The 60,948-nt window shown below is 49.6% G+C and overlaps 5 protein-coding genes across 8 annotated transcripts; all 5 read right to left on the bottom strand.

Moving 5' to 3' along the window:
• Nucleotides 1-203: 203 nt before the first annotated feature.
• LOC107325818 (keratin, type II cytoskeletal 75-like) lies at nucleotides 204-5,034 on the bottom strand. The gene is made up of 9 exons (XM_015887009.2): nucleotides 4,393-5,034; nucleotides 3,220-3,434; nucleotides 2,604-2,664; nucleotides 2,301-2,396; nucleotides 1,957-2,121; nucleotides 1,450-1,575; nucleotides 1,130-1,350; nucleotides 829-860; nucleotides 204-725 (listed from the first exon to the last, which is right to left on the bottom strand). The coding sequence occupies exons 1-9, from the start codon at nucleotides 4,987-4,989 to the stop codon at nucleotides 535-537; spliced, it is 1,704 nt and encodes a 567-aa protein (XP_015742495.1). The 5' UTR covers nucleotides 4,990-5,034; the 3' UTR covers nucleotides 204-534.
• Nucleotides 5,035-9,759: 4,725 nt separating this feature from the next.
• LOC107325817 (keratin, type II cytoskeletal 5-like) lies at nucleotides 9,760-14,734 on the bottom strand. The gene is made up of 9 exons (XM_015887008.1): nucleotides 14,068-14,734; nucleotides 13,411-13,625; nucleotides 12,296-12,356; nucleotides 11,912-12,007; nucleotides 11,540-11,704; nucleotides 11,269-11,394; nucleotides 10,945-11,165; nucleotides 10,824-10,858; nucleotides 9,760-10,718 (listed from the first exon to the last, which is right to left on the bottom strand). The coding sequence occupies exons 1-9, from the start codon at nucleotides 14,635-14,637 to the stop codon at nucleotides 10,396-10,398; spliced, it is 1,812 nt and encodes a 603-aa protein (XP_015742494.1). The 5' UTR covers nucleotides 14,638-14,734; the 3' UTR covers nucleotides 9,760-10,395.
• A 4,238-nt stretch (nucleotides 14,735-18,972) lies between these two features.
• Nucleotides 18,973-23,407, bottom strand: LOC107325816 (keratin, type II cytoskeletal 5-like). 4 transcript variants are annotated; one of them, XM_032441091.1, is made up of 11 exons: nucleotides 22,424-23,407; nucleotides 22,075-22,295; nucleotides 21,532-21,592; nucleotides 21,042-21,137; nucleotides 20,762-20,926; nucleotides 20,538-20,663; nucleotides 19,959-20,179; nucleotides 19,804-19,838; nucleotides 19,492-19,572; nucleotides 19,324-19,437; nucleotides 18,973-19,269 (listed from the first exon to the last, which is right to left on the bottom strand). In XM_032441091.1, exons 1-11 carry the CDS (start codon nucleotides 23,096-23,098, stop codon nucleotides 19,145-19,147), a joined length of 1,920 nt encoding a protein of 639 aa, XP_032296982.1. In that variant the 5' UTR covers nucleotides 23,099-23,407; the 3' UTR covers nucleotides 18,973-19,144. The 4 variants fall into 4 exon arrangements, with proteins under 4 accessions (XP_032296982.1, XP_032296983.1, XP_032296984.1 ...); XM_032441092.1 differs by having other exon boundaries at nucleotides 18,973-19,239; nucleotides 19,339-19,572; nucleotides 22,424-22,617; nucleotides 22,732-23,407; XM_032441093.1 differs by having other exon boundaries at nucleotides 18,973-19,239; nucleotides 19,348-19,572; nucleotides 22,424-22,617; nucleotides 22,732-23,407.
• Nucleotides 23,408-26,106: 2,699 nt separating this feature from the next.
• On the bottom strand, nucleotides 26,107-32,962 carry LOC107325835 (keratin, type II cytoskeletal 6B-like). The gene is made up of 9 exons (XM_015887036.2): nucleotides 32,121-32,962; nucleotides 30,720-30,934; nucleotides 29,821-29,881; nucleotides 29,485-29,580; nucleotides 28,609-28,773; nucleotides 28,177-28,302; nucleotides 27,624-27,844; nucleotides 27,234-27,262; nucleotides 26,107-27,117 (listed from the first exon to the last, which is right to left on the bottom strand). Exons 1-9 carry the CDS (start codon nucleotides 32,898-32,900, stop codon nucleotides 26,732-26,734), a joined length of 2,079 nt encoding a protein of 692 aa, XP_015742522.2. The 5' UTR covers nucleotides 32,901-32,962; the 3' UTR covers nucleotides 26,107-26,731.
• A 9,608-nt stretch (nucleotides 32,963-42,570) lies between these two features.
• On the bottom strand, nucleotides 42,571-48,883 carry LOC107325831 (keratin, type II cytoskeletal cochleal-like). The gene is made up of 9 exons (XM_015887033.2): nucleotides 48,425-48,883; nucleotides 47,184-47,398; nucleotides 46,846-46,906; nucleotides 46,125-46,220; nucleotides 45,410-45,574; nucleotides 45,209-45,334; nucleotides 44,666-44,886; nucleotides 44,317-44,345; nucleotides 42,571-43,832 (listed from the first exon to the last, which is right to left on the bottom strand). The coding sequence occupies exons 1-9, from the start codon at nucleotides 48,881-48,883 to the stop codon at nucleotides 43,354-43,356; spliced, it is 1,851 nt and encodes a 616-aa protein (XP_015742519.1). The 3' UTR covers nucleotides 42,571-43,353.
• Nucleotides 48,884-60,948: the final 12,065 nt, after the last annotated feature.

Raw genomic sequence — 60,948 nt, 5'->3', positions numbered from 1 at the left:
AGCAACTCATTGCAACCCATGGCACCCTCCCCTTGCTGCTGCACTGTGCCTTTATTTGGCTGCTTATGGGGAGATTCAGGAGACATGAACATGGAGCAAAAAAACCTGAGCCTTGAACTGGGCAGGGCCCCATGAGAAGTGCTCGTTATCTGCATTTGCATTTGTTGTTCTATGCCTTTAATTAAAAGCTCCACGCAATAGAATAAATTACATATGCATTTTTATTAGACAAACACCAGAAAGTGAAGAGAGACAAACAGTCATGGGATGTATTTTATATACAAAATCTGGCTGGAAAAAAAAAAAATAACCAAAAAAACACAAAAAGCTGAGCAGTAACAAGCGAGCTGCAGATTTAAAACAGAGGGATTCCCGTTCCACGGAGGAGCCCTGCGTGTGTGCAAGAGAGGAGGTTCCCAATGAGGCACCTGTGCCACAGGACACCAGGTTCAGGTGGCTCCTGTTCTGCTTCCCCTGATTATGCTTTGGTGAAGGACCCGTGTCGTGGTGTTCTCTGGTGAGGGAGGGAGAGCTTTAGCTCCTGTAACTTCTCCGGGAGGAGGAGGAGGAGAAGAACTTCATGCTGGAGCTGCTGCCCCCACCCAGGGCACTGCTCCCCCCAGGCCCACTGCAGCTGTAGTTGTTCCCCATGCTGCACATGCCACCCCCCACGCTGAGGTTGCTTCCTCCTCCGTATCCTGATCCAACAGTGGTTCTGGTCACAGCTGCAAAGAGATTGAAGAGCAATCAGGCTCAAGACATTGGATTCTCAGTGCAGAGGCATTAAAAGGCTCAGTCGAGGTAATTTGATAGATTTTAGAGACTTACAGATATTCACTGGGACACCGTCCCCAGCCAGCCTGTATGGGGAGAGAACAGCATCGTAAGAAGACAAGGATTCAGAAGACAGCAGGGGAAAATACACAGGCTATTTCATAGAACTCCTGTAAGTATTTGGTATAGTCCATGGATGCTCCTCACAATATAAATCCATCACCCAACCTCCCCTGTCCCTGGGTACCCCAATCGATGTGTGTACTTTAAAAGGGACCATCCCACCCATCTCCAGGAAGCATCACACAGGGAAAAGTGATATTTGCTGTTATTTCTGCAGGGATTCTGCACCCACCTGCACTCCTCGCCCTCCAGCAGCTTCCTGTAGGTCGCAATCTCAATGTCCAGGGCCAGCTTGACGTTCATCAGCTCCTGATACTCACGCAGCTGCCGGGCCAGGTCTGCCTTTGCCTGCTGCAGGGCATCCTCCAGCTCAGCCAGTTTAGCTTTGGCATCCTTCAGGGCAATCTCCCCACGTTCCTCAGCATCTGCGATGGCTGCTTTCAGGTTTGCACACTAGGGGAGAGAAATTCTCATTCACATTCCCCCCCTTGGCTTCTTCCTTCCAATGTGGGGGATAAACTGGTTAAAAGCATGGATTTTCCTGCCCTGTACCTGTTTCTTCACGCTGTCAATCTCAGCCCGCAGCCGTTGGACGTGCCGGTTGAGCTCAGAGATCTCCTGCTTGGTGCTGCGGAGGTCATCCCCATGCCTGCCTGCTGTAGCCTGCAGCTCTTCGTACTGCCAGGGAGAGGAACAGAGGTCAGGGCAGAGCCCAGTGTTGTAGAGTGAAGAAGTATGTGAGTATCATACCATAGAACTATGTGATGGTTGGGTTGGAAGGGTCTTTATAGCCTCCCCAGCCTGACTTTCTGCTCTGGGCTGGTCCCATCATCTGCCCAGGGCCTCATCCAGCCTAGACCTGTGCACCTCCAGGGATGGGGCACCCACATCTCTCCCTCCTGTTTCTAAGCTCTCTCCGAAACCTTCCCATCTCCAGGCTGAACTTCCCCAGCTCCCTCATCCTTTCTCCATAGGAAAAGGTTTTCCTGGGATACTCAGCCCTTCTCTACTCAAGACAAGACATGAAGACAGCAGCACAGAAACCCCCAGCTCCGTCACCTTGGTTTGGTACCAGGACTCAGCTTCAGCCCGGCTGCGGTTGGCGATGTCCTCATACTGTGCCTTCACCTCGGCGATGATGCTGTCCAGGTCCAGGTTGCGGTTGTTGTCCATTGTCAACACCACGGAGGTGTCGGAGATCTGGGTCTGCATCTGGGACAGCTCCTGCAATGGGAACGGGGTGAGCTCGCACTCGGTGGTGCCTCCTCATCCCTAAGGATGAGTGCATGGAGCTGGGAGAGGCTGCAGATCATTATCTGCACAGTTCTAAAGAGTGAAGAGTTCAGCATCTCCGGAGGGGAGGAATTAAAGGCTGTTGGAGGGGGGTGGGTGATGGTACTCACGGCTTCGTAGAGGGCTCTCAAGAAATTGATTTCCTCAGTCAATGCATCTGCCTTGGCTTGTAGCTCAACCTTGTTCATGTAGGAAGCATCCACATCCTGGAGGATGAGAGAAGTGGGCAGTGAGTTTTCAAGTCTTGTTCATGGGGATGCACATATCTCTGCGGTGACAGAGCAGGGAAGAAGTCTTGAAGAAGACAGGGAAGGAGTCATGAAGGCATCAAGAAGTACGGATGGGTTTGTGGATGGAGAGTGGAAGGAGATCTACAAAAAGCCATGAGCCGATGAGCCGCAATGCGCTCTCACCTTCTTAAGCGTCACAAACTCATTCTCTGCAATGGTGCGCCTGTTGATTTCATCTTCGTACCTAATGGAAGAGGCAGAGGGAGAATTGTTTAGGCAGGTAGCAGACGGAGGTGATTTTATTTTGCTGGAATGAACTTCCTTAATAGCAGTTTGCATACAATGTTCTTTTCTCCTACCCTGCATCTGAATAAGAGACCATGAGCGAGTTCCTAAGCTGAACTAGTTAAAACAAGCACATTAAGGAAAAGAAAAAAGTGAAAGCATCTCTGCTATTCCTTTTCTCCTCTTTCTGGCCGTTACTCATTCCCCTTCAGCCTCTCTTAAGCAAATTAAGCATGCTGCCACGAAACTTTCAGGCCTACCGTGTAATTTTTTTTCTCAGCGCTCGGTAATTTAGTTAATAAGCCTTTGATCGTATTCTAAATTATTCCCTGAATATTTGTGCATTTGGATCTGTTACTCCGTTACCGTTTATCTTGAGAAAGTGGCACAGCCTTCGCTGTCGGGGATTCCCTCACTGTTGGGGTTCCCATGTCCCAGTGCTGGACACTTAAATGGTGGAAGGATGGGGGAAGCTGCACCCATCAGGTGGGCAGAGCACCTCCCGTGGACTTACTTCTTCTTGAAGTCCTCAACCAAGTACTGTGTGTTGACAAGCTCTCCCTCCAGCCTCCCCTTGTCACTCAGCAGGCTGTTCAGCTGCATCCTCAGGTTGTTGATGTATGTCTCAAAGAGTGGCTCCAGGTTGTTCCGGACCGTTTTCATCCCCTGCTCCTGCAGCAGGCTCCATTTGGTTTCCAGCACTTTGTTTTGTTGCTCGAGGAATCGGACCTGCAAGAAGGAATATGCTGAAGATGTTTGGAAAGGTCAGAGATTGGGGTGAACTTCCTTTGCATTTGTGGGGTCCCTGAAGCAGAGATGGGGTGCAGTACCTTTTCCAGCTGGTTTTTACTGATAAATTTACCTCTGATAGAAGCAGGAATTTGCTATTTGATTTCCATTTCCCTGCTCAGTGTTGCAAACAAGCATTGGAACTAACTTCCTTTCCCCTTCTTCCCTTTGGATAAGTGTGCAAGATGCAAACGTCATGTTGAAAGTCAGATGAGGGGTAAACAGGATTGGAACTCCTATTAAGAAAAGTGCCAGTTCCCCCTCCTTACAGCACTGCTCTTTCACTTTTCAAAACCCTCTGAAATAATGCAGAATAATGCAGCATTCTGCTTGGAAGCAAGAGGAGCTGCTCAACCAGGAGAGAAATCAAGCAGGTGCTCTTGTGCAACTAATATGCTTAATGAGGAAATGAAGTGGACAGAAAGTGTCAAATCAGATTTTGCTATTTAGAGCAAACAGTCCCAACTTGCTGGAACTGTTTCACTGTGAGCTTTAAATGCCTTTGAAAAGAACCCAAGGGCTGAGAGGCTTAAATCTCCCCAGTGCCTGTTTGTGCTCATCCACTTTGGATGGATTGCTCACATCTTGCTTTAATCGACCAGCACCTGTTCTGCAGTGCTCAATGGAGAGAACCCAGCACATGCAGAGGGGTGGAATTGCCACTGAGTTTTCTCTCTCCATTTGCCTACGAGATGCCAAGCAGCAAATGAGAACCTCAGATGATGGGTGATGCACTCATAGCAACCACTGCACAGCAGGTACCACTGCCTGGAGCTGCAGGGACAGAAGAATCTTCCAGTCCCATTCCTGATCACCATTCCTTTTTGCTCAGCTTATGTGCTCACCATGCAATAAGAATCCCTATCAAAACATGAGGGCAGGGAAGCTCATGGCTCACCTTGTCGATGAAGGAGGCAAATTTGTTGTTGAGGGTTTTGATCTGCTCCTTCTCCTCCTTTCGGATCCTCTGGATGCTGGGGTCGATCTCCAGGTTGAGGGGCTTCAGAAGGCTCTGGTTGATGGAGACCTCCTGGATGCCACCAGCAGGGAACCCAGGGCCTCCAAATGCCCCATATCCATAGCCCAGCATGCTCCCAGCACCTCCACCAAACCCTGCGGGGCCATAGAAGCTCCCACCCCTTCCAGCTGCAGAGATCCTCTTGCATCCACCAAAATTGTAGAGGCTTCTGCTTCCAAAGCCACCTCCAACCCTTGCAAAGCCACTTCCAGCATTGCAGCCCCCAACACGGGTGACGGAGCGTGAGCTGAAGCTGGTGCGGCACGTGCCGGGCACGATGGCTGATGCAGCACTGAAGCCACTTCTCCCCCTCTGGATCCTGACGGTGGACTGGCGAGACATGGCTGGTTTTGGGATGGGGTGGATGCTACGGCACGAGGGAAGCAGTAGAGGTGCTGGCCTGGAGCAAGGAGTGGGAGGGAAAGAAGAAAGATGAACCTGTGCTCCGCACGGGCTCGGGAGAGCCCTTTTATGCATTTATGAGACTGGGATGGGTTTGATGAGGTGGATCGTCTTTCTGATTAATTAGGCTTGGCATGTCCAACAGCATTCTGGAGAGAGAACTCACTCCGCACACACGCCCTTCTGAAATAATACAGCCAAGTTCTGAGCAACAGTGGTATTGTTTGGGAATAACTGTCGCCTTCTGCTCTCTTTGTAGACGGGCAGACTCCGCACCATATCAAAGAGTTTGGGAGCTGCAGTGAGTCAGCCTGGGCACGGGAGGGAAACACCGTTTGGAGCGGCTGTCACTCAGCTCTTGGGATCTTCAGTCCATGGGACTGCTCTCCTCAGCCCATCTCTGTGAATGGGGCTTTCAGAAGTTGCAGTCCCTGGTGTTTTAGGGGAAGCAATGTGTCGGTGTGGCAGCCTTGTGCAGTCCTGTAGGACATTGCATGTTGCTTTATCCTGGGATTTTGTGGTATGTATCACAGAATCCTCAGGTGATTTGGGTTGGAAGGGTCCTTCAAGACCAGAGGAGCATGGAATCATAGTATGGCTGGGGCAAGAAGGGACCTCAAACCTCCCCAGCCCTACTCCTTCCTCTTGGGCTGGTCCCATCCCTCCATCAGCTGCCCAGGGTCCATTTATGGCCTTGAGCAGCCCAAGGTGCACCCGGGCAGCAACAATAGGGTCTCACCATCCTCTGGGTGAAGAATTTCCCTCTCACGTCTGACCCAGATCTCCCTCCTTTTAGTCTGAAATAAGCCGTATGGTCCCCTTCTGCAGTACATCCACACAAATACTTCTATTTTATATCTATACGGGCTCAGTTTCCTGAGCTGGTGTCTTCTGAAAATCCTGCTCCAGTGAACATATTTTTCTGTGACTGCTTAATACATATACATATATATAGAGAGAAGAAAGGATGAAAATAGAACATTTTATCACAGTCTCTTGTTCACACCTGGACTTTGACAGCCCTATTCACAGCTGCCATTGAGTTCTGTCACTTCTGTGCTTCCAGGCTTTCAACTCTGGCACTGAGGAGGATGGAAACAAAAACAATGAAACAAACAGAAAGAAAAAAGAAGGAGGAAGGACTGTGGGAATAGAGCTGCTCTGAATCCACTGGCTCTATGGAAATAGGGTGCTCCAGGGCTGCTCCCAGCTCCCCGTCTATAAACATGATGTCATTTCCCAAAGATTTAATCAGTTCTCTCTGCACATCTGAAAGCTGAATCCATGAGAAAAGTGCTTTGCAGGATCTCTTGCCCAAATCCTCAGCAATGTGAGCACAAAGATAACCTGGCACTGTCCTTGTGCCAGTGCAACAGTTTGCTTTGCATGAGCATCACGGGCAGTTCAAGTAACGAGTCAAACAGAAAACATGAAAAAGCCTCAATTTTAGGGATGGGAAGAGCATCTGGCCCTCTCTGTTTCAGGCAGGTCTGGAAAAGATGACTCATATGCAATTAATTTACACAAGAGGGTGACTTTGCAAAAGCATCCCCCCGAACAGCTTCATCTCGTGTTTCTGGAGCAGCAATCCTTGGTTTATTTTAGTAGCTGTTCCAGGGTTGAGCCTTCACTGAGATGCTGCAGCTTTCACACTGCAACGGTCCCAGTGGGGCTGTTCACCAGGTGTGCACTTTTGCACACCCAAAACCCTGTGATGCTTTGAGCATTGGTGCCCTCCATCCCTTGTAGCTCCACCTGAAAGCTCTTCCCTATTGCTGTGCAGCTCAGGAGGGCATCAGCACCAAAGGGATTCCCCGTCCTTTGCACCCCTGCAGCACCAAAGAGCTGACTCAGGGTGTGCAGAACCTGAATCCCACCCTTGGTTACCAACAAGTGTGATGAGTCAGTGCTTTCCTTTCCCCCCTCAGGCTCCGTTTTACATATGAAACTCACCTTTTTTAGCCAAAAGAATACGCCAACCGCGTTGGAGTCCATTGTTAATAACAGTAATAATACAGCTCCTCCAACCAAATAAAAAGAAATTAATTTCTTTCCATTTCACATTTGCACTAGGGTGGAGGTGATGCGGTTGTCACTCATCTGGAAGGAATTTGAGTGGTAATTACAAAAGGCAGAACTGGGAGCACCAGGAGCTGCAGCTACAGGTCTGGGGTATGGGTGATGGCAGAGGGCCCCCACCCTGCCCTGTTGATGAAACATTGGGTTTCCAGGTAGCTCCCGGGGGAGTGTCTCCCCTGTGCCCTGCAGCTCCGGGCATGTGGATGAATTTGCTGCACCAATGCAGATAGCTCACCTTGATACAGACTCCTTTGGCAGAGAGTAATGCTGGAGCTGCTCTGCTTCTTCCTCCTGATCAGAGCATGGAGCTGTGCTGGGGCTGAGAGCTCTGTGATGCAGCTCTGGAGCCTTTTCCACCTCCCCCCAGCTTCAACACCAACCCCTTCCCTTCTCCAGCATCCACCATGAGATGCTTCCATGGATGCACCCACCGTGGGAGCCTTCGTTTCATGATGGATGTCTGTTCTCAGGCAAGGCTGGAAGCTTTTAGCAGTGGCTTTGTGTGATTTCTTTGCAAAAACAGGCATTCATAAAATAAGAGCATGTCCTACTGACTCGTGTTGGTTCACTACCTGATCTCAGTTTAATTATCAGTAAAGTCAAGGCTATAATTTACGTTAATTGCTTAAATTAAAGCCTTTGGGTTAAACTTGGGCTGCTAACCTAAATTCAAACCCTGTTCATTTGGGCTGTAATTTACCATATCATCCCAAGCCAACGTAGTCCTAATGGTCACCCTGAGCTTTCACCACGCTGCACCCCATGGTCCCTGCATGGCATGGATGGGACCTCCAGGAGCAGAGAGGGAGCTGGGATTCACCTCCCTGAATCTCATTTCCCCAAGGAATGAATTGGGATGAGCTGCTCCAGAGCGTTCCCATAGGTGTTGCCCCGTGCTGGGCGTTGCAATCCTTTGAGCTTGTTCCCAGCAGTATCTGGAGGCCAGTCAGCTGGAAGTAGTTGCAGGACTTTGAAGTGTAGGTGTGACCAGCTTTCTCCAGATAATTGGTTTTTGTGTTAGTGCAGAGACACCGGTGCAGCTCAGGCTTTTGGAATAATTTTGCTTTTATTATTGCTGTTGTTGCAGATCGGGGAGGTCTCATTTCAGCCCATGGTTTGTTGCATCCCAAAAGAGCCTCTAACCTTGAGTGGGTATAAGTCATTATCCTGCTCTGTGTTCACACAGTTGCTTGCATGGAGTTACCCAAATAATCCTAAATACCCCCAAATTGTTCTTTAGCACCTTCTGAGCACCTTTAATGCCCTGAATAGTGCTGTGACCCTTCTAATCCAAGCCATGCTGTGATTCCATGGTTCTATGATCATAAAGGTTCCTTCCAACTCAACCATCCTATGGTTCTATGGTCTGTAAGGACCCTTCAAACCCAACCATCCTATGGTCTGTAAGGACCCTTCCAACCCAACCATCCTACGGTCCTACAGTCTATAAGCACCCTTCCAATCCAACCACCCTATGATTACATGATTCTGTAATCTCCTTTCTCATGGCCTTAGGGTGAATCTTCTCTCATTGTAAAGCTGCAGTGAAAGTGAATTTACTGGATACCTTATGATTTCAGGTTAGCTCTAAGCCTGCACGTGGCACTGGGCTCCATCCTGCACCAGCGCCCTTTCCAGCTCAGGGTTTCTTGCAATGCTTGTGCAAAGTTTAATTTCTCCCAGTTAAAACAAACACTATTCTCTGAGCAGGTAAAATCAACAAGTATTATCCACATGGTCTGGGAAGTGCATCTGAAGGTGTCTTCGAGCAGGGTTTTGCTCTCTAAACAGTTCAGTGATCCTCATGAATGGTAGCAGGAATATTGTTCCTCTGCTGGGTTTACTGAATTCTCTGTCACCTTCCCTGAAGCCATTTTGTGTCTTGCTTCATTTCCAGGCCACATTTGTGAATTAAAAAAAATAATAATAATTTTCTCTGGTAAAACCCTTGTCTGGAGGGGACCCTGCCTGGTAGGACCAAGGCTTCCAGCCTGACAGCCAGCTCTGTGCCTTTCCCTTGCTCTGGGTCCCCACCTACTGGAGACAGCAGGTTGGGGTGTCAGGTGCCTGCACACCTCTGGCTTTTTGGGGATGCTCCTCCTCCTCTCCCTCCTTTGGTGTACCCATGGTTGGAGCTGGTAGGGATGGTGGGTGGATACTGGGAAGGAGTGGGATGTTCACCCTTAGGGCAACCCCTAAAAGGGCTGTGGGCCCTTCTCTGCTCCCTTCCTTCATGCTGCAGCTCTCAGAGCTTTTTGCTGGGTTCCCAGTTTGCACCCATCACTGCTGTTACCCAGATTGGTGCCCATTAAGTGGTGGGATTCTGTCCCACCACTCCCCTGCTATAAGGTTCACTGCATGCCATTCCTATACTAACTCAAGGATCTTGGCCAAACCTTTGGAGTTGGAAGTAACACCAAAGTCCTCCCTCTATGGGCTGCTCCCACCCCCATCAGACACCCAGGGCCCCATCCACGGCCATGAGCTCCTCTGGGGATGGGGTGCCCACACTTCTCCAGGCATCAGTGCCACATCCTCACCACCTCTGGGTAAAGAATATCCTCCCCACATCTCACCCAGATCTCCTATCTTTTAATTTAAAGCCATTCCCCCTTGTCCTATCACTACCTGCCACTGCATAAAGTTGCTCTTCTTTTTACAAGCTCCATATAAGTACTGGAAGGCTGCAGTGATATCTGCTTCCATAGAGCCTTCTTGTCTCCAAACCATTTCCCAGCAGAGAATAAAGCCAAAAAAAACCAGCAGTTTTTAAAAATGACAGATGCTCTTTATTGGACAATACAGTATGGTAGGAAATGAAGAGGTTATAGCCATGGGGGCAAGAAGGTGGAGATCAGTGGCAATTCTTGTACACAGAAAAGCAGTAACATTTCCCTTGGGTTCCTGAGAGTATAGAAAGGGCTGGAAAAATCTTTTAATTGCAGCTGAAAGGTTGGAGGTTGTAACGTGATGTGAACAGGGGCTTGCAGAGCCTCTTGGGGCTCCAGTCCTTGCCATGGACATGGGGCTGAGGTTTCACAGGGCTGTCCCCATAGTTGTGTAGTGAATGAAACGAATACATGTGGCCTCCCCCCTGTTCAGCAAAGTGCTTTAAAATGCTTTGCTTTAAATGCATGACCTCGTGGGGAGGACTGAAGGAGGGCTGGTGTTGGGGATCATGCCAGCTCCCAAGGCCCCATTGGTGACTTGCTACAACCTGTGCTTTGCTCAAAGGTGCTCCAGATTCTCACGGTGGGGTCCTGGTCTCCCCCCAATACCCTGAGAGATGCTGGTGAAGGACGGAGGGAGGAGAGGGCGCAGCGCAGTTATGTACAGCACTGATTGGTAAGGCAGCACGTTGCTTTTGGAAGGCAGGAAACACGCCGTTGGCTGGAACCATCCTTATCTGATGGTCTTTTTGCTGGTGGTGGTCTTGGAAACGATCCTCACGCTGCCCCCTGTGCTGGAGCTGACCCCTCGGCTGCTGCTGGAGCTGAAGTTGCTGCCTCCACCGTAGCTGTAGCTTCCACTTCCACCCCCGAATCCTCCACCTCCGACGCTGCTGCTCATGGTGTAGCTGCCTCCTCCTCCCATGCTGAGACCACTGCCCATGCCAAGACCGCTGCTCATGCCGAGACCACTGCCCATGCCGAGGCCTCCACCCATGCCGAGACCTCCTCCCATGCCGCCGCCGTAGCCCATCCCGCTGGAGCTGCTCACTACAGCTGCAAGGGAACAGGGATGGGTCACCCCAACTCAGAGTCTTGCAGGTCCCCGGAGTGGGGGGACCAATCCCACCAAACAGGAGTGGGAGAGGGGGAGATACTTACAGACACTCACGGCTCCAACACCCTCTCCAGCGAGCCTGGTGGGGAAAGGGAAAGGAGGAGGTAATGAAGGCAAGATGCAGAGGTACCTGGGAGCATCTCACTGCAGGGATTCTGCACTCACCTGCTCTCCTCGCCCTCCAGCAGCTTCCTGTAGGTGGCAATCTCAATGTCCAGGGCCAGCTTGACATTCATCAGCTCCTGGTACTCACGCAGCTGCCGGGCCAGGTCTGCCTTGGCTTTCTGCAGGGCATCCTCCAGTTCGGCCAGTTTGGATTTGGCATCTTTCAGGGCCATCTCCCCACGTTCCTCTGCCTCAGCGATGGCTGCTTGGAGGCTGGCACACTAAAACAGAGGGAAGCAGACAGCTGTTTAACTTGGGCTACCCCAATGCCAATACAGGACATGGGCTTCCATCCCTGCCCAAAACCAGGAGCATCCCCCTTACCTGTTTCTTCACGCTCTCAATCTCGTTGCGCAGCCGCTGCACCATCCGGTTGATCTCTGAGATCTCCATCTTGGTGTTCCTGAGGTCATCCCCGTGGCGCCCAGCTGAGACCTGCAGCTCTTCATACTGGTAGGCAGAAAGGAGAAAAGCAGTGATGAGGGACCATGGGGCTGGGAATGGTGTGTACCAAGTCTGGGTGCAGGCTGAAAGGGATCTCCGAGCACCTTGCTTCATCTAATACGATGCAGCAGCTGCGGTCCCAGTTACCCACCTTGTTCTGGTACCAAGCCTCTGCCTCAGCCCGGCTGCGGTTGGCAATGTCCTCATACTGTGCCTTCACCTCTGCGATGATGCTGTTGAGGTCCAGGCTGCGGTTGTTGTCCATGGAAAGCACCACGGAGGTGTCAGACACTTGCTGCTGCATCTGGGACAACTCCTGCAGAAGATGATAGAACAGAATTGAGGTGATTGTCTGCTTTCTGCAGCCATAAGATGGCTTCAGAGCTCCCAAGAGATGCCATTCCTTGCATTTCTCTCTATTGGCACAGGGAGGTGTTAAAGAAATGTGGAGATGTGGCACTTGGGGACAAGGTTTGTGGGCACGGAGCTGCAGGGGATGCTGTGCAGGGAACCGACTGCTCACCGCTTCATACAGAGCCCTCAGGAAGTTGATCTCATCTGCCAGCCCGTCTGCTTTGGCCTGCAGCTCCACTTTGTTCATGTAAGCACCGTCCACATCCTAAAGCAAAACAAAGAGAAGCTTCAGGTGAAAACCCACAGCAAAGGGATGTCTTTTTTTTGGACAGAGGGCAAAGCTCGGATTCAGGGAGGTGTGATGGGTCAGAACTGCAGCCTTGCTGTGGGTATCTGGAGCAGTAATCAGTCCATTACCCACGTCTGGTTGTGCTAATGCTGTATTCCAATGCCTGATCCTGCTGTGATGCCGCAGGACCCCATCTCCCAGCAGCTCTGCTTGGACTCAACCCTTTTATTCCATTCCCCCTTCCCTTGCTCCCTCTTTGCTCACCTTCTTGAGCACCACGAACTCGTTCTCTGCGCCCGTGCGCCGGTTGATCTCATCCTCATACCTGCGGAGATAGGAAAGGCTTTGGGTAGCAGCAAAGAGACCCACAGAGCAGATTCATCCTGCACTCCCACTTCTTTATAGAGCCAATGCAGAGCAAATGAGCATGGGGGCTGAACCTGCAAGGACTCCATGTGTGAGAAGTCCTGGCTGAAACCAAAAGAATCCAACTGCTGCCCTTAGAGCCAAGCTCATGCAGGGCTGTGTAGAGACCTTTGTGCAAAGCAAAGATGTGAGGAGGCTTTCAGTGATGCTGGACTGCAATACCCAGCAATGCGACTGTTGGATATTTGATGTTATAATAATAATAATGGCTCTGAATAACTCACCATTTAATCTACTAAAAAAGAAAAGAGAAGGCTGTGATTCTTTAACCACGGTTGTGCAAGGGCAGATCATTAAGTAAGCCTCAGATTACGTCTATGGGGAAATTTTTATGGCTCTGAGCAACATCCTCTCATCAGATAATCAGGGCAGGGCTTAGCTAGAAAGCCAACAAAGCATGTGGGCTGTTGTGGCAAAGACCTGGCTTTGAAAGGCAGGTTTGTGCCAGTCCTGCAGCTAATGCTGCTGAGCATTTCCCTGCAGCTGGAGCTTGGGTGGACAGCAGGCAAGGTCAAAATGAACCAGCGGGTGGGGAACCGGCTCCAGACTTGAAATAAAACATGTTCTCTTGCCCAGGCAGTAGCTCCGAGATCCAGACAATACTCTTTGTTGGATTAGCTGGCACTTCCAGAAAGCTCTAACTCATACCAAGACCTGAAATGCACCCAAGGACAACATACCAAGAGCTGCTTTGCGTCAGCCCATCCTGCCAGATCTAACCCCAAAATCTGACTATTCACAAGCTCAGCTCTCTAATATTACCACGTCTCCATCCTTCAGGGTGTTTTACTCCAACTTAAGGTTGGCCAGATCTCGTTGCATGAAGGAGAGTTTGTTCTCACCAATGGAAAACAAACTGCCCTGCCTTAAAAAAAGCACCTAAATGTTCTTAGAGCCCAGCTCCTCTGAAATCAATTTCCATGTCTGTTGACCTACAGAGCTCTATCTCTTACTTGTTCTTGAAGTCCTCCACCATGTCTTGCATGCTCCGCAGCTCCGAGTCCAGCCGTCCCCTCTCCCCCATCAGATTGTCCAGCTGCCTCCTCAGGTTGTTGATGTAGCTCTCAAAGAGGGGCTCCAAGGATTTCCTGGTGACCGTGTGGCCCTGCTCTTGCAGGAGGCTCCATTTGGTCTCCAGCACTTTGTTCTGCTGCTCCAGGAACCTCACCTGGGGAAACAAAACATGGCTGAAACCCACCAGAAGGAGAAGAAGAGCATGGAATGAGGACTTCCCCACAGCAATTCAAGGCTCTGAGTTCTCCAAAGCAGCACGAGCAGCTTAGGGTGAATTTTCAAGAGCTATCAAGCTACCAAGCATCAGTGCTTGCAATTCTATGTGTTTCTCCCTGCACTGGATGCTCAACCCTCCTTAATAGCTTAAACTGGTGGTGTCTTGTGGAGGGGCTTTGCCCCTTTACAACCCATGGAGGATCCATGCATTGCCAGGGCAGTTTATTTAGGCAAAGGGGGGATTTGTTATGTCAGCAAAATGAGGCTCTGGAAGTCTTAGTTCATGGATTAGTTCAGGCAAGCCCTGAATCCCAAGAAAGCTGCTGCTGTTCTTTCCTGAGGCAAAAGAGAATGTGCCCGGGCTGAGACCCAGCTCTCACCTTGTCGATGAAGGAGGCGAATTTGTTGTTGAGGGTCTTGATCTGCTCCCTCTCCTGTGTCCGCACCTTCTGGATCTCGGGGTCGATGTCCAGTTTGAGCGGTGCCAGCAGGCTCTGGTTGACAGTCACTTCATGGATACCACCGGGTGGGCAAACGGGGAACCCGGGGCCACCACGACCACCAAATCCAGCACCACCCATCCCAAATCCCATCCCATAACCACCACCGCCACCAGCTCCTCCTAAGCCCAAAGCAGAGCCTGCTCCTCCACCAAAGCCCAGACCAAAGCCGGCTCCTCCACCAAAGCCGTATCCAGCTCCAGCTCCGCTCCGCAGCCCTCCGCCGAGGGAGATTCTTTTGCTTCCTCCCATGTTATAGAGACTTCTGCTGCCGAAGCCTCCTCCGGCTCCGAAGCCTCCTCCTCCTCCAGCTCTTCCTCCTCCAACTCTGGAGACAGAGACGGAGCTGAAGCTGCTCCGTGTCCCACCGCCGCCTCCCACAATAGCAGAACCCGAGCTAAAGCCCCTCACGCCCCCTCCGGTGGAAGATCTGTATGAGATCCGGCTCATGGTTCGTGCAGCTGGAAACGCAAAGATCAGGAGTGTGTGGGGGGGGTGGGAAAGAGCTGGTGAGAGCAGCTGAGCAGCAGGAAAGCAGCAGAGGGCAACGGAGACAGAAACCCCTGTGATGGGAGAGCCTGGGAGCCTCCTCTTTTATCTGCTTGGAAAACTTGGCACGGGGATTCAGAACTTGACGTGCCTTGCAGCAACTTGCCTTGTCAAACACACCTAGGCTACGTCGAGGCGCTGAAAAATGCATTGTTTGCAGGCAAGAAAGTAACGGAGCGAGGGAGCTCCCCCCGCCCCCAGAGCCCTGAGTCACCAATGGAGAACTGGACGGGATCGGCACGAGCAGGACCCGGCACGAAGCTCCCAGAGCCCCAGGAGATGCTGTTCCTTATGCCAAAGCTCACTCGTTGGAGCAAGCTTCCCTGCTTCCCTGCACTGAATTGGGGGGGAAAGTTGGGGTTGAGCACATTGAATGCAAAAAATATAGGGGCTGATGTCCCCAGGACTGGCTGGGTTTTGTGCAGGGGAGCTGGGGGGGTTAAGGAGGAGGGGTGGAGGGGAATCTCTCCCAGCACAATACTTGTGGTTCCTCTTGGTAAAGAGCTCATTGGGATCAGGGGCTGAGTGGGAGGGGTCTGCTGGTTGTTTGAGCGAAAACTCGTCTCTCTCCATTGCAGGAGGAAAAGAGAAATCTATTGTCGTAGCTTTCAAAGACAGCAAAGGACTCGCCTTTCCTGAACAATGTGAAACTGCATTAAGTAGTGCACTGACCCTACCAAAGGAGATACTACAGAGCTGCTGGGGACTTGTTTTGAGCCCTAGGAAGCTGTTTTCTATCACAACCCCCACATTCACCCTCAAACCCTCTGCGTCACTGTGCTCAATAGGGGGAACTCACCCCCTTCTCCCCCATCTCCCTCCCATCCCCTCCCTCGCTCTGCTGAGATCATCTCGGATGTTTTTCTCCTTGATCCTGAGCTCAGGTGAACCCTCCCTGCACTGGGGCTTTGGGGTGGTGCAGGAGCAGTGGATGGGACCTCTTCTTATGCCCCCAATAGGATGTGTTGCACATCCCCTACCCACCCACCCAAACCCATCTGCAAGGCAGACCCAGCCCAGCTGCCATCCGTGTGCCAGATAAGCCAACAACGCACGGCAGAAAGATAAAACTGAATCAAAGAGACTTTAAAATATTGGCTACGTGAGCAATAAGTACGGAACTTAATCCAGAATGAGTCGCTCGGGGGTATCTGCGGCATCTCATGGCTTGTTTCTGTTGATGTGTTTCCAGCTGCCGTTTGCTCTGTCTGGGAACTTGAAAGAACCTGAGCAAGAAGGGTTTGTTTGTTTGTTTATTTATTTATTTTGTTTTGTTTTATTTCATTTCGTTTTATTATTTCCTTATTGCGATCCTAAATGCGTTCCCAACCCTCATCCGTGCCGTCCGTTGCGTGATGCCAGTGATGTGAGTCATGGGCACGGAGCTCACTGGGGTGAGCAGAAGGAGTGGGGCCAGGCTGTAGCGAGGGGGTGCTCTCAGCTCAGGAGTGGAGGCACTGGAAACACCATATTTTGGCATGAAAACTACCCCCACACCCACCTATCCCGAAGCTGAAGGAGCTCCTGTTTCAAAGCAATGCACAACGACAGCAGGACCCAATCCTAACTCCAATTCCAGGAATGCTGCTGTGGCTATTGATGTGAAATAAATGGTGCTGGGAGAACAGCATGTGTGCAGAGAGATTGGGTTCCTGATGGATGGATCCATGGCTGCAGATGGAGCCATGGACAGGGGCCAAGCAGCAGTGCGGGGTGCATGCCTTTGGCTCCCAGAGCTATGCAAAGTCACACCTGGGAACCAAGCTCAGTGTTGTAATTAACACAAAGAGAAAAAGGCTTGATGGTAAGGCACTCATTACCTCCCAGCTCTTCTAGGAAAGCCTGTTGCTGCAGACAGTGGTAATTAAGTGGATATTACAAAGGGCTCAGTGAGCGAGGGTTAGGCACAGAACCTGAGGAGGATTCTTGCCATGTCTCACTCCTTGCTCTCTCTGTAGCTGCCCAGGGCTGCTGTGTTTGCCCCCTTTGGGCATCCCCACCTTTCTTTTGGGTCCTATCTATTTTTTCCTCCTTTATTTTTAATCTCTCTTCTTTATTTTTCTTCTTTTTTTTTTTTTATTCTTTTATTTATATTTTAAATTCTCTTGGGCATAAAAGACACTCCCAATGTAAGGTGAGCTCAGGTTAGATCATCCTTAGCTGCATTAACACCTACCAAGCTCTGCAGTTCAGCCTTAGCACAGGGCGCACAACCTGAGATGATTCACCATTTATTTTTAACCTTCCTTCATTTTTGGCCTCTTTACCCCCAACACCATCCCACGTGGGGGCCGAGGAAAGGGGATTTTCCTCCAGATTTTGGTCTCTTTCACTGCAGCTCCTTTGATTTCTGGGTGGTGCTTCCACGCTCGGTGCCTCCAGGATCCCAGTGAGGTTTTCCTCCACGCTCCTGCCCTGGGGATGGTGAGGGCAGAGCGAAGCGTCTGGCCCTTTGAAATGCAATAAGGTGTGAGGGTTTGACTGAGGGTTCTTTTTTGCTTTCTCTTCTTATTTCTTTCTCCTTCCCCTTTTGCAATCACCAAACCTGAAGCCCTCATAGGCTGCTCCGCTCCATCACCGAAACCATCCTCCCCCAGCACCCTGCACTGTATGTCCCTTGAGAAAGCCAACATTAAACACTGCAGGACCTTTATTTCTCCTGTTTTCACTTTATCCTGAGCTTTTTGAGCTGCCCCAAATCCTCTTTTCTAGAAGAAAAGCTTTTGGGTTTATCCTAATGATCCAAGAAATAAACAGTGACTGATATTATTTGTCCCTTTTCCTCCTCTTTCCCCACATCTCAATTCACTTTCTGACAGCCTGATTTCAAGCATTTCATTGTATTTTCCTTGTCAGAGTTTTGATACCTTTTCCCTCAAGTCAAACAAAATCCTCCCCCCATTCATTGTTCTGCAGGCTCATTCTGCTGGTTCTGCTTTGAGAAGAAAAGCACACGGGAACAAATAAATTAAAGTTGTTTTATTGGACACATTCCCAAAAGAGAGAGGAAGGGAAACACAGCATTGTTTTACTACCATTGAAGTATAAGAAGCTGCAAATTTCTCTGTTAGTCGATATTTTCACCAAAATCAAGGCAGAGTGGAGCACTACAGGGGCAGATCCCATCAGAAAGGGGGTACCTTTGGCACCTGCTCCCAATAGCCGCAGTTTGGCTGAGATCTGACTGCATTTTTTACCCAACTGGGTCTCTTTTGGCCCAGAAATGCATACCCCATGGAGCGGATGAGGTCCCCCTGGAGCAGCATGGACGTGGCCCTCTGTGTGGGTTTTTGCAGGGCATTTTCATCTCAGCAGACATTTACCTTGATTATTGCTGCTGACACCATGGGGGAAAGTCAATGAGGTTTGGGCGTTGGGGTGATTTCAGCACGTTTTAAGCCATTCCCACAAAACCCAGCATGAAGCAAGACAACAACAACCCAATGTAACTGCAAACACGGATCTTCTGAAAACCTCTCTGCCCTGCTTATTTTTTAAAACAACCCCCCCAAAAAAAACCTGCTAATTTAGGGAACGTGCCCTTTCCCACCTTCTTGGGATCCATCAGGGGTGACCAAATGCACCCACAAGGTGTTGCTATGGGGCAAAAGTCCATTTGGGAAAAGAAAAGACATAGGTGAGAGTGGTTCAGGGTTCTGTGGGCATCTCAGGGAGCTCTCCAGATGTTGTGTGGTTGCTCAGCACAGCTGGAAGTGATGCGTTTTTTGAAGCTCAGCCACAGGTGGGGAGAAGAGGGATATTTTCCATTGAACTCAATGACTGGGAAGTGTCTCCTCATCTTGGTTGTGTGCTGCCATTGGAAGAGGTGTCTTAAGAGGGGTGCTGAGCTTGCAAACCACTGCCTGGGATCTTTCAGCAGCCTCCCAGAGTGTTTCTACATAGCAGAAAAAAACCCCTCACAGATGTATGGAGATGTGTGAAGATGAGTTACTTGACTTGAAGGGATGAGTTTGATTTGTTCCAGCAGCGAGAGTGAAGCAGCCTGGATGGAAGCCATGTTCCCAGCCCGTCCCTGGGCTTCTGCAGGCCAGAACAGTGAATGCAAAACCGAGTTCAAAACCCAGTTATTGCGTCTGAGCTGCTATTTGATCTGTGCTGCTGAGGGCCATCAGCTGGCTGCAATTACAGGCTGCTCACCCTCATTAAAACAAAAAACAAAACAAAACCAAAACTAAAAATTCCCCATTCCAAAAATCTCATAGACCTGTGTTTTCCTTTGAAACCCATTTTGGTGCTTGGAGAGATCCGGTTAGCCTGTGCTTGCTGCTTTCCTGAGGTGGAACCCAAATGCTTAAGAACTACAGCAGAGAGGTGGTGGGTGCGGGAGCGGTATGGGAGCGATGCAGCAGTGATGGCTTTGGGGGCTGGGGGGGCTGGCAGCATCACTTTACTCAGGCTGTGAGGCATTCTTCAGGCTTTGGCTCTTTATGCTCTTTTTGCTGGAGGAGGTTTTGGAGACGATTTTCACACCTGGATTGGTGCCTTTTGCACTCCCAGAGCTGAAATTCCCTCCTGCAGAACTCAGCCCACTTCCAATGCTGCCTCCTCCAAGCCCGAGCCCACTACCACCTCCATACCCACCTCCAAGACCACCTCCACCTCCAAGTCCAAGTCCTCCTCCACTTCCAAAGCTGTAGCCTCCACCTCCTCCTCCAAGACCGTATCCACTTCCACCACCACCTCCTCCAAGACCGTATCCACTTCCACCTCCTCCTCCTCCAAGACCATATCCACTTCCACCTCCACCTCCACTTAGGCTCAGTCCACCAAATCCTCCTCCTCCACCAGTTGTGCCAGAGCTGGAGCTGATCACTGCTGCAAGGAAAAAAAACAGCCAGAATGTTGGACATCTGTTCTGGTGCTGGCTGGTTCCAGAAAGCACCACCATCAGGGCTTGGACCCATAGGGCCTGAACCCAACGTCCCCAAGTCACTAAGGGCTCCAATAAGTTCTGATTGTCTTATATGGAGCAGTTGGGTAAAATCTCTCTTTTCCTAAAGCTTTACTCTCATTGGACCTAAGGAAGATGTGCACTGTGGTACTTACAGTAGCTGATGGGGTTGAGTCCTTCTCCGCTCAGCCTGTTGGAGGGCAAATAAAGGGGACATTAGTGCAAAATGCAGATGCAGGCAGAGGGACCAACAAGCTCAGAGCAGAGAAGTGACATTTGCTATTTATTTCTGCAGGAATTCTGTTCCCACCTGCTCTCCTCGCCCTCCAGCAGCTTCCTGTAGGTTGCAATCTCGATGTCCAGGGCCAGCTTTACATTCATCAGCTCCTGGTACTCGCGTAGCTGCCGGGCCATGTCAGCTTTGGCTTTCTGTAGGGCATCCTCCAGCTCCATCATCTTTGCCTTAGCATCCTTGAGAGCCAGCTCCCCACGCTCCTCAGCGTCTCCGATGGCTGTTTGCAGGGTGGCACACTGCAAGGGGACAACAGGGAATCCTGGCTGCTGCCTTTCTCTTTGGGTAAGAGTCAGGCAGCACAATTCCTGGACAGGCTGTGGGTGTTCCATCACTTGAGGCATAAGGCCATGGATGGGTCCCTGGGCCACTGATGGAAGGGGAAGTGGCACCAGTCCATGGCTGGGGATGGGACAGGTCATTCAGCCATATCTGATGGTCCTGGAGTTGCAATGCCAGCCTGGTTTGATGCATGACACAGTGATACCCATTTCCAGGTACATCACACTCTGTGGCTGCTGATGTCTCTGTTCAGCAAATGGTGGCAGTGCTGCAATGCTTAGGGACCCCAGAATGGGTCTCTTTTGCCATTCCTACCTGGTTCCTTGTGTTCTCTATCTCTGCTCGGATCCTCTGGATGAGCCGGTTGAGCTCAGAGATCTCCCCCTTTGTGTTGCGCAGGTCATCTCCATGCTTCCCAGCCGTGGCCTGCAGCTCTTCATACTGGGGTTCAGAAGGAAGAGGAAGCATTCAGAGCTGTCTAGTGACTTAGACAGACTCACACATATTCTTCCCATAGATACACCTACAAGTGTGCTCACCTTGGTTTGGTACCAAGCCTCCGCCTCAGCCCTGCTGCGGTTGGCAATGTCCTCATACTGTGATTTGACTTCAGCTATGATGCTGCTGAGGTCCAGGTCCCGGTTGTTATCCATGGACAGGATGACGGCGGTGTCAGATGCTTGTGCACTGAGCTGAGCCAGTTCCTGTGGGGAAGCATGTAGGGACCCAGCTGCACTTACCTTCAAAATGCCACCTGAAGTGACAGTCAGTGCCTGGGGGTGATGGCAGGACAGAGTCAGGGGAGGAGGGTGTCTGTACCGCCTCGTAGAGGGCTCGGAGGAAGTTGAGCTCATCCGTCAGAGCATCCACCTTGGCCTCCAGCTCCACTTTATTCATGTAAGCAGCATCCACATCCTGGAAGAGAGCAGCCATAGGGACATCTTATCAGCACATGCTCTTGGAAGGCCACCATGAGGACATCTCTTGGCCAAGAGAAGTGCTGGGTGTAGCCTTGCTAGAGGATAAGGACAGCATGCAGCCCATTTGGCCTTAGGACATGCAGTTCCCATCACTACTCAACATCTTTATATCTATATGGTCTATTCTGCTCAAGCAAGCATAAATGCTTAGTTTGGTGTCAAGACTTTACTTCCATCCTCCTTCAGATCCCTTCATTCCTTTCCCCTAAAACCATAGCACTAATTTAAAGGATGAGGGTGTATCTCTATGAGATCTCCCATCTGTTAGGGCTCCCACTGTGTGCACTTCTTGGGGATGGCTCAGCATCCATACAACTCATCTCACCCACCTTCTTCAGCACCACAAATTCATTCTCTGCTGCTGTGCGTCGGTTGATTTCCTCTTCATACCTACAGGGATAAAGTGAAGGGAAAGCTGTGCTGGGTCACACCTTGATAAGCAGAGCAGCTGTGCAAGTGAAACTGCAAGATGATTTGGGTCAAGCGTGACATTTTACATAAAGCAGGTTTAGATGATTTTCCTTTGCAAGTTTCATCACAAATTGCCATGTCCTGGCTGAACCTGCGTTTTCTGCTTGGAGGAATGTTGCTGGAGCACTCCTCTGCCATGCAAGGTGGCAGAGGCTTTGCAGGGAGAGGCACTGTGTGAGAGCCATGCATTACAGGGAGGTTCATCCGATGCCACATTATGGACTAAAGCCCTTTTTCCCCCCCTTTCTCATAGAAAGTTTGATGAATATCTCAGGCTAGATGTTTGTCCTTGAGAAAACTAGTTCTAAGTGAGACTAATCCTACTGCCTAATGCTAAGCTGAGCTATTTGCATCACATTTCACCCCAGGCTGCCGGGATGTGCCACCGAACAGGCACTCACTTGTTCTTGAAATCCTCAACAAGGTCTTGCATGTTCTTCAGCTCCCCGTCCATGCGTCCTCTCTCGCTCAGCAGGTTGGCCAGCTGCCGCTTCAGGTTATTGATGTAAGCCTCAAAGAGTGGGTCCAGGTTGTTCTTGCCCGTGCTGTTTTTCTGACCCTGGTCCTGCAGGAGTGTCCATTTGGTCTCGAGAACCTTGTTCTGCTGCTCCAGGAAGCGAACCTGGGCATTGGGAAGAAGGAGTTAGCAGAAGATACATGCTGATGGCCAAGAGTCAGTAACTGAGACTGGTGCACAGCACAGACCAAGTAAATCCCAAACTAGTTCCACAGCACTTGATGACACCTCACCTTGTCAATGAAGGAAGCAAACTTGTTGTTGAGGCTCTTGATCTGCTCCCTCTCCTCCTTGCGCACCTGCTGAATGTTGGGGTCGATCTCCAGGTTGAGGGGTGCCAGTAGGCTCTGGTTGACTGTCACTTCTTGGATGGTGCCCATGCCAGGTGGGCCACCAAACCCCACGGGACCCCTGCCACCACCCAGCCCTCCAAGTCCCCCCATGCCTCCTGCTCCACCAAAGCCAAGCCCACCAGGACCTCCACCAAAGCCATAGCCACCACCACCACCACCACCAAGACCAAGTCCAAGGCCACCACCACCTCCACCACCACCAAGACCAAATCCAAGGCCACCACCACCTCCACCACCACCAAGACCAAAGCCACCACCGCTGCCACCTCCCAGGCCAGATCCACCACCTCCAAAAGCACTTCGGAAGCTGCTTCCAACACCAAAGGAAATTCTTTTGGAACCACCGAGGCTGTAGAGGCTCCTGCTGCCAAAACCTCCACCACCACCTCCTCCTCCTCCTCCAAGGAGCCTTCCAAAGCCACCACCACCTCCTCCAGACCGTGCCACTGACACCGAGCTGAAGCCAGCCCTGCTACCCCCAGGAACGATGGCTGAAGCAGCGCTGTACGACCTCCCTCCACCCCCAGCCCTGGTGCTGTACGCCTGCCGGCTCATGGCAGCAAGAGGTCACGACAAGGAGCAGCAATCTGGATGTGGGCAGCTCAGTGCTGGGAGTGAGAATTGGGAGGCCCTTTTTATCCCCCTGAGGATCTGGGCTTGGTTGCATGGAAGTCCAGAGATCAACTCAGAGCCTTCATGGTTTTGACGTGCCAGGCAGCGAGCTGTCTGATTGAAACTTGTTAAACTGATTGCACCCAAACACACCTGTTGGAGCCAGCGTGAAGCTGCTCAGCTAGAAGCATTACCTAACTGATTTCTGGCAAGAATCACTCAACCTTTAGTGCAAAGCATGCTTGCACAGATGCCTTGTTTTATTTCATCCCTACAAAGCAAAATAAACGAAAAAGGATGAAGAGAAATATCTACCCAGGTGCCCCTGCCCTATTTGAGGTGCAATAGAAGAGTTTAGTGGAGATTCCTGCAAAGCAACTCAAGTGAAAGGCAGCGAGATTAAAATGAACAAAGCTGGATGGAAATAGTGCATGGGACTTTGCTGCATGAAGGGAGTGATGTTCATGAAGGCTGACACCTCCTCGGGGCTCTGAGTTCTCCTGTTGCATTTGTTCACACTTGTCAGGCAAAGACCCAACCTGAGCTGATCCAGACCCAAGCACAGAGAGATCCAACCCATCCATTTGCCTTTGAGATGCTGCATTTCGGTGTCATCTCACACTGTGGCTATTTCATGTCAGGCATTTGATCTGTGGCAGGTTTTCAGGGCTCCATCCACCCAGCAGCATCCACTGCACCATTCCCAGCCTACAGGGGATGTTGCTGTGATGCATTTCCACCTCAACACCTAAAAACATGTCAACGAAAGAGACAGATTTTCTGAGACACTATTTTGCCCCAGTTTGTGGACCTGTGCTATTTGCATGCTCAGCACTCGGAGCGATCAGTCTTGAGTTTCTGGCTTTCTCCTTTGAAAGATCTTTGAACCTTTCCATTCAAAATGTTGCCAAAAGCAAAAAATTCCTCCCACAAATTCTGGTTGTTTTACTTTCTGAAGTCCTTGGGAAAGAAAATAAGCAAAGCCAGTGGGGTTGGGTGGCACTTTTGGCCTCTCAGTTTTTAGGGTGTTCACAATATTTTCTTCTTCGTATTTTGGTTTTCAGCTTCTTGCTCTGGTGGATAGACCGTGCTGTGTGCATGACTGGCTCTTAAACATCTGCCTGTGCATTTGCAAGGCAGGACTCCACATGCCCTCTGCAATATGCTCATGTGCCCCAGCACTACAGAGCTGTGAATGCATGAGCTGAAGTCCCACTGGAAGAGAAATTAAGCAGGTGCTTGTTGTTCTGCTGCATATATGAGACCACATCTGCAATTATCCCTGGAGAAATGCAGCCGGTTGGGCTCAGACCAAGGGAGTTGGTTGTTCACATTGAATTTCCCATTGAAATTCCTGGGCTGGAGAGCTCTGGGTTGCTCACTGGGATGAAGCTACCTGGGATATTACTGAGATCCACAAGCACCCATTGCCTTCATTATTTGCATAAAATTCAAAGCCTCAATATGATGGGAAAACGAGACTGTCTTCATACTGGCTTGACCCCACTGAAGGCTGATTGTCCTGAAGCTGACAAACAGGTTCGGATCAGATATTAGAGCTGAATGAATATAATGGCATTAAGGGTGCGGCTGCCAGAAGAAAGAGGGAATTGTCAGCTGGGGCTCCCACACTCTTCTCCCTGAAGCCCACTGTCTGCAAGGCATGTGAGCAATGCGAGGGCTGGAGGAGATGCCCCATTTCTTGTTGGTTGTGGGTTCCACGCCCAGATGTGGCTTTTCACATCTGTCCCTTCAGATCAGCTCCAACAAAGTTCCACATCTAGAGTGACATCCAACAAGATTTAGCCCCAAAATAGCCCCAAAAATCCTAAGTCTGGACTCCTGGCCTTTATTCCTTCTGCTTTGCTTGAACATCTTCAGGAAGGCAGCAGAAACAATGGGTTTTGCAATACTTGGGGTTGAGAAGGGCAGGGTGGTAAAAGGTTTTCACCCATTAATGTGAGAGATGCTGGGCTGCTTTGGTGCCCCTGGGAGCAGCTGTGGCTGCCCGTGGTAGAAACTATGGGCAAACCAAGCCTGGATGGTTTTATTTCCCCAGCTGTGGAGTGAGATGCAGGAAGGATGGGGCAGACAAGTCATGAGTCAGCAGTGAAGCCAAGGAAGTGGAGTGGGAAATAAACTGCAACTCTCACTCCTCCTCAGTTTGCATTACAGGGGTAAATAAACCTGCCTGCACCCTGAGCTGCTTCCGAATGGGTTTCTCCAAAGGGAAACTCAAAGTGGGGATGTCCTGGGGGTTTTTGGTGGTGCCCAGGAGAGTGGGGGGGGAAAGGGGTCAATGGTGATGGCTGATTTGTCCAGCATCCAGCTGAGCTGTGGGGACCTTCCATGGCTATGCTGCCTTGTGAACAGGAGCCCAGCACAGAGCAAAGGGATGAGGAGCCTGATTTCACCCAATCTCAGCTGCCTAAAAGGGCAGTGAGGGCTCATCCCTCCCTGTGCATCCTGCAGACCCTGGTGCAGGCTTTAAGCTTTAAAGGTGTGGTGCTTGAGGACACCACTGATGCTGTTTTGCAAAGACAGACATCTGTTTCATTTAGAAATTAACCTGCTCTTGCGAGAGGGTTTCAGGGGTGGGGTGTGGGATATATTTCTTTTGCTGCTCCCTGAGCTGGGTCTCATTAATTGCCTTAAACAAGGGCCTGCCTGCTTTGTGTTCTGCCTGCAGCGTGTGAGATCCCAGCTTCCCAGGTGATGCTGTGCATTCACTCACCTCTGATGGAACAGAGCTATGCAAAAGTGAATGGGGAAGGAGAGCAGACATCATCTAATGACTCAGTTAAAGCCTTGCAAACTACAAACTCAACCCGTTTGGAGGTTCAGGTCTGAGAATACATCACTGCTTTGTTAATGTTGGGAGGGAAATGAAACCTGTGGAGCACAGCTTGAATAATGCATGTAGTTTATTGAAGGTACAGCTGAAAGTCTGGAGTAAGCGAAGGGTAATCAACTGTTCACTTACACATTAAAAGCATTAAATCTGTCTATCTGGTACACACACAGGAAAAACAACGCATGCATTTAACTACAGAAATATAAGGTGCTCGTCGGCGTGTAATTAAAATCTACTCTACCTAACCTGGTGTAGCAACTTGGGCCCATTTACATAACCATTACCAACCCTCTCGTAAACAGGAAAAATTGGATTTTCAGGTGTCATTAAAGGAGCTAAATAACAGATGCGGCTTCATCTGGGGCACTGTAAGATGTGGCTGCTCTTTCTGATGAGCAAATTTTGGTGTTCTTTTGCAATTGCTGTCTGAGGGACAGGAAATCCCTCAGAAAAGGGGCTGAGCAGGAAGAGCCGTGAAGGCAGCAGACTGAAATGCAAATCTTGCCTGGCTGAGACGTGGGGGAGGAGGGGGGTCCACTGACCACTATGAGAGAGAAGGTGGGTGGTGACCATTCAAAAAACCACCTTGTTTTTGGCAGAGCTACCGACCTCACTGCGTGTGCAATGCATGCTCGTGTGATTCAGCTGTTAGAAGGAAGGGGAATACTGTTTTACTGCAGAAATGCTGGTTCTTTTCTCAACGTGACATGGTGTTTCATCACCTACCGGCTCGTTCTGACCACACGCACGGCCGTGCTGTATCGGCTGCCCCCTCCACACACCCCAGGACCTGGGATGATGACAGCCCCTGGGCTGCACTGCTCCACTCCAGCACACACTATGTTGCCCACTCCAGCTGCACATTGCAGCCCATCAGCACCAGGCAGCACCTCGCGACCCACGCAGCTGGCTGCGCTCCGGGCCCCAAAGCCACCCCCAACCCTAGGGACGCAGTCCACGCTGCGAGCACTGAATCCAGCACCGCTGACCCCAAAGGATGAGACCACCCCTCCCAGCCCCGAGCTGCCTCCAGTCTTCACAGAGCATTTGCCACCGATTCCAGATAAGGATCGGCACTCACCGACCGTGCCACCGCCACTGACCACGGCTGTAGGAAAAGAAGGGTCTGGTCAGTGCTGAGCAGCAGCCAGGTAGGTTGTGTGGGGTGTAAAAGGGAATGAAGGGGATTATAGGCTTACAGTGGGGCTCGCTTGGTTGGCTTACCTACGCTCACCGGGTTGCCAGTGCATATCCTGTAAAAAACAAAAGGCAGAGTCTCAGAGATGTGCTTTAAGGGGATGCTGCCCAGTCTTAGAAATCCTTGGTGCCCTGGTGTGGTCTGTATTGGCCACTGAACCACTTCGGGTTGGACCCAAAACCCCACAGGTGGCCAAATGTCACATCCCTGTCTGTATGTCCTGCAGCACTGAGTGGGAGAGGGGGGGGATGCACCCATGGGGAGATGGGAAGGAGCAATGCTCCTCTTTGTGCCCACAGGGATGTGGGAAGGATCAGTGCTCCTCTTTGCACTCATGGGGAGCTGCAGCCACCCAGTATTCCCTCCTTCCTCTCCTGTTGGGTTTGTCTGCAAGCTGCAGCTGTGCATGCACCCACCTGCTCTCTTCTCCTTCCAGCAGAGTCCTGTAGGTCGCAATCTCGATGTCCAGGGCCAGCTTGACATTCAGCAGCTCCTGGTAGTCCCTCAGCAAACATGCCATCTTGTCCTTGGCCTGCTGCAGAGCCGTCTGCAGGTCCACCAGCTTCTGCCTGGCATCTTTGAGGGCGCAGTCACCGCGCTGCTCAGCGTCGCAGATGGCCGTCTGCAGGGCTGCAATCTGTAAATGGCAACGGGTGGCTGAGACAGCAACACAGAGCTCAGCAGGGCTGCAGGTTTCCCCCCTTGCTTCTCAGCTAGAAACTGCTGGAGAAACCTAGATTTTGATTGGGCATCTGCAGTGGTCATGCACTGGGGGATGAAGGGATGTGTTGTCTGCACTGTAGCAAACATGAAGCTGCTATTAGTTCTGGGAGAGCCAAACCAACTGGATTCTGCTAGGTAGAAATAAATCTGCCACCTAGAGAAGCATGGTGACACATCTAGGTTGGAGCTGGGGCTGGGGGTTCCTTTGCACACTGCCTCCCATGCAGCACTCAGCTCTTTACCTACCTGTTTCTTCACGTTATCTGATTCACACTGCAGCTTCTGTATCATCCTGTTCAGCTCTGCAATCTCACTCTGGTTGTTCCGTAGGTCATCGCAGAACTTGCCCCGGCTGCTGTGGAGCTCTTCAAGCTGTGCATGGGAAGGGGACAACACATTGGAGCTGCAGCAATGCTCTGAGATGGGACCTTATGAACACTTTGGGATCTCCTGATGGATGTGCAGGAGGAGATCGTGACATTCTGTTTTTTATGGGAGATTCTTCACATGCAATAGTTATGGTTTTGTGTTGATTGGGTTTCTTTTTGGCACAGTTTTCTTTATCAAACTACAGTACATAAACACCAAGGGATGGGTTTGAGCTGTGTTATTGAGGACAGAAGTGCTCCTCGGGGTTTTGTTAGTGGAGGGTTTCATTGCCACTTATGCAGTACTCACTCTGGTCTGGTAGAAAGCCTCCACTTCAGCCTTGCTCTTCTGGGCAATCTCCTCATAGCAGCACTCCACGCTTTTGATGATGCCTTCCATGTCCAGGTCCCGGCTGTTGTCCATTTGCACAATGACCGAAGTGTCACACAGCTGACAGTCCATCTGTGCTCTCTCCTGCAAGATCCATCACAGGTCATTCCCCTTCCACCCACCAGCCCCAGGGCTGCACCTCAACTAAAGGGTCTGGAGGGAAGAAGGAGCCTTGGGGACAACTAGGGACAGTTGTCCTATGGGTACCCAACTGGGATATGGGATCTTGTTCCCAACAGCTGGGACTTGCTGTGGTGGCACGATATGGGATTGCCTGAAGGAGCAACGCAATCCAACTGGAGCAACTCGCTGATTGCAGCTCAGCATTGCAGCTGTGCCAGCAGATTTTTGGGCTGTGCATCCCTTGGGGTAAGTGCTTTGGGCCCACTGCCTGCAGGCTGCAGGTTAGGAAAGGTGGAGAGCAAGTACCAAGCATCCCCTGTGTGTTTTGGTAGGAACTTGCTATGTTTTAGGTGAAAGCATTACTTCCATTAAAAGATTTTGGCATATGCAGCTGAATAAGTGAAATGCTAAAAATAATCTGGGTTTTCAAGACTGGGGACTTTCAGTGACTCTGGTTTGGATGCAAATTTGAGGGGCTTTTTTTCATACAAAAGGTCTCTCCCTTTTGCAGCCAGCTGCGTGGCAGGCAACCAAAGCATCTAACAGTGTCCTTAGCAGGTGTGTATGCAGAGATTGGGATTTATTTGGCTGTGGTTGTAGGATTTTAGAAGACACCTTTCCCTGTGCTGGTTTTGCTCTCAGAGCCCGGGGCAGTGGGTGAGCTGCTCTTACCTCAGCATAGATGCACTTGAGGAACTCCAGCTGCTGCCGCAGGAGGCCCACCCGCACCTCCAGCTCTTCCTTGGTCAGGTAGAGGCAGTCCACGTCCTGAAGAGAAACCATTTGTTGGGTGAAAAGAGGGAAAAGAACCAAGGGCTGTGCCCAGGTTTATTTTCTCTTAGATTTGCAGGTCTCTCTCTGTGGCCAACCCCTGACTCTACCTGGGTTTGCATTATCCGTGCTTAAAACCTGATGAGGTTCTGCACATTCCTTGGGTCACCTCTATGTTGGGCTTCCCCTGCTCAGGCAGTGCTGTGGCTTTGCATTTCTCCCCCAGGTTTTGCTCACCTTCTTCAGCACCACGAACTCATTCTCTGCTGCCGTGCGCTTGTTGATCTCATCTTCATACCTGCATTGGAAAGCAGAGAGGGGGGGTGCTGATTGCTGGGGGTCCCATCCCCACAGCCCAGCATAGCTAAAGCCAGGACATCTCCCTGTTTGCTTTGTATCTCCTATTTGGCTTTTGCTTTGTTGTTATTTTTCCTCCCCTGCTTGGCTGTGTTCAGCACTTTGAAATAGCCCACGCCAGCAGTATCGGTGGCCACTATGAGGTGGCAGCAAGTCAGGTGAAACCACAAGGAGTGCAAAACTCTGCACCGAGTTGAAGGCTTGGTGTGCTCCTCCTAACCCTGCGAGGCTTTTTGGAAGCATCCAGGACTCTGCTCTGAGAGTTCATGGGCTGAATGTGGCCAAAATGCTCCAGGGGAGGTCAGGAGCTTGAGCAAGCCATGAAACTCCCATTTGCAATGAGAGCAGAGCCTGTGCGTAATGGCCAAGTAATTGGGGCTGAGAAGTACTTTCACAGGGTGAGTCTGACCTCATCGAGTGAGAGAAAACTTCTAAGAGCTCAACTGTAAGATCTTTGGAGAAGACTCTTTCATCCTGGCTGTGCATAACCAGCCACCAAGTGTCCTGGTTATGGCTGAGCATAGCACACAGGGAGCAATTAAAGAATATCTGCATCATAGATCAAAAAGCACCAGGGGAAGGGAAGGGACAGCACCAGGGGCACAGAGTTTGGTGATGTGAGAAGTTTGATATGGCATCAGGGTGAGGGAAGGAGCTCCCCATCCCCTCCTATGGATATACTGCAAGTGTTGGGTGTGCAGCAATAGGACCCCTGCCCTGTGCCCGAGTGTTTAGACTCGTGGACCAATGCATTAACCTCCCCTTTGCACTCTGCTTACTTGCACTTGTATTCCTGCACCAGGTCCCGCAGGCATCGCTCCTCATTCTCCAGCCTCTCTCGCTCCCCCAGCACACACTCCAGCTGCTTCCTCAGGTTGCAGATGAAATTCTCAAAGACAGGCTCCAGGTTGCGCCGGGATGCAGGCAGGACGTACTGCTGCAGCAGCTCCCACTTGGTGGTCAGCACCTTGTTTTGCTGCTCCAGCAGCCGGACCTACAGAAAGAAGAGATGAGAAAGTCACCCGGCCTCTCTAATATCGAGCAAAGTCATTTTGGTTCCTCTGCTTGCAGGATGTAAGAGCAAAACTAAAAGGCAAGTGGTTAAGGGCTGATTTCTCAGCAGCCTGAGTGCTAAGGGCATCATCTCCCAGCCCAGGGCTGAACAACACCCGTGTGCTTGCTCCATGTGGAACCCAATGATCTGTTTGAGCAAAGCACACTTATACTGAGGAAAGATCCCTTCCTGCTTTGACGAGCTCATTCCAGGAACGAGCTCTCCCAGTACTGAAAGCTCCATCCAAGAGCTCATTTGAATGCATCTGATTGAAGCTCTAACCACGGGTACTTATCATGCCTTTCACTTCTAGATTAAAGAGCTCTCCTAAGTACTTGGGAACCTTTATGGATCATGAATAAGTCATTTTTGCAGCGGGAGGAAGTAGGGTGGCTCCTTTACATTGGGTTTGTTTTTCTCCGCTGCGGAACAGCTCACGGGGAAATCTGAGCTTGGATGGAGTAAAGAACCCTCTGTCATTTGAAAAACCATTTTCCATAACACACCCCTAAGCAGCAATGAAAGCCCCTTAGGCTTAGCTAAGAAGGTAATGATAAATGACGTTTGTTTAGGAAATCACCAAATCCTCTCATTGACAGACTGGACAGAGAAATTAAAGTTTATCTCGTTTTATCTAGACCTGCATCCTTCTCCCTCTGCAGGGCGAAGTGTACAAACAGCTGTCATAGAACTGTAGAATAGTTTGGGCAGGGTGGGACCTTAGTGATCCAACCATATCATAGAATCATGGATCCAAAGGATGGTTGGGTTGGAAGAGTCCTCAAAACACCCCCATCCCCACCCCTTTCTCTGGCTTGGTCCCACTTCTCCATCAGTTGCTCAGGCCCCATCCACGGTCTTGAGCACCTCCAAGGTGTTTCTTTGGTGTTTGTAGAGATAGGAGAGCAATTGCCAATCACACATGGTGTAGAACCATCTAGGTTGGAGAAGACTTCCAAGGTCATCTCATCATCTCCCTCCTTTGTCCCACAAGCTTTAGCTTGCTGCTGACCCCGACTGAGACATTTAGCAGGCTGGTGGCCATCGAGAGGCACAGCAGAAGGGCTGGGATCCAAGCAGTGCCTGCACCAGGAGCCATTGGTGTCACGTTATCCGCGGGGCTCACCTTGTCAATGAAGCAGGCGAACTGGTTGTTGAGGTTCTTGATCTGCTCCTTCTCATGGGTCCGCACCTGGCACTCCTCAGGGTCCACCCCCACGCAGAGGGGCTTGAGGAGCTCCGGGTGGATGCTCACACCACGGATCCCTTCTGATCGACCTCCTCCAAGCCCAATGCCGATGCCTCCGCCATAGCCGCCCATGGCCACTCCATCCCCAAGGCCTCTGTAGCTGCCCAGGCCCCCGTAGCCTCCACAGTTACCAAACCCCACCACCGTGCCCACGCCGAAGCGACCTCCGCCGTAGGCAGTGCCGCATCGTCCCACGCTGCCTGCACCATACGCCGCGCTACGGCAGCTTCCACCAAAGGAAATCCTCTGCCCGCGGCCCAGGTCGCAGACGCTCCGGCTGCTGAAGCCTCCCAACCCGCAGCGCCGTGCAGCAGGTTGGCACACCGAGGCTGAGCTGCTGCCTGCTCTGCCCAGACCGCAGACAGCGGAGGCTGAAGAGAAGCCACGTCGACCCAGCAGCGAGCTGGAGGTATAGCACTGCCGGCTCATGATGCGGCACACGGGGACGGGAGCAGCGGTGGTGGAAGAAAGTGGTGGAGCAAGAGAGGAGCGCAAGGAGATCTCCTGTGGCTGCTCCCAGGCACAGCCCAGCTCCTTATATACGTTCCAGGAGGTGCCTGAGATGCAAAAATTTAATTTATCCACTGGGTTTGGTCTGCCTGGCAGCAAGGAATGGCTTCCAACATTTCCAACCCACAGCAAACACTTCCATCTCATATGAAATAATGTGGAAATTAAAATAAACTGCTTTGCTTGCAAGCTTCAGTTTCAGGACTTATATTTTACTTAATTAATCTGCTTCCTTATTGTGTAATTATAGTTTAGCAAAATAATTCAAGGGGTTTTTATTCATGGCTTGTTTACGGTTCGGTTTCACCACGGTGTTTAATTACATCCCAGGACCTTCTGCAGAACGCCCCACCAGGGTCCCTGGGCAGCTCAGGGCTGGTTCTTGAGCAATGGACAATGGAGCAGGAGGTGGTTCCATCAGCACACGCATTTCTGCACCTCACTGCATGGCCATGGCTTTCCAAGTCGGGCTCTTGCAGCTGGGTCAGGTTAAAGCTGAATGGGATAAGAGGAGAGCACGGGGTTGGTGGTGGAGGCAATGGGGTGGTGTGTGGTTGTGTTGAGTTTGGTCATGGAGGGATGCTCCGGAGATGGGGTTCATGGGCAAGAAGCCAAGGTGCCCATTCAAAAGAGTGTTCTGTGCTGAATAATGTACTTATGGACATTATTCTGGGTGTGATGGGACCAGAGAAAACCTGGAGATGCAACAAAGCAACGAAGAGCAGCATTTCAGACAGGTTGAGCGATGTTGGCCAGAGTGAACATTTTTCCTCTTATTCCTGGTGACACACCTATTAGACATTGAATTATTCGAGTGATATCTGTTAATGAGAAAGCACCTTGCCTTCTTAATTAAAATCCTTAAAAAGAGTTTTGAATTTGCTTGGAAACAAATAAAGTGCTGCTTTTTTTTTTTTTTTTTCTTTTTTCTTAACTAAGGAGTCTAATCACAGAAGCACAAGTGATTGCATTGCGTGCCCGAAGAAGGTTTTGCATCTTTGCTAGGGCAAAATTTCCTGGTTCTGGGAGGATTCCTAGACAATGGGGTTGTATACTTCAAATGGATTGTCTCGAATGAGAAAATAATGCAAAGGAATTATGGTAATTTAGAATATTTGTGGTGTCTCCCCAGTTAGAGGCCTTCCTATTCTTTTTTACAGAACTCAGAGTGGGTTGAAATGAGGCATGAGATATTCCATGCCATTTTAATAATGTTGTAGCTCTGTTGTAGCCACATTGGTATGAGAAATTAGGGTGCAAGTTGATTAATGAGGTGTAGTTCCATGCACAAGGCTGTAATATCTGGAGAAAGCAGATGGGCTTTTGGGCTCTGTGGTCTCCATGTTATTCTGCCCATGGTCATCCAGGTACAGGACAACAGGGTGTGTTGTCTGAAGTCCAACCTGGAGTGCACAGAGCACTCATGGCCCCGTTGCACCACATGTGCAATGCTTGCACAATTTTAGGATGGTAAAGCAAGGAAAATGGGACCATCATCATTCCTCCCATAGCTACCATCCCTGCAACCCCTCCCTGTTGTTTCCCCATGCACTCAGAGCACCAAGCCCATGCTCCAACCCTGAGAGGTGGATGCTTGCAGGTGCCCAGCCCCGCACATCAGAGAGTTCAGGGCAGTGCTTGTGGTTTACAGCTGCTGAGCTGTCACAAAGCCAGTTCTGGTTACATAAACTTCAAAGCAAAGAGTGCACCCATGCCATTTCACCTTCTGCAGGGAAGAATTGCAATCACATTTCTTCTCTCCAAGCTTTGTCCTGGCTGGTGGAGGTCTGGTGGTGGCTGGGGAGCTGTGGAGAGGTGCTGATCTGCTGCTTTTAAAGTTGAAACTGTAGTTTTCAGGCTGCAGGGACTCAGCAAAGCTTTAAAGTAGCAGATGATGCTCAGATTTGCCAGGAAACCCCTGAGGTCCTTGGCCTGAAATATGCCCCGGGCCCTGGTAGCTCCCCTAAGACCCAAGGCCTTGAGATTTACATCCACCCAGCACTTGGGGCAAATTAGTCTCATTTAAGCACCCTGCTATATTGAGTCTGTTGGGTCATCTGTGAAAACAGAGAGAGCCTCAGGGGTTTTCCAGCCTCCTGCTGTGATGACCAGTCACCCAAGATTGCTTTATCCCAATGAGAAAACCACTTTTTAAAGACCCTTTCCTGATGAAATGGGGCCAGCAGGGCTTGGCTGCACTCCCAGCACTGTCAGTGCCCTCCTTCCCTTCCCTGGGCAGTTTTTGTGGCTCCTTGCAAAGGGACCCTGCAGTCACCATTAAAAGCCTTAATGAGGCCCCTGGGACATCACCCTCTGGTTGCACGGGTCCATGAGGGCTCTTCCTGCTCTTAGCTGCAGCTGGATGCTGTTCCCACATCAAAGCAGGTGATGGATTTGCTGGGACAATAGTCTGAGCTCCTTCCATCACCACGGGCACCGCACCACCCCATCTGCCCACCTTCAACCTTGCTTTCCTCTGGACATCACACAGCTTTCATGCTATGTAGGACAGCCACAGCACCAGCACTGATTCTGGGCATTGTGGAGTAAGGAAAACACAAGTGAGCATTACACCCAAGGTGTCTTTGCCATATTCTGTGCTTCTTTTTAACTGTTTTCATGGTGGGGAAGCTGGGTGCTAAGTGCTGCTTATGGGCACTGCTGGGTGATTGCTGGAAATGCTGATTGAATCCAACAGCAGCACACAGCATCCCATTTGGGTTCAGAAAATCTCCTTGTTGATGGTGCTGATGGTGACCTAAGCAGAGAAACTCTCCTTCCTAGCCTTTATTTACCACCTTATTTTGCAAGAGACAAATAGGTTTCGTACCAAACGCTGCGGGTGTCCACCCAGTTCCTTTGTAACATTCCTCTTTTGCATAGGAATTTGTAAGGCCCTTTTGCATCACCTGGCCATCTGTGTGGCCCGATGGGTTATTAAGGCTCTGAGTAATGGGGTGGAATGGGCACAGCAGGGTCACGATGAAAGCACATGGAACAGCGCTGGGAACAGCTGCTGCAAAGGAAATGCAACCACAAGCCGGGAGCAGGGTGTGAGGTTTGCACCCAAAGTGTTTTTCTAAGGAAGGGTGGCACAGAACAACCATGTGATGCTGAGGCTGGAAGTATTGCTGTGCTGTATCACGGGACAGCTGCCTCTGCCTCTCCTCTGGTGAGATACCAGCACTTCCAACCAATGCATGTTCCTTCATGCACATGGATTCCAGAGATACCCCGCAGCAATGGAGGTGTGGGAGAAGGGAAATGCAGCCCAGAATTTCAACCAGTTCCCATCGGTGGGTCTGGAAATCTGATTGTGTGCACCATAATGGCCATAGAAAGGAGCTGTGCAGCAGCGTGTGTGTGATTAATGTATAATAGCATTAATTTTTCAGGTTTACATTTAAGTTACCCTAGAATAAAAATGAAGTAGCAGTGGTACATATGCACAGAGCAGAAAACTCAGAGCTTTTAACAGCAATGCAACTGCATGCTTGTGGAGCCATCACTCTATGGAGGGGGACATGGGAAATGTTAGAGAGCAAACCTCATTAAAGGCCTGTTCTAAATGGGTTGGCAGGTAGGATAACGAGAGAATAAATGCACTTCTTGCACTGATTTCCTCCACCACTGAGCTGTAGCTGGAGGCCCCACACATAGTCAAGGGGAGTGACAGAGGCAGATTCAGGAGCAGAGGTGGTCAAAGCCAAACAAAAAAGGACAAATGGGAACCAGGAGAACAACACAACGTTGTGCTGGTGAGCACCCATCAATTCATAAAGCCTTCCAGATGGACACTCAGGTTAAGGAGATTACAGAAGGTATAGCTTGTAGAATATGTACCTATTACCTTAATGAATGGTTAGAGTCGTGTTTTGTGGCTTGTTTTACCACCAGCATGCAAAGAAAAAATGACTGTGTGTCATGGCAGAGGCGGTGGCTGGGTGTGTAAGCTCCATGTAATGGTTGGCCTCACTGGGCTGAGTGTGATAAAGAGAAGCATTTGTCCTGGAGGAAGATGCAGCCGGCTTCCATTCCTTGCAGCCCAATGCTCAGCAGCCAGAGATGTTCAGATCTGCCCCGGGGGGCACTGCAGCCTCTATCTCAGCTCTGAGCAGCTCACGGGCTCATAGCTTCCAACCCCAGACATGGGCTCTCTGAGTTGCCAGCAAACCACATAGCCAGGGAGATAAAGCCAAGCAACAGTGACAATTATAGCTGCTTCCTCCAAGGGAAGCATCTTATTAGGGGAATCTGCTGCTTTCAGAAGGATGAGCAGGGTCTCAGAAACCCAGGGTTTGTTTTAACAGCCAGACTGCCAGAACACTGGCAAAGGTTTGTTTGGGGAATTCCAGCATCATTTCTTGCTCCATGCATCAGTGTTGCCTCATTATTCTCTTTGTTCTTGTTATTATGTGGTTGCTTGTTCTCACTGAAATCCCTATGGGGTAACCACCTGCGTGTGACACCGGGCAGTGCTCAGCACCTGGTTCTCTTATTCTCCATCCAGGAATGGCTTGCATAGGGAAATGACAATGACCAGAAGCCAGCTGAGTGCACTGGACACCCCAATAATTGCACACCTGCCCTCCCAGCTCCTCAGCTTCCTGCAGCTACTGTTTTTCCCCCAGGCAATTCTGAAAGGCAGTCAGAGCACTGCTCAGCATCGCAAATCCCTGTCTGTCCAAGGTGCAACTTTCCCTTTAATTACAAAGCGTGACAACTGTGGCTTCCCTGTCCTCGTTTCCATTAAGGATTGACAAACACCAGAGTCTCACTGTCCCTGAAGCGTCCCACCCCTCTCCAATGACTTTCTTTCAAGTTATTCCAAGAGCATGCGATAAAGAGAAGCAGTTGTTTATGAGATCCCTCCTGGGCTCAGTGTGGTGCTGCTTTGGCACCCACACCCCTCATCACCAACACTGGAGCTGGGTGCTCACACCCTATTTCCCAGGAACACTCAATTCCCTCTCCTTGACCCCAGAATTGAATTATCTTCCAATGGGAAATGCTTCTATGTTTTGCCTTCCTGCTGCCCAGGAATGATAACAGCATCAGTTTAACTTCTGTCGTACAAAATAGCTTGTTTCAAGAAATCTGCCACTAGCCCTTTTATAAGGACCCATCCTAGGTCAGTGTGTGGGTGTTGCAGTTGTGCAGTGGGGTTTGGGGGTTGGTGTGTTGCACATCTGCTCTGAGCTGTGCTCAGTGCTGGGTTCCCAGCAGTGCCCATTGCCCATCATTTGTCCATTTCCACCCTGATGGAGGCTATGTAAAGTTTGTGCCTAAAGGTTGCAAAAAGCTGCAGTTCCGAACGATTCCCCCTCATTTGCATCACTTCTGGGGAAATGCAGAACTAATTGCATAATGTCAGAACTCATCCTGCAGCAAGGATCAGGATGGGGTGACTCATCCCTAAGGAACAGTTCTTTAGTCCAGGAAAGGAAGAAGCCAACTTGCTGAGCTGGTCCATGGCCAATGGGTGCTGGCTGAGGGGTCTGCACTGTGGATGTGAGTGCTATGCCAACCCATGGAGAACATCTGTGTGCTCTGAAATCCAGGCAGCAAAAAATGCATGAGCTCATTAAGGTCAGAAAGTACCCAAATGTTTGGTTCAGCCACCAGGCAGAAAAGTCCCAAACTCACTTGGCTCCAGTGCTGCTGAAATGAAGCGAAAGAAAAAGATTAATTTTCCATTAAAAGAATCTTATAAGGAAATACGGTTAATTAAGCAAAGGCAAGGAAATCCCGCATGACCCTGTGAGACTCATACCCAGGGGCTGGGGATTCCTCCAGCCTTAGGCTCAGCCTGGACCACAATCCCAGAGCATCTCCTTCTGCAGGTGAGATCTCTGCCTACAGCCTCCCCCACCCTCCTGGTGCCACTGACCACATCACAAGGAACAACTTGCTTCTGGACATAATGTGGATTGTGGAGCCGTCTGGCTGCAAGGAATGAGCGTTCACGGGAGGAACTAATTACTGGCTAATTTCTTACCTGCCTTTATCCACAATCTGCTTTGTGGCAGGCTCCCTGGGTATCATTTGCTCCCACCTGCTGTACAAACCACCTATCTGCTTCCTCGGGCTGGAAGCACCACCTCCAGTTTCCTATGTGTGTTCCCCAGTTGGCTGCCAGCAATAATAATAACGTGGTGATAATTATAGGCAGTGATGTGTTCATTAAAGAATAGAAAGCAGTGCATCAGGAGGACTCCGAGGCCATCCCATCTGGTGCAGGGGTCAGAAAGTGGAAGTTAAACCTCTCGTGCTACCTGGAAGCTGGCTGTGTGGCTTGGAAATTGGCTGTATGAAGCAAGGGAAATGCAAACGATCCCTGATAATGAATCCCTGAGTAATGGTAAAATGCGCAATAAATCTGCATCCATTTTGTCAGACCACAAAAATGCAGCTTTGGTCCTCCAGGAGATCTTGAGGTATTTAAATTTATGCCTTTTTTTTTTTTTTTTTTTTCACCTCGGGTGAAATTACATAAGTATTTATTTTATTTTTCTAAATCTTTCAAATATTCATATTATTATTTTGCTAAGTGGGATATTCCAAACCACCTGCAGCTCCGTGTTGTCCATCACCAAGGTCTCCATAGAACTTCAGAGACCAAAGTTGAGTTTTTGTTTTACCAAAGCTGCTCAGTTTCTTTGCTGTTGATCACAAATATGAAGCCTCTTTATCACAGTCAGAGAATCTATTGGGAAAGGCCACTAGGATCATCTAGCCCTGCCATCAACCCATCAACTTCCAACCATCAACCCATTATCTAATCAAACCACCAACCCATCAACCCATAGTCTTATCAACTTAGCAACCCAATTATCCCCCAACCAGCAGAAAAAGGGGAAGCAAAGGCCCATTTTCCAGTGCTGGGCCTCAGGGGGTGCATCTTCATCTTGATCCAGGAAAGAAGAGATGGAAAAGGACTTTGCCCATAGGCAAAGTGCAGACCAGGAAGGGAAGGAGCCCATCTAGCGGCTTGCTTTGAAAACAGCCCTCGTGTTGGGCATGGTTGGACTTAATTAATGGTTTTGATCCCGTGCCATTTGGTTTGGCTCATGGCAACCAATGGTTGGGTTTGAGATGAAAAGAACATTCTAGCTGCTATCACACAAAAGCGTGGAAAATAATGAATAGGTAAAAAAGCTTAATTGACAAACCTGGCCTGCAGAATTTTTCCTTCTTTAATGTCACACTCAAGGTACTTGCTCCAATTCTTGCTGTAGCTCTTCAGGCTGATGCTGTGGTTGTCCATCTTTTCCATGTCGTGCTTTAGGGACATGGGGCACCCTGGGGGCAACTTCCCCTCTGTTTCTATTACTGCCCCTCTTCCTTCTCTCCCTAAATTCTTATCTGGCTCTGTTCAGCACAGAGAACTTCCACGGAGGATGACAAGTCATCCTTCCAGCCCTGTAAAGTCAGTTCTTGGCTGTGGTAGGTTTTAGATTGCTTGTATTGGTCAAGGAAATCATCAAACCCCAAACATTTCCTACAATGAAATGGTTTTGCTGAAAGGACTGGAGAGGATCTTTATTCAGTTATCAAAGTGCTTTCTCTGGGTATTTGAAGAGATGGAAATATCCAGATGGTCGGCCTGAAACAGCAGCTTGTTTAGGAAAACTGAAATGAGAAAGAAGAGCAAAAATAACAAGAATTCTTTTTAAAAGTCAAAACTGTCCTTTGAAATGTTTGCATTGAAAGTCCATAGCTGTCAGGAGTTTGCAAATATGATAATGTGGGTTTTGCTGTTTTGCCATCAATCAGAATGGGGGCATTGTTTCAGTACTTAAACAACTACAGAATGAGAGTAGGAAGGAAAAATAGTCATCACTTACTTGGAACTGTTCCCAGCCTCTCAAACCTTGTAATACACGTCTTAATGAATAGCTTTAAAGCCATCCGAGTTGAACCTTTCCCCTTTGTTGCTGTGACAAAATCTTTACAGCTGTAGCCATTGAGAAAAAGCAAATGCTGTCTTCATTTTCCTCCTTGGTTTGCTAAAATTATAGCTGAGAACGACTGGGTGTTGGCTCCAACACAAGAAGGAAAGGTGCTGCCCCTGTTTTGGAAGAGGTGGTATCATCTTCCTTTCTTCTCTCTATTACTCAGGCCACTACATGGTAATTATTCTTCCAGTGTAATTAGGCAGTCGTCTGCTGCTTCCTGGGATGGGAGAAGCCACCTTGCTGGCAGATTCCTGTCTGCAGAAGGAGGGTGAAGTGCTGGGTTGAGTTACCCTTCACAACTCAACATTCCAGAGGGTGTCTTCTTTGGTGGTGCTGTTGGGGGATGAAGGCTTTATAGTCTTTAAGAGTAAGAGGGGAAAGATCTGGAAAGGCCACTGCTGGGCTCAGCCCTTGGAGGTTGGGAGTGTCATGCAAAGCAAGTTCCTGCTCTACCAGGCTGCCTATAGGGGCCAGACTGACTGGCCAACGAGTCAACCTGCATCAGGTAGTGAGCATTAACCCAGGTCCAAATCTTTCTCAAACAACCGTCTTCTTCAGCAACACTGAGACCCAACCACTGCTCTTCTGCCCGTCTCACACCTGTGAGCATGCAATGAGGAATGCACTAAACTCAGATGCAAAATGAGGGCTCCATCTCACCCAGTTTTAGCTGCTCAGATGAGCCACTAAACTGGATGCTCTACCATAGGACTGCCCATCTCCCTTAACCTGGATCTGCCATTCTGATGACTAAATTCAAATGAGACAATTTCTTCTCTTAGCACTGAAGTTACTCCTCCTGCCCGGCCCTAAGGTGCTTATCTTCTTTGCATCAGCCTTTAATATTCACTTATATATATATATGTGTGTGTGTGTATTTTCAGGTTGCCATTAGAATTTTGCCCCATGAGAGCGCACAGATTAATGGCTCTATGAGACCTGTAATTCTTCGTGTGATGGAGACAGGAAGAAATTCAGGGTGATAATAGTGTCTGCAAACCCCTGTGGATGACAGGCAGGATGTATTTGTCTGAGTGTATGCAGGCGTCTTACATGGTGATGTCTCCATTTGCACTAATGCCCCTGCCCCGGGCTGCCTATAGAGCCGAGATGGATCTAATTGATGCATCCAGTAGAGTCTTGCACTTGATTCACTCCATGCTAAATTAGGCGTCTGCGTTTGGTCAGGTGAATCATCTCATGGAAATGTTGGCTTCTTTCCATGGAATGAGCCCCCAGCAACCAGCTCTCACGTTGAGCTCTGTGTGGGAGATTTCAAAACTAGATAGATTTCATTTCCACCCCGTTATGGCAAAGAGATCTTCCAATTCATCCCTTTTAAGCCGTATGGGGGGGGGACACCATTCTTTGTCAGCCTTAATGCCACTTGAAGCAAAGGTATTCATATCTGGAGTACATAGAAATCTGCCAGAGCCCACCAAGCCCACTGAGGTCAGTAGTGGGACTGTCCTCATCCAATTGCTGGGATGTGGAAGGACCATGTGAGTGTGTTGTTCAGGTATCACAGTGGTGAATGAAGCTATAGGTGGCACACTGGTTGTGGAGGTGTTACGACACTCTGAAACATGCTGGGGATTCCTAGCAAGCTTTGATATCAACAGTTACTTAAGTAAATGGTATCTTGGCCTATAAAATGCCTAAAAGCTGGTGTCACATAGAATAAACATCATAGGACTCTCCTTGTGTCTGAGCCCCAGCATGTCCCAAACTGTCTACAGAGACAATGGGTCCTTTCTCTACCTGTGGACATGCAGACAGCAAAAGAGCACTTCTCCACCCACCTTGTAATTATATTAGCCAGCATCTATAGACAAATCCAGGCACAAAGCACGTACTTTCAATGCAGTTTATTGAAGGCACAGTGGAAAGCTGGGAAGTTTGAGCAGTCAGTGGAAGGAGCTCTGTTTGTGCGAGCACAAGATGTCAGAGTCAGAGGCCTTAACACTTCCTCAGCATTTTGGGGTGGGGATGGGGGTGAGCACTTCTAAGACTCAGCACGCTTTGAACCAGCCACCCCTAACATGCACAAGCAAACGAAAGTACTACGTATTCATCTGTAAGCAAATACCACAAGAAGCCTATGGCTGCGGTGCGAACAGCAGGTGCTTTGAATGCTGAAATAGCCTTGCTTAAAATTTAAGCTCAGATTCCCAGCTCAGGGTTTCTCTTTGGATAAGAAGAGGTGCAGCACCTCGTGGGGAAGTTAAATTGTCACGCTCTTTTCTGAAATGCTTTGGGAGGTGCTGTAAGAAAAAGAGGTGTCTCATAAGGAAGAACACCTTTAATGCATCTGCTTGTTATGGGAAAGCTGAGGGGGGAGGTGGTGGAACAAACAGAATCTCAAAGCTGCAGTCAACTAAGCAGTATAAACTCGGAGAAGTAAGAAGACATGGAGCACCTGCTGGAGAAGCTTGCTAGATGTGACTGTAAGGATGGGGACTCTAAAAACATAAGCTGATGGGATGTGTGTGTGATGTTCATGACGTTGGGAATGGACTGGGAGACAAGTGTTGCTATTTGAGGGCAGAATAACCCTTCTGCCTCATCTCAGTGGTAGGAACTGCGCATCTACACACTGTTCTCTGCTGCTCCTGGCTGTGCCACCTCTGTGGCTGCTGTCCCTATGGGACCACACAAGGGTCTCTGACCACCCCAAAATTCCCCACCACGCCGTTGTTGCACGCCACAACCTCAGGGCTGTTGGACACCACCACTGGTGGGCCCGCCAGCTGCCTGATGACACAGCCTTGGTTCCCAAAGCTGACCACACCACCAGGTTGGCAAGCCCCCATCCTGGCATTCAAGCCCCCACTGGCTGTGCTGATAACGGTGCGGGCTGGGTACCCCCCACTACGGGAGCTGAACCCCCCGGTTTTACAGTTGACTCCTCCTGCTTGGCAGAACACCTCTGGGACACATGGCTTGGCCACTGAGCTGATGACCCTCTTGGGGTGGATCCCGGCGCTGCGGGAGCTGAATCCTCCATTCTGGGAGCTGTGGCGTCCGGACCGTCTCCCCAAGGAGCCGTAGCCACACGCCGCTGCATTGGCAGCCAACATCCCGCAGTCATCAGGGATGTTGTAGCCGCTGCTGACCACCGCTGCAAGACAGCACATGGGATGCATTACTTGGAGCTGGGGGGGGGTCTTGCATGCATGTCATTCCACAAATGGCAGAACCAACCAAGCCTGATTGCTCCTGGGTTGGTCCAACACTACTCCTTCCATCTCCTCCCCATATCCAAATGCATCCCCTCCATGTCCTCCCACTTCCCATTCTGCTCTTCGGTGCCATGCTCTCTCCCATGCACAATGCATGTTCTGGTGGCCAGGGCAGAATGCTTTTGCCCCCAAAAGTAGAAAAGGGGTATGAATTTGATTTTCCCACCTACATCCAATTGAAGGTTTTCTTGAAATTCAGGGCCATTTGGGATTTCTGGGACAAAAGCTTCTCATTGTCAGCCTAGGCTGAAAACTGAGGCAGGGAGCCAAAGACAGAAGGGGCTGAGACAGGCAGCGCTGCCTCATAAACTGCCCTTACTACAGGGAGAAACCCTTCAGGTTGTAAATCTTCAGGTTACTTACACACGCTCACCGGGTTCCCCACACATATCCTGTTAGGAGAAAGAAGAGAAATGTGCATTATTCCATTAACCAGTGGCATGCATATCTAGAAATGTGATGTCATCACTTGCAGCCACATATCCAGCCTGCTTGTCTCTTAATTCCATGTTGCAACACATCTGACTATCCCTAGGACAGTAACTGTTGTTCCTGGCAGAAAGTGAATGGGATGGCCTTCAGCCATCTCTCCATCCCCCTTTTCTGTGAGCCTGGGAGGATCCCAGAGCTGCAGAGTTCACTTCAGAGCTGGACTTATTTTGGCCTTAGCTCTGCTATTCAGGAAGAAAGGGACAAACCCTTTGCCACCCACCTGCTCTCTTCACCCTCCAACAAAGTCTTATAGGTGGCAATCTCAATGTCCAGGGCCAGCTTGACATTCAGCAGCTCCTGGTAATCCCGCAGCATGCAAGCCAGCTCATCCTTGGCCTTCTGGAGGGCATTCTGCAGCTCAACGTGCTTCTCCCGTGCATCCTTCAGGGCACAGTCCCCACGCTGCTCAACATCACAGATGGAGGTTTGCAGGCAGGAGACCTGTCAGAGGAGAGGACCACATTGAAGGTGTCTGCAGTTTCCTAGTGCTTGGGTGTTCTGTGTTCAGCTCTTCTGATTGCAAACAGGGAGAGATACTCGCTTCCTTGGAGAGCTTTATCTCTATCCACTTTTCTACCACTTTGTGCAAAGCATGACTAAAGCAACAAATTTTAAGATAAAAAGAATATTTGGCTCTCCAGTTTCTCACTGTTTAAATTCACCACTGGTCACCACATTAGGCTGCATTTGGGCCATACATCTACTGAAGGCCAATGCATCTGAGATGTGCTCCAGACCTGTGTGGCCTCTGGGTCCCACCTACCTGCTTCTTCACATTCTCCAGTTCACACTGTAATTTCTGTATCATCCGGGTCAGCTCTGAAATCTCACACTTGTTGCTCTGCAGATCGTCGCAGTACTTGCCCCTTTTATCCTGAAGCTCCTGAAACTGGAAGGCAGAAACAAGACAGTTGCCATGTCTGACCTGCAGCCCGTGAGTTGGCACAGGATGCTTCATACTCACCCTGGTTTGGTAGAAGGCATCCACTTCTTCTTTGCTCTTCTGTGCGATTTCTTGGTACCAGCACTCAACGTTCTTGATGATGCTCTCCATGTCCAGGTCCCGGTTGTTGTCCATCTTCACGATGACTGAAGTGTCACACAGCTGGCGATCGACCTGAGCCCTTTCCTGAACATTGGGGAATGGCTTGGTCAGCTTTGGAACAGAGGGAAGGCTGGAACAAAGAGCCACTCTGCTGGGTGCAAGTCAAGAGCTCTCCCTCAGGTTGGCTCAGCAGAAAATCCTCCCTGCTGGATGAGTTGCTGCACGCCAACTGCTGACCTGCAGCAATTCTGTCCACATCAAGGGCGAGGAATGCAAGTGACTTAACCCTTAGTATCCTGTCATCTTCTGCTGCTTTGCTGATGTTAATGACAGGATTAAGCTGAGAGCTCTAATCAGACAGCTGTGATCTGGAGTTACGAGACAGGTTCACCTCTGTTCTCAGGGGTAGAGTTAGGACACAGCCAATTCATACCCAGAGATGCATTAAGAGAGGGGGAACCACCCGATTTCCAACATAATCATGCTAATATCAACCCTGTTGTCCCGTCATCCTTGTAGTTCCCTGCTTTCAAGTGTTCAGGGCTTGGGATGAGACAGGTCTAAGAGGGATTGGATGCTGGAGCACCCAATGATGAGGCAGCACCCAGTGCTGGGATGGAGCCGAGGAACTCACCTCTTCAAACACACACTTGAGCAGCTCCAGCTGCCTTCTAAGCAGGTCCACCTTCACCTCCAGCTCTTCCTTGTTCAAAAAGATGCAGTCTGCATCCTGAAAGAGAGGAGATGCATTCAGAACACTCTAGGGAAGCAGAGGGAAGGCAGAGACAGACCCAGTGGAGCAGGAACATGTTCCAACAGAGCTCCAGGAGCAGAAAGGTGTAAAGGGATGAGTCAGGTGCCCCACTGTCTCCTCAAGGAAAACAAAGCCACTCCAACGTGACTGACAGGGATTAGTTTGTTTATTTGGACTTCGCTGCAAACTCAGAATGGACTAATGAGGACTTTAAAATGATTTTTTAATACTGTTCAAATGATTTTGCCCTTTCTGATGTGCAAATATAAAGGATATGAAGAGACCATCAGGAAATAACCTGTGTCTCATGCACCATTGTGTGGCCTCAGACTGTCCCCATTCCACTAAAAAACACACAATCTAAGGGTGTGCTTGAGCCAACAAAGCTCTTACTGCAGTGCTGATCATGTGGACTTTGAGCATTTTCACTTTCTCCTCCCATTTGCTTCTTTTTCTGGCTGTGCTTCTTCACAGCCCTCTCTCTTTCTGCTCACTGTAATACTTATGCTGAGTGTTTGCTAGCCATGCTCTATAGCAGCCGTGTTTCACAACAGATAAACCCATGAAAGGTCTAACAACCCGTTTACTTTGAGCTTCTCACCTTTTTGAGTGCCACAAACTCATTCTCTACAGTCGTACGCCTGTTGATTTCCTCCTCATACCTGTTGGGAAAGGGGAAGAAAAGGGATGAGCTGAGCAATACAACCACCACGACAAAGAGCAGCCTCCCCTTGCTCAGTCTGCCATCGGGCACTGAGGGCACTGCTTGCAAGCCAACATTAAACCATCCAAAGATCACAAGCCTCTTCACCAACACCAACATTAACAATGCAAAGAGTCTGCGAGTCAGACAGAAGAACGGGACATCCCCACAGGGGACATGCTGTGTGTCTGAGATGAACAAAGGAGAAGTCTCAAAGGAGACCCAAAGGCCCTTACTTGCACTTGAACTCCTCCACCAGCTGGCTCGTGGCACACTCCTCATTGCCCAGCTTCTGCTTCTCGCACAGCAAGCAGTCCAGACGCTTCCTCAGGTCACAGATGTAGTTCTCAAAGTAGAGCTCCAGGTTCTTCCCTTTCTTTGGCAGGACATACTGCTGCAGGAGGCCCCACTTGGTCTCCAGCACCTTGTTCTGCTGCTCCAGGAACCGGACCTGCAGGCCAAAAAGGTGTAGTTCTTCAAAGAAAGGTGGATGCAATAATTCTGCACCTGATTTAACTGTCTGCTCTCACTTGGAAACCAGTGAGAGTCCTGCAGGCATAAGAATGGGATTTTAGGAAACTGAGAGGTGACAAGTTATGAGGAACGTGAAATTGGCATTTAGAAATCTTAAATACACACAGGTCTGTGCTAACTCCACTTCTCCCCAGTGGCTGCAAATGAGTTCATCCCAAAGCTCTGATGGACTCCAATGGAACGCCCAACTGGAGGGACCTGCTTGTCTCTTTTTCTCTACAAAGGGATCCTAATGTGACAGCTCAGAATTAGACACCTAATATTTGAATGCTTGAATCAGGAACAACTTTCTCTGTCTAAAGGAATGTTCTTGGAACAGCCACCACATTTAATGGCAAAGGGAAAAAGGACTCTGATACAGGACAGAAAAATGAGCCCATTCAAACTGCAGCTGTTGGACCTGGATGACTGATAATGTCCTTTCCAACCTCAGCTGTTCTCTGATTCTCTGATGCTATGACTCTATGATCCCATAATTCAATGATCCCATGATTCCACAGTTCTTATGATTCAGTGACTCTCTGATTCTATCATTCTGTAATTATATGATTCTCTGTTTCTATAATTCTATTATTCCATGATTCTATGATTCGATAATTCAGTGATTCCATAATTCTATGATCCTATAATTCATTTGATTTTGTGATTCTGGCTGGGCTAGAACAAGGCTGAAACAAGAATTCAGCTTTGATCTGAGGCCATTCAGACAGGAGACAACAGCAGAAAGGTCCAGTGCTGCCATGGTCAGAACATCCCCATCAAATCCTATGCACCCACACTGAGACAGACATTCTCCTACTCTGAAGACCTCATTCTGAAGAATGTGGGCCCTTGCGTGGACACAGCTCAGCAACAGATGGCCTAAGCAACACTGGAGATCTGGGGAGGGTTTATCTTTAATTTTTCCACCTCCAGGTGCAAGCAAGGAGCACTCTGCACTCACCTTGTCAATGAAGCAGGCAAACTGTGTGTTGAGGGTCTTGATCTGTTCCTTCTCCTGACAGCGTATTTCATGTTCCAGAGGGTCAACCCCAACGCAGAGGGGCTTCAGGAGCCTCTCATCGATGCAGATGCCCTGGATACCTTCCCCCTTGCGATCAGGGTACCCCCTCACGATGCTGTATCCCCTGGGACCGCAAAGGCCGACCCTTCCTCCAGCGTTACCATAGCCGACAACACCTCCGAAGCCGAAATCTCCAAAACACCCATTGCCACAGACCCCATTCACATAGGAAATTCTTCTGCTCCCACCCAGGTTGCAGACACTGCGGCTGCTGTAGGCTCCGGCCGCGCACCGGGCAGGTTGGCATGCAGCAGCATAGCTCCGACCGCAGATCTCCGATGCTGAGCTGAAGCCTCGTCGTCCCAGCACAGACCTCACCGTCGGCGCCTGTCTGCTCATCGTGAGTGAGGGAGGATCACGGATGTCAAGGGGAAGCTCTTCTGCAGGAGAGGAACAGAGATCCCGCTGGGGTGACACCGCGATGCCACTCCTTATATACATTAGGTAAGCTGGCCTTGATAGGATCAGGACGTTAATTTAAAGCGCTTAGGGGTTTGGTTTGCCTGGCAGCACTAAATGCTCCTCAAAATGCAAAGCAGCCCAGCAAATACCAACTACTGAGGAAATAAAAAGGAATCTAAAAGTGCTCTGTTTGCAAGTTGGCTTAGAATATATTACGGTTTGAAGTGCTCCCCTAACTTAGGCTAATTATAGTTTAGGGAACATTTTATTTTTTTGAAGAAACTCTTTGTGATTTGTTTGCAGTGTGTCGTTTGGGGTTTTGTGTCTCATTGGGTTTTGTGAACGATGGCGTATTTTGCAGGCTTGTGCTTTGGTGAGGTTAATTTCACAATCTCTCCTTCTTTTTTTCTCTCTCTGACCAGGTTTGTTTTGGGCATGGAAAAGTTGCCAGAATCAACCATGGAAAAACACTGGCATTCATGTCATGATGTCTGTGTTGTTTTCCTGCCTGAACCACCAATAAATCTACTGAATTCTGGGTCTGTATTCATATGTGAGGACTCAAAGTGCCCCCCAAAAGCATTTCCTTACAGCATTTCATGGATCTTCTCCTACCACCATAAAACCCTACCAAAACAGAGTAGGTTCCCCCAGAAATTGAGGCATCTTCCAGTTTGCCCACTGGATAAGCAAAATAAGTGAGTGCTGAAGGTTGGGTGACATTGCCAGGCACGTCCTTGACCCAATGGAGATGCATTAAGGAGAGACAACAGCCCCTGGCTCGGTGTCCGGGGAGCTAAGGTGATTCACACCCACAGGCATTGGTCTTCTTCGTCAACAGAGGAAGTCTTAATGAGTAGATTAGACTGAACACCTGGGATGGCTTTGACTCACGTTGGCAAGACAAATATCTCTCTCCTAATCACCAGCCCAAGGAGCTGAGGCTGAGCCAACCCTCCCTGGGCCTTTCTAAATGACAATCACAAAGTCAAAACAATAGGGCTTTTTCTGCTCTTTGAGAGTAAAGATTTCGGGATAGAAAGACACATTACTGTACACTCAACTGATTGCCTTCAGCCCTTCCAAAGGGGAATTACGCTCAGTCTTCATGCTCACTGTACACCAATGACAGTACCTGGATGTACCAGTAGTGATGTTCTCGCATCCTCTTTAGCCCTGCTGAAGACATTTTCACTGCAAGTCACAAAATGAAGGCTAAACCTCTTTATAACATTAAACCTTCTTATATCAAGCTCTCTGAAGGGGACATCCACCTTGAACCTTAGCGAGCCGTAGGACGTGACTACAACACTGAGATTCACCAGGCTATTAATTGAATGTGTAATTGCAACTTGCTTGAGTTTGAGGGGCCAGTGGTATAAATTAGTTGCGTAAACAGATACTCTTGCCCTATACAAGTGGAATAATTCGACATGTTTATAGCATGACTTTTTTGTTAATAATATTTTAGGCTCACAGTCCATGTTGTATTGCCAGCACAACTGGCAATATCAGTTAAAACATTCCCCTGGCAAATATTAGAGGCTTCAAGCTAAAGCTTGCAACTTTTCAGATCCTTTAAGTTCTGAACAAAGGTTTATCAAAAGCAAAATGCATATTTGAATCCTAAGAGCAGTACAAAAGGCAATTGTTCCAGCTCTTTCACTCAGCTAGAGCTAATGCACCCTCTACATAGGAAGGCTGCATCCCAAATCAGAAGTCGGACTGAAAGCTGTGTGCTCCTTCCTGCTCCCCATTATACGTGCAAGGCTGTATGGGAGACGCCTGGAACGCATCATAGACTGCAATTAAAAGTCTGCCATATAACTGCACTAAATCGGCCCCACTTCCAAAACGTCTCAGCAGGGCTCTGTAAGAGGTGCAAGATTTTGGGCACGGGTTGTCCAGTGTTGGGTGATGCCTCTGTTGGCCAATCTCCTGCTCATGATCTCAGCTGTGTGGAGGGTTCCCTCAGTGTCTTCCATGTCTTTCCAAAGGACAGCGAGTGTTTCTTCTGTTGGGGTCTCAGGAATCATCTATCTGTTGTGAGTACAAACACAGGAGATGGGAGAGAACTCTGAAGCAAAAAAAAGGACATTTTTTGACTGAAAAAAAAACCAAAAAGATGGATCCATTCTACTTTCATCTTATAGAAAAGAAGGACAATGGAAGGAAAGAAGGAAAATATTCTGATGAGGGGCTGAATGAATCATTTTAATGACTTGCAATCTCTCCCTTTGTCAGCGTTCTCCTGTATGTGCTGCTGAGAATGGAATTCATTAGGAGAACATGTGAAGTTCACTAATTTGTTTGTTGCCTCTGGAGGTGAATCTGGACTGGCTCTTAAAATACATTTTATGCGATAGTCTCAAAGGGCTGTGCTCCATCTCTGTAATTACAGACAGCCATAGAGAACTCATTGCATTCAGACAAGACAATGGCAATAACCTACCTGTGCTAACAGCATTTGATAGACATAGGATTGGGTCACAATATGCATTTTTACAAGCACACACAACTCCAAGGACTATGTAGCCTCTTGTGTGTGACATTCACGAGGTGTTCAAGTCTTGATTTGATTGGTGCATCCCTAATGCATCCTAAAGCCAACGTTGCCCAAGAGAATTCAGCGTGTTAATATGCTTTTTCCTCTCATATCCTTCATCTGCTCTACATTAGAAGTCAAGGCTGGGATTTTCAAAGGATGTTCCTCAAAAAACTCATCAAACACTGGGCCTGGATTCGCCTCCCTCCCAGCTTCAGCCATGTATTCTAATTTCCTCTTTGAGACTCCCTTTACGGCTGATGGAGGGAGATAGGCATCTCCAGACGGTGACTCATCACGACCTAAAATAGGCAGCAAAGACAGGTGGGAGGAATCAGCCTCTGGAGGCACTTGCCTTGCTCCTTACTGACGACCAAAGTCAGTCTAGACAACCAGACAAGAGCCCTGGCGCCCAGCTGCTGGATGGGCACAGCTGGGTGAGATGAGTCCCACCCTTTGGGTGCCACATTTCTCCAGTACCTTTGAAGTCTTAATGAGAGCACACAACATCACACACTCTCCGGACTGTTCTTTTCTGTGCTCCTGATTTTCTCCTCATATTTCAATGGGAAAGAGGAATGGTAGAGGGGTCTTCAAGCCCTGAACCCCAACAATTGATTCAGATAGAAAAGGACCTCCCTCTGGTGGTCGTCTCCCTCCAACTGGTGCCTGTGTGGTTCCTTTCTTTGCTCTGCCAGCTCGCTTTAATTGCTCTAATCACAAAACAATCCAGTCCTCTCTAGTTGGTTTAACACATTCATCTGTTGGCTTCTTTTTCAGTCTGCCCATGCACACAATAGGATGTCATCCTCTGATCTGTTTTAAAACCAGTTTAAAACCGGCCATCACTGGATTTCCAAAATGATGCTGAAAACATCAACCAAGCCCATTTTCCAACAATGACCCCATTGCAGAAGTTTTGAGCAGCAATTAAATGTGTTTTATCGTCACTCCTTGGTTAGCAGATGGGCTATAGAAATGCAAAGCAGCCGAGATGACTTCTCCATGAATCTTAAAACTCCCATTGAATGGAACTGGAACTTCTGTATCTTTGTTAAACACAGCAAATGAAGCAGCAACACATTCATTCTCCATGGGCTTTATTGGAACTAGAGCAACAGTTGCAGAGCTCAAGTCATGAAGACACAAGAGAAGATGGCAGCAATGTATGCATACGTCAAAGCACAGACTGCCTGTCAGGACATAAAGAAGGAAGCTAACAGAAATACAAGCAGTGTAATTAGGTTTTGCTGGCTACAGGAGGTGAAATACCTCTTTTTATTGTTGTTTTTTAATTGAGATTGCCTTTATGACTTTCCTGCCTACACGGGGATGACAAAGATGCTCCGAGACAGCACATAAAGAGCACACAGGGAGTCCAGCCCTTCCTCTCCATGATCCCATGGAAACACTTGCTGAAGCACTCTAGGGCAAGGCTTTCTGCATTAGATGTCATAACTTGTTTCATAGAAAGCAAAGATTTAATTGGGAAAAAAGAAAAGGCTGGTGGGAAGCTGAGATCGAGTGATAATATAAATGCTTTTGGATAAGCATTTTTTTCTAGGCATCCCTTTTTTGATGCCATCCTGGTGGAGTTGCTCTGATGTGATTTGCTGATGTCTGTTCCCCTCACACAAGGTGGAGCAGAGCTTTCATTTCCTACTTTGGATCTTCATCCTCTCAGATCTGGAGCTCAGACACGGGTGCAAGCTGAGACCCTTGCTCCTATCCAGCGCCGTCTGCAGAGAGAACACCCGTCAGGCAATAAATGCATCCTTCTTTGCCAAAATCATCTGCAAATCCTGAACTCTTTCCTCTTTCAGGAGTCCCAAACTGGGAATTATTGGTGTCGTTTTTCCCAAAGCCAAACATTTCCAAAATCAAGTATTGATTCTGAAGTACTAAAGATAGGCTGAGCATGTCTCCTTACTGTTCTAAGCTTTGTTTCGAGGATATTAACACTTTGTTCTAATTGGAACTCATAATTAAGGTTTTCCATTACTTCCCGTTATAAAATATTTAATGAATCAGATGGTCTGAAAGTTACATTGGTTTCTATATGCACTGAATTACTGGTGACTCATAATTCAACCCAACCTATTGGATGCTTTGAACCTGTGCTGAGGTAGCTCTCCAGAGAGCCTTTCTCTTCTTCATTGACTACAGTGAAAGCCTCAAATGACGAGCTCAGACTGAGATGCCCATCTTTTAGAAGCACAAATGAGTGCAGCTGTATCTTCACATTTTCAACCCTGATTGTGCAGAATACACCAAAAAAAACCCAACAACACAAAACCAAGACTTCCTTGAAGGTAATAAATACTCTAGAAAGCAGGAGGCTTAGCCACAAAGCTGTTAGCTGGATGCTTGCTAACCATTTAATTGGGAGCAGTGGTAGGCTTGGCCTTGGTGGAAAGGCTACAAATGGAGCAGCAACCATGCGAAAACACACACCTTATTAATACAGCTGCTCTATGGCCATTCCCTGTCACTATCCTTTATATTTGAGCTTGTAATTAAAACTCAGGATACCTCAAGGCGAATAAAAATGATTTATTAGGGTTGCTTGACAGATGGGGAAGAAAAGGCCTGATCATTTTAATACCTTTGCTGAGATCCTCAGAGGTGGAGCCAAGATTACACCTCTGTCCTGGTGGCATCTTTCCAAAGCCTCTTTCAAAACAGAAAGGCAAAGGGTTTCATTTCAGAAGGTTTGGAAATGAAGGTTTTTCCCTTTCTATTATGCCATATTAAGCTGTAACCTCTCAATAGGCTCAAAACTAGATCAGTATTTTTGGCAATGGAACATCCAGATGTTTCAATTTTGGGGGAAAATTAGGAAAGAAAAGCACATTATTTCAATTGCTTGTATCTTTGCTGGCTTTGGCAATGAGATTGGATTCTTTTCACTTCCTGGTTTCATTGGAAGGTTTTCTTGCCACCTTTCACAAGAAGGCTGATGAAAAGCAGAACTGGTTACCAGCAACCTTGCTGGTTTTCTGTCTGAGGAGCGGCTGATGTCAAAGGTTTTCTTGTACCTCATTATTTGCAAATGTTCTTCGCTGGAACAGTTTGCCCTTAGCCCAGCAAGAGAGATAATTGATGGTATGCAGTAGCTGGAAAGACAACCAGCTTAATTGCAGGTTCTTGACAGCACTATCAATTACACCTACGCACAGAAGAGCAGGAATGATTGAAGCCCTGGGTGTCTCACTTGCCTGCTTAAATACAGGCAGAGTCCATGGCAGTCCCAGCTGGAAGAGCAGGATCAGAGCCCAGGAGGAGGACTTGGCCTGGAGCTGCTCCAGCTCATCTTGTGCTTCCAGGCTGTCTCTCCTTGGTCTCCCACAGAACTCCTTGCTGCATCCTGTGGCCCAGAGATGGGCTGTTGTGATGCTTGGTGGCTCTCCTGTACCTTAGCAGCAGAGATCTCACGGTGCTCCACCTGGCAATGAGTGTTTGCACCTCTCAGGGTTAGCTCCAAGCTTTTATTCCCCCTCTGGCTGTAGAGCCCACAGGGTTACAGCTCCTGCTTTCAAAAGTTCTCTTCCTTTAGACACACTGATGAGCAAAGCTCCTGAACTTGGGGCTTTTGCTCCTCTAGACACAGCAATAGGGTTCATCTGTCTGGAGCAGCCTCACATCTGACTGAGTCCCAATGTCCCCTCATGACTTTGAGTCCTTAGAAGGCAACGGTGCCACATGAGCCCTTGGGTTGTTTCCTGCTGCTCAGCAGTGTTTTAATGGGACACACATCATTCACCAGCTCTTCTCTTGCATCCCACTGGTGGGACTCCATGGTCTTGTCACAGCAACCCCAATTACTGCAGCTCCATTGCAAGAGATGGAAGTTGTACATGTTTGTGAGCATCCAGCAGGAAGGGGAATGGCTCTTAAGGTGATCACAGCTCGCTAATTTTCTTCTAATCACCAGGAATTTTGGAAAGAGGCCCAGCAGTAAATATAGAAGACCCACAAATCTGATGATGCCGTGACTCATTTCAAGGCTTTTTGCCAAAGTAAATCACGAAGGAACTTTTTGTTCTGGCAAACTGGGCTCAAGCCTCAAACTCATCAACCAGGTTGGGAGAACTCTGTGGCATTAACTGCTTTCTCCCATTAGGTGGCAGCATCTACTCCATTTTCAGCTGCTTCGTCCAGACAGGGTTCTCCTTAAGCTCTTGGTGGTGACATGATCCTGTTCACACCTCCAGCTCTTTGCAAGGATGCAGCTAGCGAGGGCTGGATCCTGCCTGCAGAGGGCAATGCTTGGGAAGCAGGACAGCATGGGGACAAGCTCCTCCATCTTGCAAGGAGAAATTCCCTATGGGTTTGTACCTGTGAACCTGGGATGCAGATTTACCACCGCTGACCTGCTGTCATCTTCACCATCCTGGTGTCCTCCACTCAGACCTGAAGCTTTGCTCTGTCAGAGCTCCTGGATGCTCACACCACGCTGAGGCCCTGGTTGTCCATGGGGTCCTTCCTGCTGTGTTACATGCCAGCCACGTTCATAGCTGACTGCTTCTACCCATGTAGAATCTCAAGATCTCATGATTTTGACTCAGCCTCTGAACTTCAAAACTCAGAATGTCACTGGATGAAGCCTTAGACAACACATCTGAGAGCAGAAATGGCCCTACAGCCCCTTGTGGCCCTACAGATCCTCATGGCCCTACAACCCCTTGTGACCCTATAGTCCCTCATGGCCCTACAGATCCTATAGCCTAGAGCTTCTCATGGCCCTACAGCTTCCTCCAAAGGGGGGCAGAGGGGTAGGAACTGCTCTCTGCTCATTTTTCAGATTATATTATATTATTAGACATCTTAAATTCTAGGCCAGACTTTTCACTCCTCTGTGCACAGGTAATTTGGTGTAGAAAGAAGTGCCAGAACACTCATCTCCAGAAACTGGAGATATCATTATAGCTCAGCTGACAAGCAGAACAGGTTTTGATGTACCCTTCCAAACCATTCCTTCACAAAATTAGCCCGGCACTCAAGGCTATGCACTACCCAGTGTGTAAACAGTACTTAAAGCAACGTGGTGGAAATGCTGATCCAGCCCTCATATGAGGTCAGGGTTAGCAATCTCTCTTCCACGCCGGTCTCCCAGGCTTCTGCAAAGTCAACTGAAGCAGATGGTTTGTCTGATCTCCGGCAGTGATTCATCCTGCACTAAGGTAGATGCACAAATTAGACCTTTTGAACTGCCTCCAGAAATGCCTGTTTCTCCCCATAGACTCTACCTTCTTCCTTTTCTCCCTTTCACTCTGTGAAATGCATCAGAAAAAAAAGAGAAAGCCACAGTCCTGACCACAGCGTTCACATTAGTTCTTTATTTCTTCTGATGGCACGGATTAGAGATGAAAAGCTCCAGGCATCCTGTCCACATCATTTAAGCGTGAAACAAAAGCACAGCAACGCTTTGTAAGGTGCACTTAAAATAGAAGGCCTTTCAGTTTTTGTTGTGGGAGAGGAGGAGCATTGCCATAGCTCCTCTGTCAGGTAAAAGTGGGTTATGATGATGCAGCTTATCCCTTGGGTTCTGAGGAACTGAGCTGTTTCAGTGCCTGGTAAGCAAAGTGTCCCAGCTATCTGAGCACAGCTCTGCAGGGCGTTGTGCAAGCTGAGGTGCACTCACACCACCCACACACTGAACCTGTGGGGTGTGAGCCAGTGTGGATGAAAACAGGAGCTTATCTTATCAGGGTTTGCTAACACAACCTCCAGCACAGCCCCACAGCAGCTGGCAGGTTCCACGCGTGTGGGGCTTTCTGTGTTGGGTGAGAGCATAATGAAAAACCACCCAGACATTGACTTGGGCCCATGGTCCATGACCTGAGTGGCCCTGTTAGAGCAGAGGAGTTGGACTAGATGGGCAAACAGATGCTTTCCAAACCCAACCTTATAGAGAGCTTCCATGAACTGAGATGGATGCATGTGTCCTGGTTGACTGTGTGGATTAGGCCAATGGGACTTGATACCAAGCCAGGCCTCCATAAAATGGTTTTTATATTTCAAACAGTTGGCTTAAAAGTCTCGTACACCCATGAATAAACACACAGACACAAAGCAGGGTGTCAAGCTTTTAGTTGGCAAAGAAAAAGGTCCCAGACAGAATGAAATGAATTGCTGAGGACATTACAGACAAAAAGACTAAGAAAACAAGACAAATCATCAAAACACAATCATAAAAGTGAGGTGAGGCAGTGGAAGTTTGGAGGATTCAACATATGGCTGTATATGGAGAAAAGTGGTCATTGTCACAGGTGACCCAACAATGGACAGAAAAGCCATCCATGCATGGAAAGCAATGGGAATGCCTTTCTTCCATTCCAGCAGCAAAATCTACTTGTGGTATTGATCACCAGAAAAATCAGAAGACCCAGAGCTAAAAGCTGAGCCCGAATAGTATCCACATCGTGGAGAACATGGCCCAGCTTCAGAGCTGCAATCTCCAGTTTCAACCCTAGGACTGTAATATTCATATCCACCAGACTCACCACCTCCCTGGTAACATTGATCCCCTCCAGAAAACTGCCCACTTCCAAAGCCATAACCCTCACAGCCAGAACTACAGGTATCCCCAGAGTACGAACCACCATATCCATAACCTTCACCAAAAGAACCTGAATGCCATCCACCAGAACTGTGATATCCAGGAGAAACACAATGCTCTCCACTGAATGTTTCAGAACCATGGGATACATACCCACCACTACCAAAGTTTCCTCCAGAACCTGACACAGAGCATGAGCCTTCACCAATACATCCAGAACCTCCACTTCCACTGCCGTAGCTGGAACTGCCATACCCTGAGCTTCCCCCTATCCCAGAGCTGGACCCTCTCCTGCCAGATCCACTGCCTGAGCTTGAGCCATAGCTGTGGCCACCTCCAGACGAGGACCGACCCACCACTGCCAAAGGTTCCCCCATGCCCCAGAGGCCGGAGCCAGAGCCAGAGCCAGAGCCGGAGCCCTCCTCCTGCACAGATGGAGCCTCCACTTCACTGCATAGCTCGATCCCCCATGACCTGAGCTTCCTCCACTGCTCCCTCCGGAGCTGGAGCCTCCACCATGAGGGCTGCATCGGCCACTGCCAGAGCTGGACCCAAAGCCTCCAGAGCTGTGGCCACCTCCAGACGAGGAGCCACCACTTCCAAAGCTACCACCTGACCCCGAGCCAGAGCCAGAGCTTCCTCCTCTACAGATAGAGCCTCCACTTCCACTGCCGTAGCTGGAACCGCCATGCCCTGAGCTTCCACTTCCCCCAGAGCTGGACCCTCTCCTGCCAGATCCACTGCCTGAGCTTGAGCCATAGCTGTGGCCACCTCCAGACGAGGACCCACCACTGCCAAAGCTTCCCCCATGCCCAGAGCCGGAGCCAGAGCCAGAGCCAGAGCCGGAGCCTCCTCCTGCACAGATGGAGCCTCCACTTCCACTGCCATAGCTCGATCCCCCATGACCTGAGCTTCCTCCACTGCTCCCTCCGGAGCTGGAGCCGCTCCACCATGAGGGCTGCATCGGCCACTGCCAGAGCTGGACCCAAAGCCTCCAGAGCTGTGGCCACCTCCAGACGAGGAGCCACCACTTCCAAAGCTACCACCTGACCCCGACCAGAGCCAGAGCTTCCTCCTCTACAGATAGACCCTCCACTCCACTGCCGTAGCTGGAACCGCCATGCCCTGAGCTTCCCCCTATCCAGAGCTTGGACCCCTCTCCTGCAGATCCACTGCCTGACTGAGCCATAGCTGTGGCCACCTCCAGATGAGGACCCACCACTGCCAAAACTTCCCCCTGAACCAGAGCCGGAGCCAGACCCAGAGCTAGAGCCTCCTCCTGCACAGATGGAGCCTCCACTTCCACTGCCATAGCTCGATCCCCCATGACCTGAGCTTCCTCCTTCTCCTGAAATGACCCTCTCCTGCCCAGAGCCACTGCTCCCTCCAGAGCTGGAACCTCCACCATGAGGGCTTGCATCGACCACTGCCAGAGTGGACCCAAAGCCTCCCAGAGCTGTGCACCTCCAGACGAGGAGCCACCACTTCCAAGCTACCACCTGACCCCGAGCCAGAGCCAGAGCTTCCTCCTCTACAGATAGAGCCTCCACTTCCACTGCCGTAGCTGGAACCGCCATGCCCTGAGCTTCCCCCTATCCCAGAGCTGGACCCTCTCCTGCCAGATCCACTGCCTGAGCTTGAGCCATAGCTGTGGCCACCTCCAGATGAGGACCCACCACTGCCAAAACTTCCCCCTGAACCAGAGCCGGAGCCAGACCCAGCTAGAGCCTCCTCCTGCACAGATGGAGCCTCCACTTCCACTGCCATAGCTCGATCCCCCATGACCTGAGCTTCCTCCACTGCTCCCTCCGGAGCTGGAGCCTCCACCATGAGGGCTGCATCGGCCACTGCAGAGCTGGACCCCAAAGCCTCCAGAGCTGTGGCCACTTCCAGATCACAAAACACTGCTTCAAAAGCTACCAGCAGAACCTGACCCAGCACCAGAGCTTCCTCTTCTACAGTTAGAGCCTCCATTTCCACTGCCATAGCTTGAAATGCCATGACCTGAGCTTCCACTTCTTCCGCAATGGACCCTCTCTGCCAGATCCACTGCCTGAGCTTGAGCCATGCTGGGCCACCTCCAACGACGAGAAACCCACCAACGCCAAAGCTTCCCTGCCAGAGCCGGACGACCAGACGCCGCAGAGCGGAGCCACTACTAAACTTCAGACGCACTCACCACTCCCACTACCATAGGCTCGATCCCCATCAGCACTGACCTGAGCTTCCTCCACTGTCCTCCGGAGCTGGAGCCTCCACCACTGAGGGCTGCATCGGCCACTGCCAGACGCTGGACCCAAAGCCTCCAGGCTGTGCGCCACCACTCAGACGGGAGCCACCACTTCCAAAGCTACCACACTGCCCCGTAGCCAGAGCCAGAGCTTCCTCCTCTACAGAATAGAGCCTCCACTTCCACTGCCGTAGCTGGAACCGCCATGCCCTGAGCTTCCCCTATCCCAGAGCTGGACCCTCTCCTGCCAGATCCACTGCCTGAGCTTGAGAGCCATAACTGTGCCACCTCCAGATGAGGACCGCCACCACTGCCAAAGCTTCCCCCATGAACCAGAGCCGGAGCCCGGACCAGAGCCAGACAGAGCCTCCTCCTGCACAGATGAGCCTCCACTTCCACTGCCATAGCTCGATCCCCCATGACCTGAGCTTCCTCCTTCTCCTGAAATGGACCCTCTCCTGCCAGAGCCACTGCTCCCTCCAGAGCTGGAACCTCCACCATGAGGACTGCATCGGCCACTGCCAGAGCTGGACCCAAAGCCTCCAGAGCTGTGGCCACCTCCAGAACGAGGAGCCACCACTTCCTAAGCTACCACCTGACCCCGAGCCAGAGCCAGAGCTTTCCTCCTCTACAGATAGAGCCTCCACTTCCACTGCCGTAGCTGG

The sequence above is a fragment of the Coturnix japonica genome, linkage group LGE22C19W28_E50C23, assembly GCF_001577835.2.
Source record: "Coturnix japonica isolate 7356 linkage group LGE22C19W28_E50C23, Coturnix japonica 2.1, whole genome shotgun sequence".
NCBI lineage: Eukaryota > Metazoa > Chordata > Aves > Galliformes > Phasianidae > Coturnix > Coturnix japonica.
Note: the sequence above shows the minus strand (reverse complement) of the source record. Positions and strands in the feature narration are given on the sequence as shown.

What these genes read in the sequence shown, in the direction of transcription:
- LOC107325818 (XM_015887009.2), bottom strand. Translation starts at nt 4,989, where the DNA reads ATGCATAAAAGGGCTCTCCCGAGCCCGTGCGGAGCACAGGTTCATCTT. An exon ending in AGTTTGTGACGCTTAAGAAG is followed by an intron (nt 2,397 to 2,603) that starts GTGAGAGCGCAT and finishes CTCATCCTCCAG; the next exon opens with GATGTGGATGCTTCCTACAT. An exon ending in CGGTGTCCCAGTGAATATCT is followed by an intron (nt 726 to 828) that starts GTAAGTCTCTAA and finishes ATCTCTTTGCAG; the next exon opens with CTGTGACCAGAACCACTGTT.
- LOC107325817 (XM_015887008.1), bottom strand. Translation starts at nt 14,637, where the DNA reads ATGAGCCGGATCTCATACAGATCTTCCACCGGAGGGGGCGTGAGGGGC. An exon ending in AGGCTTGGTACCAGAACAAG is followed by an intron (nt 11,395 to 11,539) that starts GTGGGTAACTGG and finishes TCTGCCTACCAG; the next exon opens with TATGAAGAGCTGCAGGTCTC. An exon ending in TGTTGGAGCCGTGAGTGTCT is followed by an intron (nt 10,719 to 10,823) that starts GTAAGTATCTCC and finishes GTTCCCTTGCAG; the next exon opens with CTGTAGTGAGCAGCTCCAGC.
- LOC107325816 (XM_015887007.2), bottom strand. Translation starts at nt 23,098, where the DNA reads ATGAGCCGGCAGGCGTACAGCACCAGGGCTGGGGGTGGAGGGAGGTCG. An exon ending in TTGCTTCCTTCATTGACAAG is followed by an intron (nt 22,296 to 22,423) that starts GTGAGGTGTCAT and finishes CCCAATGCCCAG; the next exon opens with GTTCGCTTCCTGGAGCAGCA. An exon ending in TAGAGAACACAAGGAACCAG is followed by an intron (nt 20,180 to 20,537) that starts GTAGGAATGGCA and finishes GTCCCCTTGCAG; the next exon opens with TGTGCCACCCTGCAAACAGC.
- LOC107325835 (XM_015887036.2), bottom strand. Translation starts at nt 32,900, where the DNA reads ATGAGATGGAAGTGTTTGCTGTGGGTTGGAAATGTTGGAAGCCATTCC. An exon ending in TCGCCTGCTTCATTGACAAG is followed by an intron (nt 30,935 to 32,120) that starts GTGAGCCCCGCG and finishes TTCTTTCTGTAG; the next exon opens with GTCCGGCTGCTGGAGCAGCA. An exon ending in AGTTCGTGGTGCTGAAGAAG is followed by an intron (nt 29,581 to 29,820) that starts GTGAGCAAAACC and finishes GTTTCTCTTCAG; the next exon opens with GACGTGGACTGCCTCTACCT.
- LOC107325831 (XM_015887033.2), bottom strand. Translation starts at nt 48,883, where the DNA reads ATGAGCAGACAGGCGCCGACGGTGAGGTCTGTGCTGGGACGACGAGGC. An exon ending in GTGGAGGAGTTCAAGTGCAA is followed by an intron (nt 46,907 to 47,183) that starts GTAAGGGCCTTT and finishes CTTTCCCAACAG; the next exon opens with GTATGAGGAGGAAATCAACA. An exon ending in TTGGAGGGTGAAGAGAGCAG is followed by an intron (nt 44,346 to 44,665) that starts GTGGGTGGCAAA and finishes TTCTCCTAACAG; the next exon opens with GATATGTGTGGGGAACCCGG.